Below are 72,089 nucleotides of genomic sequence, written 5' to 3'. Positions count from 1 at the left end.
TCCCTGAGCTGGTGAAGTACTTTGTCACATGCTGGAGAAAGACTTGTGGTCTCAGAATGTCCTACAGCTTTGTGAAGACAGGAGGCAGTGGGGAAGCTTATGACATCATTGCTGAAAATGTTCTGGGAAAAGTGTTCTTTGCTGGGGAGGTGAGGGTTTCTAATCATTTAGCCTACTACATGTATCAGTTAGTTCCTCATGTTTGAGAGAATGTAAATAAGAATTGGGCATTTAGCTTGATAACATTTGCTGTGTTTGTCCGTTTCCAGGCAACCCACAGGCACTTCCCGCAGACTGTAGCAGGAGCCATTCTGAGTGGGGTCCGGGAGGCCAGTAAAATCGCTGCTTTGTAACTCCTTCCCAGACCTGTCTTGTCACCTACCTGCCTGAGGACATTGGGGATGAATAGATTTGAAGCAACTGGTCTTCATTTCAAAACGGTCGTCTCCACTCTTGAGAGAAGTGTTTCACCTTGAGTACTGGACCTTGTGTTGAGCAGCAGTAGCCGATGCTGTACGTGGAATGGTTGTAGGTTTCAGTGGCAAAGTATACAATGAACACCTCACTGGTTCAAGAGCCAGCTAATATATCAAAATCTATAAAATTAGGGTTCACTGCACTGCTGGTATAGTTGTTTCCAAAACGAAGAACTAGTGAATTGATGTCATTGTTGTAACTGAGTAGTGTATTAGTTATTTTGTTAGGAATGTGGTGGGTGGTGCATCTTATGGTAATGGTTCTGTAATGTATATGGGCACTTCACTGTCACAGATATTTGAGATAATGTTCAAATCAATACTTTTGTAGTAGCACTTTTCATTTATAATGAGTAGATGAACTTGGGACAGGACAGGTTTCAGATGGGATTGATAATGCTTTAAAATACCAAATAGGAATAGTATGATGGACACTAAAGGGACATAATTCACTTCAGAAACTGTTGGGTTGGAGAAATGTTTCGGCGGCTGTAAGGACTCTGCCTTTTCAGTTCCTGTTAGTATTTTATGACTTGTAAATAAATGGCTGAGCTGTTGCTAGCCAGACTTCTTTTCCTGCCTCAATCAAATCTCTTCTGTCCTCTCCTGTTGAATGATGTCCTGTGGACAACTGAAAGATTATGTCCTACAAAGCTGCAGGAAATATGGGCCATAAAAATACAAACCAATTTTCATTCTAGCCATTAGACTCTTTCTAGGTTACACACAGCACACACATATTTGTTGGCCACATTGATTGCATATGTTTGTGTCATTTATGCTTTAAAACCCACTATAAACCCTTACCCTCCTGTCAGATGTTTGTCAGATCATTTATCATGTATGTAATAAAATAAGCTGACACTGTCCGTCAGATTTGAACCCGAGCCACTTCAGTAAAGGTAAGCTCTTTTGGTCAATCCCTTGAACTGTCAGTCAAGTTTGAACACCATTTAATAACTTTGATACATATTCATTTTCAATTAGAGACACTCAAAAGGGGAGTTGAGAACTTGATTAAAATGTTGAAGCAACAAAAATATGTATTTGACAACAAAAAGTTCACATAGTAATTGCTTTAGAGTCAAATGAACTTGAGCTTTTAAGTTGGAAGAAAATTAGTTGTGATTTAAAATTACTTGAGATCCTCTCCTGGCTCAGCCTAATAGAGTGTGCTAGGGCTGACGTCAAAACCCGGAAGATTAGCATCGCGCTGGTTCCCGGAAGAGAAAGTGAATGTGATTTTTTGCATTGCGTTTTGGATTATGTCAGAAAATGAGCTCTGTGGCTAACACAAGTTTATGATACTTACAGGTTTTGTTCAGCGAGATAATCTTCACATATGAACACCTTTCATACCGCATTTGAAGCTTAAATGCGATCGCCAGAAGTAAAAAGCTAACGTTAGGCTTTAACAGACTACATGACTACTCCATGGTCACATGACTCCTGACGTCACCGCCACTAAGCTTTCCACTGACTTCGGCTGCTTTATTTTAAAAACATTGTATAATGGGGAAATCGGACTGTTTCAGCTAAATAAGAAGCTGTAATGGCGGACTGCCAGCACTCTCGCCTGTTCGGGGGTGATGACGTTTAATGTCCCCGACAGGGTTTGTAGTCGTGTTGAGCAACTTGTTAGCAACTGCCTTTTTTACGACACGTAAAAGCTTCAAAATTCACAAGTAGGGTATTTACTGACGTGTTTATGTCGTAGAACAAAACCTGAAACTCGCTTAAGCTTTTGTTAACCACAGACCTTATTTGAGGCATTTTACCAAAATCCCATTCAAAAAACGTATTGACTTTTAGACGAGAGTACCGGAAGTGCTAAAAGTGCTAACGGAGTTCCAGGTTTACGGGCACACTCTATTATGAAAAAAAAAATCATTTTATAGCTACTAGTCCATATCCATTGAGTGTGCATGTCTCTGCGACATACGGGGCCCATTTCAGAATTTCAATCTTTAGGTTATATATTATATATATATGTACATATACATATATATATATATATATATATATAAAATATATATACATTAAGGTTATGCTATTGCGCCCTCCTTTGGCCTATTGGTGTAATATTTCTTCACTGGCATCTGCCACTGTGCCAAATCACCATGGCCATAACACACTGAAGGACCTGAATCCCCGACACAAGATGGCACGTCACTTCAATGGGCAGCTACGTTGGATGATTCATCTAGTGTTTTTTAGATAGGGTTTATGGTTTAAATAGTGAAAACCAAGAAAGCTTTTGTGATTTTTATTTTCTTTGTGTCGACTTTAAATTAAGTGTTTTTTACACTGACAGAATTACTGTTCATTTAAATGGAGTCTGGTGGGTTTGGCGATGGGGATTTTGGGGCTGTTTCTGATTAAACAAAAAAGGTCTGTCTCTGTAGGATCTTTTCCATGAGTTGTCAGACACTGAGAGTAACAAGCTGAGCTTGTCAGTGGCAAAAACAAGCACTTTTAGTTGACTTACATTGACAGTGCACATTTAACCCGACCAGGGCTGTCAACAGACTTGCTGGGGCCCGGGGACAAGAGACCATCATAGGGCCCCCCACCCCACCCCACCCCCGCCACCGGCTTGTCACGACAACATACGCAGTACTTTTAACGCTTTGCAAGCAATGACAGTGTCAATTTTCAAATTATTTAATTTGAGATGGACAGTTAACAGACAGTAATGTGATGTGACACAATATAAACAAACCATTTCCATCTATTGTCCCATGTAGGCTACAATACAATACAACTGAGAGTGCTATGCCTGCCTGCTAAGCAACAAAACAGTATAACTAAACATCCTATGCTTGTCCCCTCCACATCCCTGGGGTTATCAAGCCCTCAAACAGTGATGCGCCTAGATTTTTTGACAGCAAAGTCATTTATAACATCAGTGAAATCCAGTTTTTGAGCAAGCTCACGCTCAATGGAGAGCATGGCTAGGTTGTTAAGCCTGCCCTGTGACATGGTGGAGCGTAGGTAGTTTTTTATTATTTTCATTTTGCTGAAGGCTCGCTCTCCTCCAGCTACTGTCACTGGCAAAGACAAGAAAATGCGTAGCAGTGTGCAGAGATCAACATAAATACTTTGTAGACCCATGCCATAGATGGCATTAAGCAGGTCTAGTGGTCCCAGGTCCTCCTCAAATGTTGCAGCATATATTTTTTTCAGGTGACAAACCTGGTCTTCAAGTGACTCTGAAAAGTCTTTTTTGTATTTTTCTGACAGTTTTGTGCATGCTGATTTGATGCTTTCAGTGGTCATTTTCTGGAATCTCCAGAGTACGGAAAATTCCTCACAAATCATCTTGATTGATGTAAATCTCATACTTAGCTGAGATACAATAGTGTCTAATACACAATAAAACACTTTATCTCTGAAGTGTGTCTCTGGGGTCTCCTCAGATATTCCTCCATCTACAGTCTCATCAAAAAAAGGCTTCCTCTTTCTCTGTTTCCTTTTAAATGTTGGTGTGATGCCTATAGCAGAAGCAACAGCAGTAGCCTCTGTCAGCAAATGGTCCCAGGAAGCACGCATACATGCCATCTCGTTTTCAAGTTCTTTTATGTTAGCAACTTGAACTTCAAGGGACAAAGAAGAAGACTGGCTTGCAAGATTCCTGTCTTCAATACAGCCTAACACTTTAACCCAAAATGTTAGTAGCACCACTGCATCAAAAGACTCAAAGTAGGTTTTTAAACCATGGGCCTGAGCTTTTGCTTCACTTGTTAGGTTACCTTGTGAAATGAGCATTTCCAAAGCTTTGAGGACATCTGGCAAATGCTTTGCCAGGGGGCGCACTGCCTCTATGCATGCACTCCAGCGTATATCTGACAACTTGTGCAAAGAGCAGTGTAAAACTTTCATCAAAACTTCCCATCGCTGAGGACTGCCACTAAAGAGTTTATACAGTTCATTAACATATCCAAAAAATATATTTATTTCTGGACTGGCCTGGGCTGCATGAACTCCAACGAGGTTTAATGTGTGTGATGCACATGGGAAAATGTGGCTGTAGGGTTCTTTTGTTTGATGTGTGCTTGTACCCTTTTACTTTTCCAGCCATATTGGCTCCGTTGTCATAACACTGACCTCGGCAGTCGCTAGATCTATGTTGTGTTCATGCAGTGTTTCTTCAATCAATGATGCTATCTCTTCTCCTGTCTTGTTGTTAAAGTCTCTAAATTTGAGGAATCTTTCCTTTATTTTCCACCCCTCAGTTGGACTCTGATGTACATATCTGAGTAACAACACATTTTGCTCCAAATTAGAGACATCTGGTGTGGCATCACATATTATAGAGAAATAGGCTGAATCCTGCCTTTCTTTTAAAATGGTATTTAGAACACGTTTACTGCAGAGCTCAATAAATTCATTTTGACTTTCGGGTGAAAGGTAGTGTGCTTGCAATTGCTTTCCCTGTTCTCGCTGTTCTCTAATCTTTTGTAAATGCTCATGTAGGATATTGTCATATTTTGACAACAGTTCAATCAGTCCAAGAAAATGCCCATTGTCTGGTTTATCCAATACTGCTGTTTCACCTCTAAATGGCAGATTTCTGGAAGCCAAATGAAGTGTTACATCTAACAGTCTCTTTAGTAATGCTTTGTTTTTTTGTATCTCATCTTCCATTTTTTGCTGTTGTTTGTTGTCAATCCCTGAGGCTTTCAAGACACTGTGTTGCAGGTTCTTCCATTTCCAGTAACAATATTTGTGTGCACTGTTCCTCGTGTTTCTGGAAACCTTTCATAAAGTTTTTGTATCTTATGTTGCATATTTTCATCCCTCAGTAGAATTTAGAGCACTTGTTGAGCGATTGCCCTGATCTTGTTCAAATGAAAATAATATGCATGGTAGACAAAACAGAGCCTGTTTGGAGTGACTGTATATTAGCCAGTCCCTTTCAATTTTCTCTCTGCCATTATGGGACGAAGCATAACATAAATAATTTGGGAAAGTCTTACCATCTACATCTGTGGGCATAGCCTCCTTTGGAAAAGGTGGTCTATCTGCTAAAGCACGTACTACACTTGTCCTGTCTGAGTCGGTCATGACAGTAGGCCATAGGCCAGGGTACCTAAAGTCTGGAGACATGCCAGCTCCCTCATCAGTCCTTTCCCTTTCTTCATTTTCTGTCATTGCTGCCTCAAATTGAGGTTCACTCCTCTCCCTGGACTCCTCTCTCTCCATAGCCGGCTTTCCCTCTGGCTCCATACATAGCCTTACATCATTTTGATCATTCTCTGTAAAAGATAGGCCTTCATTACTACTAATACAACAACAACAACAACAACAACAGCATTCATGATGAATGCAGACTCTGACTGACACACTCTCCCTACCGATCTGCGGCTGCTGCGCTGAGTGGGACCCGGGACACGCCCCCTCCTCAGCTCTGACTGTGGGCTGCCTGACAGCTCCCTGTCTCTCCCTGACCGGCTCCTCTGCTGTTCCACTGCTGCTCGTTTGTGCTGTTTCAGTGATGGGTTCGTATTAGCGTTTGCTATAATACACAGTGGGTTGTAAACCCAAGATAAATCCCGCCGCCGGACCCGAGTCTGTTCACCCTCGCGCACCTGCTCCCCACAGACTAACATTACCTCCCTGATCTCCCATCACCTTCTCTCTCCTCCGCTCAACGCGGGCAGCATGTCTTGTCATACCGCAGCTCAATAGGCTACAAGCGGCCGGTGACAGACTCGAATCGGCAAAAAAATCGTGCAAAAAAAGGAAAATATATATATTTGAAATATTTAATATGTTAAAGTTTTTAAGTATATGTTGAGTAGAAAATAATATTTAATTCATTCAGGCAATGATTTAATTAATTTAATTTAATTAAAAAGAAATATGTGAATGTAAAGTAAAATAAATTAAGGGTCATTCAGGGGCCCCTATGGTCCTGAGGCCCGGGACAACATACCCGGTTGCCCCCCCCCTGTCGACGGGCTTGAACCCGACTGGTTACATTGCAGCCTGTTTTGAAGTTTGTGGCTGCAGCAGTCTTACTTAATACTAAACCAGTTTAAAAAAAATGTTGTTCCCATGAGTAACTGAAACGTGGGAAAACAGGATCCAGGTTGAAAACTACCTTTGACACATTTGAGCCCTTTGACTTAAATGAACAAGTGAATTTGTCATGTTTTCTTGAATGTGTTTCGCATGATGGATGCAGTAGGCTACTTGTGATGTCCTATTTTGCATTTTTACTTCTGCGGTGGTGTGTCATACAACATGCTAACGTTATTAGCACAAGCCTATGGCATTTTACATTGTATTGATTAGCCTAGCGGCCAGCAATCTTTCCCTCTTCTCATATGAAACCTGGATAAATCTCGAAGTATAAATCCCTGAAGGATAAATCACACACAAGACTTAAAATGCTATTTTAGTGAAGTCTTTACTGTCTTCACAATTTATTGTTTCTTATCTGTGAAATACAAGTAAATACAAGCTTTGTTTCCACTGAGGGAAATGGTGTCAGTATACAGGAACTGTAGGTCTATGTTTTGAAAACACCCCCATTTCACTGGTAACTTAGCCTGTCCCCCCCGCCGCAGGAAATAATGGATTAATCCTGGAAAGCTATTCTCCTTATGAAAGTAACACAGCGATTATTCGACCAATGAGAATTTGGTCGGACGAGAGCATAGCGACCAAATAGGCCTAATCGACAAGTCGACCAGGAGACTACAGCCCTACCTCTGTCCAGGTAACACAATCCACCAACCAGCATCTCTGTAGGTCACACATTAATACATCATATCTTGTTTGTTTGATGCTGAGGTGTAAAAACACTTTTGGTTTTAAGGGTGTATATGCACAGGGCTATGTCTTAGCTGGCAAAGCTAACGGATTATTCTGATGTGAATGTTTTACTTCAACCCCGCTCCATTCACTCATCTGTTTCACCCTCTGTCACAGATCATCCTGAAGCAGATGGTGGATGCAGCCATTGAGATGCACTCAAGACATTAAATTGAAAAACATCCTAGTGGAAACTGGATCCATTGTCCCGAGTGCCTGAGTGATTGATTTTGGTTGTGGCTGCATCGTGAGAAAGGGATATTACTGTTATTATTGTGGTATGATATCTGGCCTCTCCTGATATTTTAACAAGGATTCTCCCCCTCTTCTCTCACGTCTTGCCCTATTTTTAATCGTCTCTGACTGTGTCCCTCTGTCTTTGTTTCTGTCATTGTGTATTTAAGGTACCTTCTAAAAAGCCTCTCCAGAATGGCTTATGGTCCGAGAATACCAGGCCAGTCCCTCAACAGTGTGGCAGCTGTGAGCACTGTTGTATGACCTGCTTGACCATAAGCATTTATTTAAAACTCAAGTTTACCTTGACAGAGGGCCTGTCCACAGGTAAGACACACACACACACACACACACACACACACACACAGAGTATCTATGATTCATGTGTCCACTCTGTATGTAGTATAAGATAACCAAATGTCTGTGTGACTGTCCCATAGGCGGCCGGCATCCATCCATACATATGTTGGCTTTTCACTGAACCCGCGGTTTCACGCATTTTGGACCAGTGGGAGGAGCTTAGGCTGCATTTTGCAGTCACTAAGTCAAGTGAAAACTGCTACATGGCTGAGGTTTTACACTCCATGTACAGTGTATCTGACTTTTTTGAAGTCGGTGCTGGGTGAGGTGCAATTGGCCATCAAAGCTTTTGAGGGAGAACAGGTAGATTCTCTTAAGCTACTTGACAGCTTGGTTAGCCTGATAAGTCTGTGAGCAGTAGGGTGCTGAATCCACTGGCAAATGTTGATGTACTCAAAGGGCCAATAGCTGGATACATCGGTCCCAAACCGTACTTTAGTTACCTTTTTGAGTCAAAGACAGCTGAGCTCCACCTTGCGCCTGAGGATGAAAACAGTGTCAGAAAGTGGTGTGTAGACTTCACCATCTCCCTCACTAGTGAGTTGAGGATGAGACTGCTGGACAACATCGAAGCATTGCAGTACGTCAGTTTTCAATATGGAGGAAACTCTGAAGCACAATATGGCATGCCATCCATCTTAAGGGAACAAGACAAAAAGCACACTGGGTTTCTGGAGTGAGATTTAGAAGTTCAAGAACTTACCATGGCTGCTGTGTCTGTGTTGTCCTTGCCGCACTCGAATGCTTAAGTCAAGAGAGTATTCAGTCAGATGAGTGTGGTAAAAAGCAAACTTAGAAATCGGATGTCCTTGCAGACCCTTAACTCCATCCTTACATCTGGTATGGAGTGAATCTGTCTGGTGAGGCTTGCTATGAGCACCAGCTGCCTGATAACGTTTTGCAACTTTTTGGCACGTCAGCTGGTTACTTATTTAAGTCTGCTCCCTCAGTTACTGAACCTGCCATAGAGAGCCTTGACCAAATGAGGATGACCCACTCTTTCTGTGAGCCTGCACAGCATGAGTGTGTGTGGAGGGGGGCTCTGAAAAACAGAAAAACATATGTACAATTTTTACAATGTAAAAATGTTATGGTTAAAAATGTTTAAGTTCATGCACTGAGGAAAAAATAAATAAACAAACAAAAAAACACCTGCCAGAGTGTCATTTTTGGTCACTTTCACAGGTCCCAAGCCTGGATAAAGGAGGAGGGTTGGAATTGTTACATTAAATAAAACAAGAATCGACAGAAGAAAGTTTATTTGTAGTTCTAAACATATTCAGGGTGTTTTTTACTCACTTTTTGCCTCTCCCACAACACTATTACAACACTATACAACACTATTAGCAAGATTGTTCTTGCTCTCAATGAAAGTGGACAGATATTGTTGCAGCTCTCAAATTTTCCAGTGAGTATTATAGCTAGCTAGCTAACTACTACGGCTGCTTGTAAGCTAACATTAGCTACTGGAATGTTTGCAATAGCCCACAAGCTAACCGTACATTTCAGCTAAAGATTTCTTGCTTCTATCATATGAATGCTTACACAATGTGACTTTTGAAGCTACCAGCTGAAACATACAGTTAGCTCATAGGCTCCTAGCAAACATTCCAGTGGCTAACATTTGCTTGCAAATAGCCCCGGCAGTGGTTAGCTAGCTATAGCATATAGCATATGCTGAGGATTTCAGAGGCTGCAACAATTTACTGTCCACTTATTTAATTCTCCACTCTATCATTTGACAACACTCTGTTCATAACTCAACTGGGAACTGCCCATTGGTTCGACAGCCCGTTGGTTTGACATCCCATTGTTCTGACCATATTAAACCCATTGTTCCGAAGTCCGTTCCGAAATCATCATGATGCCCTGTGGTTAAGGTCTGGTTAGGTTTAGGCACAAAAACCACTTGGTTAGGGTCAGGAAAAGATCATGGTGTGGGTTAAAATGAAAAAGAAAGTGACAAACACATAAGCCGTGAGCCTACTCCGCCTCAAGCCGGTCGCGGTGCACCATACGCCTGCCGCGAGCCATTCAGCACCACGGACAGTCGGACTAATGGGATGTCGAACCAATGGGTTGTCGAACCAATGACATGGACCCAACTCAACTTATCCGTCTTTCCCACAGTCTAAGACAAATGTAGCCAAATATGCAAATTTAAACAGTTGCCAGTTAGCCTATATTATGTGGAGGTCAAGGCAAGCAACTGTTTCCACACTGATTTTATACCAAGGATGTGATATAATCTATTAAACATAATGATAATATTAAAACTTAAGGGATGTAGCAGGTGGAGCATTCACCTCCTTCCTCTTGGGCAAATACATTCATTAGGCTTCATCCACATATATAGTTAAAGAGGCAACAGATAGCAGCTTTTCCTAAATATATCATTATGAAAATAATGTGGGTTGCACAGTGTAGTGGCCACAGTAAAATCAGACTATCACGTTTACATTGGTTACTTAGTGGCTTTGCAATAAGTTTCTGCCACTGGTGCCGAAGAAAATCTGCAAAGAAAATCTGAAAAAAAAAAAAAAAAAAAAAAAATCTGCTTTACGGCAGGAAACGCGTCATGTATTGCGAAATTGGTCAGTCAGCCAATCAGGGACTGGAGCTGGTCCTTATGAGGAGTTGGACATGAGATAGTTGAGTCACGAGCACAATGGCAGATGGACAAAGTTTGGAGACAAGTGAAAAACGGCCTAGCAAAAGAAAACAAGCTCCTCTGTCTGAGGAGGCAACGAAGAGCAAAAAGGAGAGTGATAAAAGAAGAAGAAAAACAAGAGTAAACCTCAGTCAGGTGTTCAAGAGATGGAGGGAGCTCCGTGACCAAAGAGGCTTCAAAACCAGCTAGCTTTCTTTCTAATGGATCAGTAAGTAACATGGCTAAATGTTAGCTAGCTGAGAGAGGACTGTACTGTACTGGCTGCTAGTTAATTCCTAGCTGGCCAGCATCGCAAATCGCCGCAACCAGGGACCAGGTAGTGTTGGTCGGCTGACGTTGCCATTCTACGGCAGCCCTCAGACAGTGATACCTCTGACAGTGTTGCCTCTTTAAGTTGAATAGATTAAGAATACTGAATGACATCTGACTGAATACATGCTTGGGCACGCCTGTGTGTAACTGCGCACTGACCCCTGGAGGGTAGCTGAAGCAACACCCCAAGTCACTAAGCCTTACAGTCTATGCTATAGCCAAGGTCTACATATGTAATACAGGGTAATCAAGCTGTGCTCACAAATCTAGGCAGTTAAAAATGTAACAGATGTCACAAATGAGCTAATGGCACACCTGTGCTTTAGCATTCCTACATACCACAACTAGCATGCATTACATTTGAATGCTTTGCTAATTGATGGAGAACAGAAACATGCAGACAACTGTGTGGATTGTAGCTCCACAACATGCAAACACAAATTTATATTTGAAAAATATCCCTGGGTTTTCATTTTCACTTAGTGCTAGACTGGTTTTCCAGCAGCCATTCCCTGCAGAGAGGAAGAATCCTGTTGACATTTCTCAGGTGCTGTATGTTTACTATTGTACTGGCCACATGTTGGCATAATGACATCATGATGACATTCACATAGCAAGAGAAAACATGCTTGTTACAACTGTAATGCTTAACATTTAAGGTGACTCTCCCCTACTTTCTACCAAAGAAATAGTCCCCATGGAAACTGGACATTGTTTTGTGTGAATTATCCTTTAAATTTGCCTTTTCTCTCTTACTTCCACTCATCCATATAAACATAACCCCCACCTCTGCACATAGAAATCAGACACCATTCTTGACAAGCACCTTTGAGACAGCAAAAAGGCAAAATGGGAGAATGCTCAGGGCTTTCAAATGGAAAGGAGAGTGTGTATGTGAAAGGGCTGAAATGAAAGACCCAAAGATTATCAAAGAGATTTAAGAGAATAAATTGGTCTGACTCTTGTTGGAAAGAAGGATTATTTGAGAAGAAAACAGATTCTGACTCTGGCCCCTTAAGTTCTTGGATCATTTCCTTGTGGGCACACTTTCACCCAGTCCAAATTTGTCCTTTCCTTCCTCCTCCCTCCTCCCTCCTTTAATTTCTTTTAGTCTTGTCATCCCAAGCAAGGGAGTGAGACTGCAGGAAGATGGCCCATTAAAGATAACCATCGCCTCTCCCAGTGTTCCCAATCAGTGTCCTTTTAGCCAGTATGGGATCAAAAATCTTGTTCCTTTTTCACTCACTGTAACACAACACAAGGTCCGTGGAGCAAAGAAATCTTGGCATTAACCATTAAACAAGTCGAAAAGCAGTCTCCTGTTTCTTAAACTGATTGTAAAGTATCTCCAACTACTCTTCATCCTTGTTTCTTTCTTTGCCTCATTTCCCTTTTTTAAATTTATTTATTTTTTTTGCCTTGATCTCCACATTCATGGTGGCCCTTAAAAGGTTTAGCTAGAAAACTTGATCCTGTAAAGAATTGAATAGACTGGGGTGATTTTTTTCCTTCTTGTGCAAGCAGGGTTTCATGTTAAAGCCAAAGGGATTACAGAAACAGACTTTTTTTTCTTTCAAAAATGAGAGAGTGTGTGTGTTTGTGCTTGTGTGTGAAGTAATGGGAGGTACTAGCTTGGCTTACCACTGCACTGCTGGACCTTGAGTTATTAGTTAATTATAAAAAACTGCATGAAAATCAAGTCCTTTGAATACAGTCAGGGACATATGCCTCAATTGATTTCTAATTAGTTCCTAAAAAGGCTTATAAACGCTCTGCGAACATTCCTTATCTGGTTTCACTTAGCATGATTTTCTTTTTGTGTTTTTATTAATACATCTAAAACTACATTCCAATCAGATCTTTTTCTTTCCCATTAAAGCTTACATTTTCTGTTTCTTCTTTCTCTTTTTTTCTGTCTACCTGTTCTTTCATCCACTCAGTGATTACTTTGCCAGCAGCCAGCAGCTTGTCACAATGACAGCCACATTGTCTGCTCTTTTCCTCTGCCATGTACTTACTCTCCTGTTGTTTCAGATACTGTCACTCCTCCCTGTCCTGCAGTAACCCTGTGTTTCAGCCATTTATAGATACCAACCTACCACCCCGTTCTCATTTCCTGTGCGTCAAATACCTACACTTTGTTGCAAAAGGCAGCCTTTGGGGCATTTATGGGATGCACTGTGCTTTTAACCCCAATGCAAGCCCATCCACGGCATACTTGAAGCTGAGAGAAAGTTACGTAGTTAAAAGAATGAGACAGTCCACTCAGGCGGATGGTTTAAACAAAAACAGACTTTTATCCAGGACAACACTGTTTGTGTCCTTAGTGGCATAGACTGTATAAAATAATGGATGTAGCTACCATGACATCACCCATTGGTTTATGAACTGCCATTTCGAAGCCTCGAGTTCGACATTTCAGCTGTCACCACCTTTCTTGGAGACAGACGTGACCATATTTGGATGAGAGGCTGGAGCTGTGGAGGAGCGAGGGGTGGATCTGACTGAGATGCCGAGGATGCTACCGGCAGTCACCCTGTCACTCAAAGTGGCTTCACCATTATTTTGCAGAATTTTAAGCCTTAATAGAATGAAAACAGGTGAATTATATAAAAAATTCACCCCCTGTATAGTTCTTATGAACAGGGAAATTTGCTATATTGTATTTTCAGATGGGTGTCTGTGGTGATTTACTGACTTCTGAAGAGCAGTGTTGTTTAAAAGTAATGTTACGTAACTTATCCACAGTCGTTGCACACTGATGTCACCCACAACATTTTTACATCGGGTTACTTAATAACAAGATGACAACATGATCTTTTCTAAACCTAACCAACGACTTTGTTGTCTAAACCTAACTGCAACCGTTTCACAACCTTTAGTATGTTACAATGTGTTTCAACTGTGCTTAACATAGATATGCTAAAAAGTGCCTTGTGTGTCACTATGAGACGCCAAGGGGCATGACAAAGCTACAGTATCTGATCAATCACAATCGTTCTTGGCGGTGCCACAGCAACGGTGCGCTTGCAAAAATATTGCCGGGGGGAAACAGGTTTTGGTGTAACGCGCCCACAAAAATATCACCTACAGGATGCGAACCATGGCAGAAAAATGGCTACATCCCCGCAAGATCATTCATTCATTCATTCATCTTCTAACCGCTTCATCCTCTTGAGGGTCGCGGGGGGGCTGGAGTCTATCCCAGCTGACATCGGGCGAGAGGCAGGGTACACCCTGGACAGATCGCCAGACTATCGCAGGGCTGACACATAGAGACAGACAACCATTCACACTCACATTCACACCTACGGACAATTTAGAGTTACCAATTGACCTAGTCCCCAATCTGCATGTCTTTGGACTGTGGGAGGAAGCCGGAGTGCCCGGAGAGAACCCACGCTGACACGGGGAGAACATGCAAACTCCGCACAGAAGGGCTCCCATGCCCGGGATCGAACCGGCAACCCTCTTGCTGTGAGGCGAGAGTGCTAACCACCACACCACCGTGCCCCCGCAAGATCAAACACCACAAAAGTTAGTAAAGGACGTGTTGAAAACGGTTGAAAACTGCTACACAACCGGAGGTGGTAGGGTGGGACTTCAGCGGGTGGCTCGTTCCGCCCAGTGAGAGGCTGATCTCTGCAGCGAACTTCCGCCCACTCAGACTACCAACTCACCAATACTCCATAGTGTACTATTAGACTCTCCAGACTTTCCCTGTCTGATACCCCCAGTCCTCTAGCATGTAAATGCTGGTGCAAATCTCTTGCACAGGACCAATTTTCATCCCTCATTTATGCAAACATATTTGTACTTAATATTCTCTAGAATATTCTGAACAGAAAATGTAATAAAGGCACAGCCTGAAGAAGAAATAGGCACACTTGAAACTTGTCAAAAGACCCAGGTCACTTGAGACAAGCAGAGGGATCTCAATAAGAAGAGATCAGAGTATAGAGATTTAACAGGTGTTAGAGGTGAATTGGGGATTAAGTGATAAATTGTGAGGATGCAGAGAGGTCAAGAGATGTACTTGAGCCTTGAGTCTTAGAAAATCAGAACATTTTGCATCCATCAGTGCCATTAAGAATAAAAGCAGTGATATATAAATAGTATCTGCTGCCAAATAAATGGTGTTTTCATCCAGACTTCTTAGAGTTTGTGCAACTACTATCCCTCATAGAGCAGGTAGCACAATTAGACTCTCCTATTTCCCTAACAGAGTTAAAGGATGCTCTTTATCTGATGCCTTAAAGCAAATCCCTTGGACTTGATGGTATCCTTCCTGAACTGCTGTCGGCGCTTTGGGATTTTATGGGCCCTACAATTCCTAATTCAACCAAACCCTCTTAAGTCACTGGCTCTTTCCACAGAGATAAACCCTTCAGCTATAGACCCTCATCAATCCTGAAGTGAGATTTAATTTTTTAAAAAAGCTAAGCTAAGCTTTTTATGAAGATTGATGCACTGTTAATCTTGCAGTCAGGTTTTTTATACCCATACTGTGCGTGGTTGTGACCGTCACCCACCCTCCCTGGAGACTAGCTTATCAGCCTTTATTGGAAAAACTTCCTAATATGAGCCAGAGAGGGCCGTGATACACCGTAGTGTGTCAAGGGGAAAGTAAGGTACAAGCAGGGGGGATTGAGGGGCAGGTGCTTAAGGGGGGGGGGGGGGGGTCGTTACTGAACACCGGAAATGTGACAGTCCTGGTGGTGGAGGAAAGCCCGATTGTGGAGAAGAGTTGCCAGCGCAGTGTGGTAGGTTTGAGAAGCAACTGAGCCCCTTTTGAGTGATCCCATCGGTTCTTTGCGATGCGTCACGGAGCTGCAGTATCGAACGTGCATGCGTGTATTTGAACCCTCCCAGTGTGTTTATGAAAACCATCACCAGGGTCCAGGGCCAATGTCCCAGCTCCGTGGGGGAAGGTGGGCGGCAAGGCACCCCAAGGCTGCAGGAGCGCCCAGACCCGACGCCCAGGGAGCCGCAGAGGCCGCAGGACACCACGTGGGCCCAAGGAGCCAGGGCGGCAATGGCCAGCCGCCCCAGAGAGCCAGAGACACACCCCAGATGGGCAGGGCAGGAAGGCCCGCCCACCTACCGCCCAACGCAGACCTCCCCCACCCACACCGCGCATATAATCTCCCCCTGCGCTGGGGGAGATTATATCTGCCCATTTGGACTTTGTGTGCAAAGTTGTTGTGACAACCCATCCATTCCACTAGGTGTCCTGTGTCCTGTTGTTCTGCTGTTATTATTGCGGAAGCAAGAGAGGTGTGGTGTGATGTATAAAATATGCATCGGCTTCACTTTCTAAACAATAACAATTGCATAACATGACAATAACAATCATTTACCATCTCTATTATATGGCGGCTGATCTCGTCCTCTGCGCAGAGGGTAAGGAGCTCCCTGGCCTCACTGTTTTCCCAATTTGTGTTCTTTTTGTTTGAGTTAGCCACTAACTGCTGCTAGCTGTTTTTTTTTTAAATATCCTGCGGTGGGCTGCAAGCATAATATGTCATCAGAACACAGTATAAGAAAAACACACGCCCTGCCCATGGTTTCATCCTGCCGGCTGTCCCTTTTACACAGACGCCAAATCAAGGCTGTTATTACCTCTCTTGCTGATTTAAAGACTAGACAACTCTGTCCTCCCATTTTGCAATTGTACCTTTTATACTGAACAGCAAGGCAGCATAATGGTACTATATTCCCACCTTGAACACGCAATATAAAAGGAGCTACAGTCTGCCCCCTTTCTGTCCTGCCTTGATTTTCCTTGTTCCTAGCCTTGCTGTTCACCTCAGATACAAAGAAAAGAGAATTCTGTTCATAGCTTCAACAGCTGCTAAAATTGTTGTTCCGAGATGTTGGTTACCACCCAACAATGACTGACTATACTTTTGGACTATTACTTATAATAATATTTTACAGCTTGAGTGTTTAACAGCCAAGTTACATGGTGCTAATTCTACTGTGCATGATTGTGGTCCCATAGGGCCTCAGTGTTGTGCTGAATGTAATAATGATAACACATTATTGTAATATTTATCATCCTGTGCAGTGCCCATAATTTTGTTGCCATCTTCAACTGAAAACAAGGTGCTTCTCCAATATATGCTGATTGACCATGATGAAGACAATGATATCATTTGTACTACTACAGTTATGTTGTTGCTATTGTCATTATTGGGGTTTTTTTTGTTGTTGTTGTTTTTTTTTTTACTTTTTTGTATACTCTTTGTCTGACAGGAGTTTGATCTAAACTCAATAAATAATTGTAGAAGAAGAAGAAGAAGAAGAAGAAGAAGAAGAGGAAGGTCTGCTTAACATCATTTGAATTATTTTCCCTATGTGTCCAACAAATTGAAATAAATGTTAACCTTGCAAACAGCCAGTGTAATGAGGTATTCTTTGGACTATTTTAAAATGTTTTCAAGTGAAATAGCATGGCCTTGTTAAAAGACAGAACTTAACACCCACTCTTGCATTAATGGTGTTTAAAGAGATAGCAAAGAGAGGAATGTTTTATTTTCCCATACTGTAATTATACAGGACAGTTTTATAACATTATTCTTTGAGCAGTCTGGAGCACATTACACTATGTCTTTTATCTGTTTCAGCTGCTTTCAGCACTTACACATCAACTGACAGATCCACTGATTTCATTTGTTCTTTAATTAATAGTGAATATCTGCTCAGTGCGCTTCAGCCAACGTGACAACTGACATTTTCCTTTAGTTCTTACACTGACACAGTTTTTAGGGCCTCCACTTCAGCCGGTAATTCCAGCTACATTCACAACGTTCATTTCTACTACTTTCACCACCATCCCTCCAACTTCACTCAGGACTTACACTTAAAGCGACACTTACCTTTCTGGAAATTTTATGCTTTCCTTTGTTTAGGTTAAAATGCTATTAATAGGCTGATGGCACACTAAAATGTAAGTGAATTCCACCAGAGATAAAAACTCATAATTGTACCATTCTCATATGGTTCTAAGAAAACTCTGACCAATCCGAGTGTCCTGTCTGTCTGACTTACGTAACCGCTCATGTAACATCCCCATTCATCCTGAGCTAAATAGGGACGAGATGGTCGCAGAGTTTCTGCTGGACAGGTATTTTTAGTTTGCCTCTAATGTAACATAGGCTATAATGTTATATATGACAACACAGCATCCAGTTGCGAATGGCTATCGTTAGCCTACTGTAGCGTAGCCTCTGAAACATAAACATTATCTTCCTTGTGCGTTTCCACTTAGTAGTAACATTAACGCTACTATCTAACTTGCGTTCGACTGTCTTGGTTGTAACGTTTCACTTGCTCTCCTCTTCCGTGTATCGAACATTACCATGCCAACACCTACGTCTATCTATGGACGAGAGGTATATGCTGACAGTGTGACAGTGTGAGATGTAAATATTAATGGCATCTGCCTCTGCTTGGTTGTAATGTTAGCTGGCTCAATGGTGAGAGGCCAGCTAGCAGAAGATACAGGCTTCCTTCTGCATGGTGATACAGTTGGTGGGTGTATTTCAGTAGAAAGAAAATAGTTCCTACATGAAACTTCTCACAGCAAGGTTTGCTGAATATCTTAAGTAACCTGGTCATGATTTCTGTAAAGACACATCGCTACTGAGTGATGTCTAGTTCCATTATGTTCAAGAAAACATCTCTACATCCCATATCTCCAACACACAGCATCCTACAGGTAAGAAGATAATTAGGTGTTTTTATACGCCTGCACTGATGATAGTTGTGGCCAGAAGGATTATGTTTACGAGCTGTCCGTCCATACATATGTGTCATTCCATCCCATCCTTGTGAACACGATATCTCAAAAACACTTAAAGGCAGTTTCTTCAAATGTGGCACAAAGATCCACTTGGACTCAACAATGAACTGAATAGTTTTTGGTGGTCATGGGTCAAAGGTCAAGGCCACTGTGACCTTGTCTGTCTCATTCTCGTTAATGTGGTATCTCAAGAACGCCATAGGGGATTTCTTCAAATGTGGCAAAAATGTTCACTTGAACTCAACAATGAACTGATTCGATTTTGGTGCTCATAGGTCAAAGATCAAGGCCACCATGATCATCTGTCTCATTCTCGTGAACACGGTTCACATCTTAGACTGAAATATGAACTGATAAGAATTTTGTGGTCAATGGTCAAGGTCAGTGTGACTTCACAAAATATGTTTTTGGCCATAACTTAAGAATTGATATGCTAATTATGACAAAACTTCACACAAATATCTAGTATAAAATAATGAAGCGATGGCATATTATATCCAAAAGGTAAAAGTTTAGCTTCCCTGTGCATAAAACATTTTTCTGGCCATTGTTCAATATCATATCTCAGTGTATGACAAAAGTTTCTTTTAACACAGCTTCATACTTACCAAATTAAATCAGTTATAGGCTGATTAAAACTATTCCCACGTAATACCCCTGTAATACTAATATTTTTGTTCTATACATTATATATATATATATATATATATTCAGCCCACCAATATATGCATGAAACCACCTTTATAGATAGAATAACTTATTTTTTATGCAATACTTATTTAATACTGTGCCACAACCCTGTATATAACAATCTTGCTGGTGTTTGATATCTAGCTCTTGTCGGTTTATATCAATTATACTATATTATATTTGTGTTTGCATATTTGATCTGTGTTTAACTCTATTTCTATAGCTGTATCCTTAAATGTGTTCTCTACACTGTATAGGTACATTTAGTGTTATGAGAACTGGGGTCAAATTTCTTCTATGTGTCAATATACCAATAATTTTATTTCTCTATAACTCCTTTTCTTCAGTTTATCTTGAAATATTCTGACTCCAGCTTCTAAACTTTCTAAGGCTTTCTATCATCTCACAAACATGACCAGAGACAAAAAGCAGTCATTCATTTCTCTGTCTTTATTACCAAAAATACAATGGCAAAGTAGTGACATAATACTGCTTATGATGTTCTAAAAATAAATAAACATGAAGCAAGTGTCACACTGCTGTCTGAAGCAATTCCATGTTGAACCTTATTACAAAATTGAATATAAGCAAAAATACACTGATCAGGACAGACATGTTATCTCCTCCACCTCCTTTGCCTTAAATACACGCAGCTCATTTTGTTTGCTGTGTTTAGCTCAAACCGTCAGTTCCCTTGAATACACTAGCAGTAAATATGAAGAGCCAAAATTTATTCTAAAACTTTTTTTTTTGTCTCAATTGTTTTTTTTTTGTTTTTTTTTTACAAGATCATTAAAAAATAGATTATATATTTTAAAAATGTCAGTTTTAAGGTTCTGTAGTTTTCATCTACAATATGTACACACTTTAAATACATTAGGAAAGTGTTTGAGCTCATTAGCTAGTCATGTAAGAAAGAGCTGTTTCACATACTTGGTTTATTGTTTCAGTGACGCTAAAACTGCTGGATAAAACAAACGTGGATTTGCCTCTGTGGAAAACATATTGAGGTCAGACAGTGAAATTTTCACAATAATCATCTTTAATAGAGCTGGCTGAGTATTGTGTGCCCAAATCAAAATACAGATCTATGGCTAGCACATTCAGACATGTGACTGACGTTGTGGCAGAGAGGTAAAAAATTCTAGTTTCAACACAAATATTACCTTGAACCAAAAGGCACAATTAACCAAAACAAAAGACAATTCTTGTTTCTAAAAAAAGCTAATATGGCACAAAGTTTTGTAGCTGTGGTGCAAATTAAGTCTGAGGGAAATGGAACCGTGTGAACAGGGAAGATCCACACGTTCTCAGAGTGGTAGAGACACTTGCTTTCATACTTGCAGTGTCTGCAGCCTGTGTTGACACACTTTTGCAATTTGTGACACTAAATGGAAAATATCACTACATGCAAAACCCCACTTGACCTATATGCAGTTGCCACCAGGGGAATGACCCAAGATGTTATTTGCCAGCTGTGAGCTTAAACTTGCAGTACAAGTAGTTTTATTGTCTTTATTTGTTAGGTTACTAAAAGATATCTAAAATGATTTCACTTTACTTGAAATATAAACATGTTGTAGTCAGTATAAAAGTTGATGCGACATGACAGCTTGTTCATTTTTTCCAAGTCTGGCTGACACTACAGTGCTTAATTTGCAATACAACAGAAATGCATTCTTTATAGAGTTTACAAGAGTTACAAGTTACTCTGTTATACACATTTACTGTGCAGTCATAGACTGCACTTGGATGCTTATTTTTGTAGCTTTGGCCATCATGTCTGTTGGTTAAACCTGTACACACCAGATTTTGCCCTTGATTTTTATTTTCAACAACTCCCATTAAAAGACAGAAGTTAACAACAAATGTATCCCACTGTTAAGTATTGACAGTATTGTTTTTGCATCCAAAGTCTGATATATATTATTCCTCCGTGCCATAGAGCTCTTGTATCACTTGAATCACTTGTTCTGCACTGCACTGTAGTCTGAGTCAATCCCACATACACTGCACCAAATGTATATAAATAAGCGGCTGAAAATAGTCCCAAACATATACACTATGGCTTGTTTAATTGCCGTTTGTCAAAAACTGTTATTAGAAATGATGTCACCTTCAAAAAGAAAAAAATGCAGGAAAAATATTCATAAGGTTTGGTATGTCTTCAGTTGTAACCAGTATGCTTGTGTTGGTGCCACAAACAGGGTAGGCTGGAAATGATTTTAAGGTGGATTAAATCAGGGATACTCCACTTGCTTTGTCTGAAGGCCACTTTTGCAAAATGTCAAGAGGCCAGGGGCCAGTTATTAAACGAACATTTATGATATTTATTAGAATATACAATTGATGAACTGTCTGTTTTCAACCTTGACACTGGCCTTCCTCACTCATCTTTGCCAAGAGGCAAACCCAGTCGCAGCTGCCCCAAACAGGTCAGTTGTAAGCAGGGGTGTTTTTAGGATTTGAGGACATTCAGGTTTTAGCTCAGAACTCTGTTGGAGGGTCAGGGGATCCTCTCCTTGCACTATTTTTTAAATTAACTCTGGCACCTCATTTGCATTCTCACTATGAATCAATTTATTTTCATTGTGAGTAAGAAAATGGTTAGCGGGCCACGTGGCATCCCATCATGAGCCAAATGCAGCCCACAGGTTGTAAGTTGAGTATCGCTGCAGTAATGTGCTGCTGGTTTTGGTCTTTTAATGGAATTTACTGACACTTAACAAAAATATGTGGCAAACCATTTAATTGCTAAGATTTCAGAATATGACGAAATTGCCTCAACAAAGCACTGCAGGGCATGAAACACCATCATACCAGTTACACAAAAACCAACAGTTTAGCCAGATTATCTTAACCATTTTATTTTTTTTACCAAAAGTAAAACCAAAACTGATTGCACCTGAAATATTGCTAATAATTCCTCATTGCAAAAGAGAACTGTGTGCAACTAAGTTAAGTATAGCAGGTCAGTGGGACCAGCAGGCCATTCAAGTTTAATAGAGGATCCCCACATGACAGAGAGGAGAGAGCTGGGGTGTGTCTGTCCAGCCTTTAACTCTCACTGCTCATTCACATGCATGCCAGGTTTATCAGACAGGTGGAGCACTCAAGTCCCACTTTTATTTTATCCTTTAAAGTATAGACATGTCACAAACTTCCCTAATTCTGCCATGCAGCATTGTAAATTAAAAGCCAGACAATCATTCCCCTCTTTGATAATGAGAATTCCATCCCAGGTAACAAGGTCTTTGAGATAGAGATTTAATTTGGTTTTATCCACTATGCTACACACACGTGCAGACACAATTTCAAGATGTTATGTCAGGTGGAGTAGGGGGCCCATGAATTATGGATATTCCATTTTATCTTAATTTCCTCAGCCTCTGTCTATGTGGATGACATACTGATGACTGCCTGACAGGACTGCGTGATTCATTAGACAGCTTGAGATGCTGACAGAGAATAATCTTCAGTCTGTTTAATTTTCTGTTAATTTCAATGTTTGGATGAGATGTAAAAGGGTTTTTTTCTGGCAAGATTGTGGCAGAAGCATGAATGTTCTCCTGTAAGGCTTCCCAGTGACACCAATCATAGCAATCAAATGGCACAGTTTGACGTGAATCAACATTTAGGTGCAAGACATATTTTGGTTGTTCCTAACACGCATGTGGGTGAGCGAATAGCAAGAGTTGTGCCAGTACTCCTTTCCCGCACATTAAGCCAGGTGTTTTCGGCACAGTCAGCATCATTTGAGATATTAAGGTTCAATTTTTCTCCTTTCAGAAAAAGCCATTTGCTGCTGCTCATTCTGCATGAAAAATAACTTCCACCCAGTGAGTCGATCCATCACGGTAAACACCAAGCCTTCATTGATCAAGGTATCGTCATTACACTGTGCTGAGTTGAGTGTTTCCCGATCAGAGCTGATATTATCCTTATATTACACTCCTGCTTCCAGTCAATCACATGAGAGCACATGGGAGGACTGCGCCAATAAACCTCAATAAAACATGTCGCCTTCCAAACTTTATTTTCACATCCATGTCTTCTTATTTCAGCCATATTTGTTAGCTGGGACAGCGGCCATTTCAAGTTTGACACTAAAAAGTTTATATTTTAAAAACACTGACAGAAAAGAGCAAAGGTTATTATAAAAATGTTATTATATACAACAGAAATTGCATGGGCTAAAAAAAGACTACACCTTCAATGACAACGCTTAAAGTGAGCCTAGCACCACAATCACAGGTGAAAACAGGTGTGTCTGATTCAATACATATTCCTGCTTTCAAATATCCAGGCACCATTTGATTACAGTAACAGCCCTACCTAAGCTAACTTCCCTTTTTATCATTCCTTTTTCGTCAACATGCCTTAAACCCAATAGTCGCATCGTTGGTAGACTACAATCATCAAACTCTGGTCAACTTCCGCTCTTCCTTTGAGAACTCAGACTTTCTCCTCTAATGACACTGCTTTTCCTTATAAACGATCCAACAGGTAAAATTACAGTCACTCATACATACAAAAATGCAAATAATAATTAACATTTGCCTCTTTAAATTGGCAGAAAAGAAACATGCATAAAAATAAACTGATAAATATGAAATCATATTCAAGCTGTGATGCATGCCTTTAGGCATTGGTGAGTTTGAACACGTACCTCCTTAACTAGGCTAGAGCCTCAACGGTGTCAGATCAAATACATTAAATATTACAGTAGCAATAAAAGAGCTGCCTTACGGTCAATACATGAATTAGACTGGAAAATATGTGAATCTTTTTTTTCCATTTCTGGTGAGGGATTGTTTGGTTTTGTGAGGTATGAACATGTCCCTGTATACTGAAAAATAAACTTGGATTAGAGCTCGGGCTTGTCCCTTAGAATTACAATTGCTTCCCTACAGACACATTTTGTGTCTCTTTAATGTCAAGTTGTTTGACAAAAACGGATTCTAACATTATTTTAATGTTACAAGTTTTTTTTTTTCACATTCCTTTCAAAGGATATGCCACTCAGAAAATAATTTCACAATTTCCCTTGACACCTGTTCAAGGTGTCTGCGCTGGACAGCAGTGACAGTTGGAACTCTTCGATAGCACAACCGACCTGACCAGAGAACATTCTGAGAAATGACAATTAACTACTATAGTACAGTAGATGTGAAATGTTTACACCTTGATATCCACCGTGACCACGTTGAGGTAAAGAAACATAATGAAATACTTTTGTGGGCAGCAGATGGTTGTAAGAGTGCAGCGTCAGTGTTAACATAAAGAGAGGGAGGGGAGGGCAGCTCTCACTCTGCAGTTTGGAGGCCTGCTTGTGCTTCTGGTTGCTGCTGCTCCTTGTTGAGGATGATGCTAATGATGTCTCCCTCGTGCTCCTTCATGTGCTCCATCAGCCGCTCTTTACTGGTTGACTCAAAGCCACAGATACAGCAGCAGAACAAAAGCACGCAGTATTCCATGCCGGGGCCTGGGACGGGGGCCTGGCCTGTGCGTGGCTGGCTCTGGGACTGAGACTGGAGCTGTGCAGGGTCCTTCCCCTGGGGGCTTGGGGATTCACCAGGCCACTGTGAAGGGTCTGTGGTGGGCAGGCCTGCTGAGCTGTCCACAGCCAGGCCAGCTGCTGTTGTTGTTGTTGTTGTTGTTGTCGTCACTGATGTGGGTGTTGGCAGTGGTTCCACTGGGCCCTTTGCTTTGTCCTTTGAGGGCTGGGCCACTGCAGGGCGCTCTGCCACTGACTCCAGCACCGCCGACAACTTCTGAGGGGCTCTGAAAAAAACAAAGTATGGAATCACCAACAAAGAATACGACGACAGAGGGAGCAAGATTAAGTTCTCATTCTGCTGGCCCACTGAGGTAAACTTCTAATTGCCTGTGGACTATTTTTAGTTTTTGACATGTGCTGTGGTGGATGATAGATGTATGCTGCCCATAATCTATAATCCCTATGATGCAGTGTGTGTTTGTAAGACAGCTGGCAGTTACTGGTGTAACACTGTAGTTTTCAAAAAACGAACAGTGAGTACAGTGAAATAAGAAGTTGTGTAAATTCAACCTTTGCTGAATGTCTTTTTGCCAGAAAAACACAAACTGGAGCACTAGCTGCTTAAGTTTTATCATTAGTATCAAATTATCTTAAGAGTTAAAAGAAAGCATGACATTAATAGAGACAACAACATTAGGGCATTCAAATAATCTCAATGCAATAAATTATTTAAGGTTGTTTTAGAACTTGTTACTGCCAAGAGTCACAAAAATACAACTATTTGATGAACTGATTGAAAGGGCACACAAATTAGGAATATTTATGCTAACACTATACACTAAGCAAACTACAACACCGCAGGCTACAAATGGTGGCCTTAAAGGTTCAGGCTATTACTATACCAAACATTACAACTTTTAGCTGAGGCAGGCAGTTTCATTTTGTTGTCATTGGGCAAAAATCCTATAATAACCTTTGAGCATATTGTATTTCAAATAGACTGAGAAAACATTAGACTTCCGCACCTCCTCTAGGCTTTGTTTTCAGGCTTTAGAAAATCTAGCCTGTGACAGGAGGCTTTGACCAATCACAGCACACTTCAGAGAGAGGGCATTCCTACTGGCTGTTCTTAAACTGCAGATGCACATGCACACCCCTTCGGTTAAAGCCTGATTCAGAAGGCGAAGAATCTTGCAGTAGCATTGCTATTTGGGTATTGAAAACAACTGCCTTCACTGCAAAGCAACTCAAAAAAGGAAGACTGACTTATCAAAAAGAGAGTCTAAAAGAGAGTCTGAAAATGTGTCAATATCACCTAGGTGTTTCAGAGATGAAGACAAAAAGTTGCTAATAGTTTCATCTCCTGCTAACTGAAGCCAAAGGCTCACGGCTGCAGCTTCATGTTGACATTTATTTAGATAACACTGAATCACAGTGTGTGATGTGCCTCACTCCCCGCCACTACCACCCTGCTGAGAGGGGCACAGGCAGAAGCTCTGGAGACTGACCAACAGTCAGCGACTGCAGCAAAACAAATCCAGCCAGCGCAAACCCCAGCTCTGGGGGACCAGACAGCTCAGACTCCCCGCTAGATCAGCTGACAGTTTAATCCCAGTGCTGCTGCTGACCACCAGCCCACAGTGACACCCAGTGCAGGGTGGGTTTGTGCTGGCTCAATTCAAGCCTCCGCAGCTGCCCACTGAAGCTCCAGAGCTGCTGCCCAATCTCCTCCTGGCATAGCAGTCCACAGCAGCAGGGAGCGAGGCGAAGAGACCGTGGGGTGGCTATTGTGAGCTGGCTAATTTGTGTCTCATTTGTAGTCTGATAAACAGAGAGAGCGAGGCAAGGAGAAGCTGAGAGAATGTGCTACTGGCAACTCTATGGCAAAATAAGATTAAATAAGTCAGTGTATGGGAAACACTGGTGTACTGAAAGAAGCATGTTCATGTGCCCATGGTCGTCTGGTGGGAGGGGCCTAGGACAGACAGAGGAGAGGGCAGAGCTGCAGGAAGAGGGTGTTTTTTCAAATACATTTTTCCCCTTTTCCAGATTTCTGCCTACCCCAGCTTTAAGTGAAATTATTGCAAATTGCAGCTTTAGTTGTACTCAAACTTTAAAGCCCTTATGATTAGAGAATATACATTACAAAGCTTTTTCCATGACCTATGGTTTACTGCCAGTGGATGTACTGCGGATATCTGCAAACATAGTAATGAAACCTGAATGAAACTTAAAGTACAGATTCCCCTGTACATGAGTTAATGTGTTTACCGGTTGCTCTGGGAGATGGCCTCATTAATGGCTTTGTTAACTTGCTCGTAGTTGTAGTTCTGGTCTCCAGCGTGCTTCCACATGTGGGATTTGAGTGACGGGGGATGACTGCACACATAGCCACACAGAGAGCACCTGGAAGAGAGAGAGGAAAAATAAGAGGAACAAAGGAGAAGAAAATGAGCAACAGAGTGAGAGCGGATCAAATTGAAGTTGATTTAATATGCATACTGAGGTTCCACTAATCCTTCTCCTACTTTCTATCAAGAGGAATCATCCTGTCTCAAGACTCCACAGGGGATACTGAGCTTGAGAGACAGAGACGAAGAGTAAAGTAAGGAAATAGGATTTACAGTACACTGGTGAAGTCATTCCACAAAATTAGAGGAATTATGGATCCTGTCTTTATGAATTCAGATGCTTGGCACTGCAAACATCATTTAGGATAAAGAATTCACACCAGCTGGATGAGATCTTGTGAGAACAAGGTAATCTTTAAACAACCCATGATGTTTTAAAAGGGTGAAAGACAAATGAAGCTTTCCACCAGCCAGTGCTGATATGCATATTTAAAATATAACACTAGGCTAGCATGTGCTGGTGTGCCGCTACAATGGTCACTGAAAATCTCACATTCCAAGAACACTTCTGTTCACTTGCTGGTATTTTTATCTCCTTAAAATGAAAAGGTTTGCTAAGCTTTTTGTCATAGTGTTTATGATGGATCAGGCCTGTTTGGGCTGGATGTCTTCAAGTCAAGTTTGAGAAAATAAGCTGCAACACTCTGAAGATCAGGGTTATCACAGTTTGGGCTAAGAGAATATAGAAAAGAAAACCTGCTAAATGGAGTTAAAAAAAGAGGGTCTAACTAAAATATGCTATTAGTTAATGTCGTGTGTATTTTCTTGTATTGTATTCTATTTTATGATAGTTTTTAACTAATGTAGAGTGTCTTTGAGTAACATGAAAAATGCTCTATAAATAAATGTATCTTATATAATGACGAAAACTCTGTGTGTGTGTGTGTGTGTGTCTGTTCCACGTTTTTCTCCTCACTGACTTGGTCAATCCATGTGAAATTTGGCACAGTGGTAGAGGGTCATGGGAGGATGCGAATGAAACAATATTACATCAATTGGCCAAAGAGGGGCTCTATAGCAACCGACTGAAATTGCAAACTTTGAATGGGCATATCTCATGCCCCGTATGTCGTAGAGACATGAAACTTTGCACAGAGATGCCTCTCCTCATGAGGAACAAATCTGCCCCAAGAACCCATAACTTCCGGTTATACAGATTTTTCGCCATTTTGAATTTTTTGAAAAACACTTAAAATCGATCTCTTCCTAGAAAGTTTGACCGATCTGCATGAAACTCGGTGAACATAATCTAGGGACCAATATCTAAAGTTCCCTCTTGGCAAAAGTTGGGAAACTTACTAAAACTGAGCTTCTATAAGGCAATGGATATTGCGGAGGGCGTGGCTCATCATATAAAGGTGTATAACATCTCGCCACGTAACTTTGTAGGCATATGACCACACATAATCTGAGGGGACCCCTCCATTATTGACCCCGTCAAACAAAATGGGGCGCTAGAGAGCTAATTTCTTATCTAGGCCTAACCGCCATATCGATTTTTACTAAACTTGGTAGATATGTAGAACAGGACACCTCAAGGTGACTGGAGAAATTTAACTCTAATTGGCAACTGGGTGGTGCTATATATAATTGAGGACTGGCATAGGTAGAAGGTGACATAGCTACCAAAGGGTATGGGCTAGTTATTATTATTGTTATTATTATTAGTTCCATTATGGGAAGTGTAGGATCCAGCTTTTAAAAGGTTTCCCTATGTTAGGTACTAAAGGTTCTTTAACACCTAACAAACTGATGTGTTTACCTGTTTGGTTTGTTTGTTGGTTTGTCCTGTGGGTTGGTGTTAAAACTGTCAGCAGAACTCTGGTGCAGACCAAACAACCAAGGCCAGACCCTGTTTCAGGTGCTCCAAACTAACTCTGCTTTCATACCATTCAAGTACCGGACCAAGGAATACTAACCACAGGACTGTGTTACTGTAGATGTGTGAATTTAGCATGATGTCAAAAGCTAAACTACTAATAAATCCCTCAGCTGACTATGAACTGTTGAGAACACTGTCTGTTTAACTGCATATATTTTACATGATCATTCGGTGGTAACACATCATGCATCAGCATGTGAGTGTAACAATTTTCACTGACATTGACATCTGAAAGTGAATTAAGCAATATCACATGTGAGGTAGTGCTGTTGCACAGCTGTGATTCAGTCATAGGCACAAAGCCGCAGGCCGACTACTGAAGGTAACCACAGCCGTGCTAATATTCAGTACGACAGCACACACGAACTCATGAGTGATACTGCTTTTATTCAATAATTCTACAAGCACCATTTATCAGTGGTAAAAGGCGGCAACAGTTTATTATTTGTTTGTTTAATGTTTTATTTGGCTCCGCCAACACAAATAGTTCTGCAACGGGACTTGGACTGGACTGTTGCCAAGCAACACATAAACATTCCTGCACACTAACGTGCAAGTCTCCACATTAACACAGACCAGCTACTGTGTATCATGTAGGTTACATCTGTGTTTCCATTTATTTTGCGACCAGTAAAATAAGAGTCTATGGACAGACGCATTGGTAGCATATTGTGTGGTGCTCATGAGTTAACAGCGTAATCTGTACTTGAGGCGTCTTCTGGTGTCATGTGCACGTACCTGGAGTAAAGTGTCCAAGCCTCTGTCCGTCCTTTTGTCCTTTTCTGACGTCCAGTTATATTTAACTCAAATATTATTTGTAGTAATATGCTTTGCAGTGCAAAGTTTTTTATGATGACCCTTAATGGTGGCTAACTAACACTTTACATAATTAATGGCTCAGAACATCTGTAACATGGAGTGACACATGCATAGACCCAGTGCTATTATACTGTATGTCAGCACTCATGGAATGCCTCCTGTCCAATCAAATTACTTGGTCAGAACTTGCTGCTGTATAAAAAGAGTTGCTAGAGTATGTGAAACATTAGTTTAATAACTCTGGGTATTTTAGCAGTTCATTAAAAACTGAGTGAAACAAAGTGGCCGCGCAGCAACTATCTCCTTTATATTATGATTAATAAATGTCTCTTTTTTTCCCTCCTTCTACCTTTTTATTATAATTCATGTCATATGAGGCCAGTTATATCTTCGGACAAAAACTGCTCATAATAAGTTATTTCTAGGTGGGCTCTTTTCAAACCAAGGCACATAAACATATTGGTTTTAGAGCACTACAGCATGACACGGTGTCAGTCACTGGAATTTAATATGCTCCACATTGGTTCATGTAGAGCTGATGACGTCAGGTGACAGTCCCCAAAACAGTTCAGTGAATAAGTTACATGTCAGTCCATATGACTACATGTCATCACCTTTTTATTGGTCTGGACCAAATGAACTGAACTATAACAGGGTTTTCCCTGGGTTTTTTTCCGAGACCAAGGTAGCAAAGGCCTGTGGTGGGGGCATCTTGACAGCTGTACTTGTAGATACGGTCCCCCCCTCTATTAAATATGAAAGGACGCCCCCCACATGCTTGAGCTTTACACTGCTGACTTGTACTGTATAATCAGAACAGACATGTCCTGTGATTTTCAGGCTTCTATGATTATATTTACCCTTTACAGCAGGCACATCCTGACAGCTGAGAATATTACTGTCAGGTATTGTCCCCCCTCTATTAAATATGAAAGGAGGCTGAAAATCAAAGGAAACGTCTGTTTTGATGATACAAGTCAGCAGTCCTGAAATGTATGTTTCTCTTCTATAATACACATTCTACATCTCGGAGGCGACGTCTTTCCACATATGGGCTTCCATTGCCTTTCAAACAGGGCGGAGCTCCGTGGGAAACAGTAGGAGAGACACAGCCCGAGGGGGAACCAGGATCTGACACAACACCGGAGGCAGAAGCAGGTCTGTGAAGCTGTGTGTCGGACGAAAACAACAACAAAAAAACCCCCTGCATTGCACCAAATACGCACCACTACGGCGTCGCTTTGGGTTGTGAGTGCACATGACGCACGTCTACACTGAAAGTAATGGGTTTGTGCGCGCAACAGACACTACATCTGAACGCCCCCCATGCACACACGCACGCTCCTTAACCAAGGCGGCGGCCAAAATCACCCACACGGCCCGCCTTTGTCTTAGATAGGCAGGGAAAACCCTGTATAAGTATGAACGTGAATACACCCCTTGCCCTTACCCCTCCGTTTTGCACACTCACGCTTAGGGGTAGGATGTCCTGATTCTTGTTGGGATAGAGGAGTCTGGCAAAATGTTAGGTTACAAGGCCCTCCAAAGTTTTCCAAAGTCACACTTCAAACAGAGGTGTTATGAGAAATCACTGGTAAGATGGCTGCATAAGCAGCAAAAGAAACCCACAAATGTATTAACTTAATTAATCCAAATGTAATAACCTACAATATCCATAATATCATCTTAGTTTAATGTTGTTTCTTTAAAACAAGCATAACAAAAAAAAAAAAATCACTAGTGGTACACTGATGTATCGGTGGCTAACAAGCTAGCTAGCTGACGTTACATTGTTATTGCTGATTTCCACATGACAGTCTCACATTTTGAAATACTCTCATCTCTACATGCCCCTCACTTTGAGGGCATATGACGGGAAATATTTAATGAAAGTTCAGCAGTGAAGTTGCTGCACTTGTTAGCGCTTCTCTGATATCAGTGCAGGCTGACAGGGTAGGAATGTAGGTTGCTAACATTAGCCTACAGAGCACCACTAGTGGCTTGATAATGATGCACTGTTTTTTATTTTGACGACTTGTTTGATCAATTGAAAGCATAAAACTCAAGTTGTGAGCTAATATCGAGTGTTCATCCTGTTTATCTCCATCAGATAACTGGCAAATGTCATTATGATGATATCATTATTGCCATAGTCACATCTGTTAACATAAACACAACTGATGACTTCTGATGATGTATGAGGTTCTTAAAGGGTTCCATTTCATTGGGGAAGATTTCAACCGCTACCCCTTGTAACTCTTTTCCTAAGGGGAGAAATGGGAAAGGGCTTCAGCCAGGACATGCTGCTTCAATTTTGACCATTCTGTCTAAAATCATTCTCGCTCAAGTCCCCCCACTTCATTTAAATTGTGGTAGTGAATAACTTGACAGAAAAAGAACAGCACTGTCTGTGCCATTTCTAGTGTATGAAAACATGGGCATTCCAGGCTTGCAGGTACTGATGACTGAATAAGTGGAAATCAGCAATCAGTGCCTCTCTCAAGGTTGAGGATATTTAACATTTTAAGGAGGACAGAGTATTCATCCCTGTTCACTCTCTCCACCCACCAACCACTAACCTCGCAATCAGAAGCTTATTTCTCAACTTTCCAGGCTGCTGGCCCCACGAGAGACTCACATGTGGTCACACACAGGTTCAGGCCCGACTCTGATAGCTTCTTTTGGCCAAGTACAGCTCTTCATTCTCACCTCAGAGGTCCAGTGGTCATTCTTATCATTCCTCTCTGTGGTATATTTGTGTTTCTCACCTGTACTGCTCCAGCAGCTGCACGGCCTGGTGCTCCTGAGGGTGCCTCTTCATGTGGCTCTTTAAACTGTTCATGTTGGTGGTAGCAAAATCACAGCTACAACACCTGGCAGATGGAGAAAGCAGAGATGAGAGATGAGAGAACATGGAGATAGAGCGTCTAGTTTAACACACTGCCTTTTGAGGTCATAGTTTTGCTTCTTTACACTTGTAGCCTGAAGGGAGATAAGGGATTTACAGCAAAACAGAGAGGAAATTGCCACTTTAAGAAAAAGAATAACTCACAGTGTTTTCGACTTTGTTGCACTTGGATGTTGCGGTTGGAAGATGAAACTGGCCTTTTAGCTGCTCAGAGGCAAATACTGTACAAGGTCCTCAGACTAAGGCTACACTCAACTTACAGATACTTGCACAGCATTACAATAAAGTCGGACAAAACAAAGTGTTGCACTTGATAATGTGAGGTTGGCTGGGGCTAGAATATTAAAAAGATAGATTTGACCAACCAAAAAGAAGAAGAAAAAAATCAGTCTTACAGCACATTGTTTCAAAAGAGTCATTTTTTAAGATTAATTTTACTTTTGTAAATGTAAAACAGAAATATGTTTTACTATTATTACCTTTTTATTATTTCATTTTCATGCATGCTGTTGAGCCCCTTTCCCTCCATATATTTTAGCTTCTATCATAACTATTACTACAACAATATTGCAATAGGCAGGCTAATATAAATACTCAATCTCATTATTCCAACAACAATATCCTGTGAATAATGTGGAATACAAGGCCAGAAATTGCTACTACATCATAACAAGTACATTTATGTTTAATTATCATGCTGCCTGTGGCTTGTGGTGTGATCACTGGAAAATAAAGTGGCCTTGCCTGAAGGAAACTAAAGCAAACTAAAAGACATTTTGGGGCACCGCTTCCAGCTTTGGACAGTTGGAGAGCGCAACAGTGTGACATGGAAGCAGTGTATTGGGCTGTATTTGGATTAATAATGACTGTTTGTGCATGCTAATGTGCAGTGGAGAGGTAGCCTGGGGTGCAGGAGTAGTTTGAAAATGAGTGATTTCTTCACTATGAATATGTGTCACCACTGAATTTCATTGCAACTGTTTTGAATCAAAGTGCATCACAGCAACCGCTCTTTAGAGAGGGTCGTCATTTTTTGGCCAGGACCACTTGACAGGGAACCGGCAGAGACTTCAGAAAGTAAGTTCTCCAAGCCAAAACATAGGTTAGTCGATGCCTAACCTTCAGTAAATTGGTGTTTTTACACTTCAGATTTCATCAACAGATTTTTTTTACGTTAGGAGGATTGAGCCTGGCTTTCTATTTGCAGTCTTTATAATAATCGAAGCTAGCCAGCTATTGGCTGTAGATTTATATTTATTGTACAGACACAAGAGTAATTGATCTTCTCATCTCTTTTAGCAAATGTTAAACCATTGCTTTAACTTATGCACTGTATTTCCAAAGGATAGCGCTTTAAAATATCTTTAATTAAAAGTTCAAATGCTGTATTCACTGATCACTACCAAGAATGGCACTTACAGAGAAAATTGTAATTATTATAAGTTGTAAAAGTTTATGATCCAGTGCATTGCAGTTATACAGCACAGAACAGCACAGTGAGCACTTTAAATGGAAATGTTTTGGCATTTGATTTCAGTGGTGGAGAGGAATGAATACCAATGGCGTTTCAGTCACTGTAACATAATCAGGATGGGCATTTCTGCACTCTTTGCCAATTACACCACTGTTAATAACAAATGAAGGAATGGTTAAATATGAACACAAGTCCAGTGTGTGGTTTTCCTTTACGTTCTATTGTTATGCTATTAAAAATTGAGACACTACCAGACATAATCAGTATTACCATAAAATGTTGCCTATTGGGGCCTTTTACACTAATCCCACTAACTGCATATTGTAGCTCCTGACAAACCATTGCATAGGTGATTTAGCAGGGGACTGTGTACTGATACACACTTCTCACAGCTGCTGACGTGTACTGGCACACAGCTGCACGTGAAGACATTCTGCACAGTAACAGTGAATACCTCTTGAAAACTGAAACACTGCAGCACGATTTTGGTGAAAAGAGAAGGTGTACAGATGATAAAGATGGCACAATGTTTGTATCACTTGTAAACACAGTGCAGTCTGCAAGTCTTTGGAGAGTGGCACTTTGGCTTTGTACAGTATGTGAAATTAAACAATAACTATGAGGGTGAACAACTAAGAAGTACAGCTTTAATTTGAGGGTGCTTACATCCAGATTGGGTGTAGAACAGCAGCCCTGTTATTATCTTTCTGCGCTACAATTAAAGCTGAATGTCAGCACTTTAACCTCTACTGCTGAAGTACAGAACACGTGCGATGGTCCTAACTATATACCGTATAATATAATGGACATAGACACGTTGATGTCAATCACTGGTTTGTGGACTCCCATTTTAGAGCCTTGAATCTGGAACTTCGGCTGTCACCATCTTGGATTTTTGGAGCCAGAGGTGACCATATATTGGCGAGAAGGTGGAGCTGTGGAGAAGCGAGGGGTGGATCTGACTCACAGACTCTGGCAACGCCTCTCAGATAGCCTGTGACTTAAGTGGCCTTGCCCTTAAATATGCATAACTTTAAGCCTTAATAAAATGTATACAAATGAGTTACATAAGTTCAAAATAAAAACTCACTCCTCACACAGTTGTCATGAATCTTGAAATCAACTGTAGAGACGAAAACTGTTTTTTGTACCAGGCTACATATTTGTTTCTGCTGTAACGTTGAGTATTTTAACATGGGGGTCTGTGGGGACTGACTGGCTTCTGGAGCCAGTCTCAAGTGGCCATTTAAAGAACTGTAGTTTTAGCACTTCCACATTGGCTTCATTTGTCTGCCTTACAGGATGCTGCTTTGTCCTAAACACAGACTGTATGTGTAATGGACGTAGCTATCGTGATGTCACCCATTGGTTTGTGGACTGCAGTTTAAAGCCTCGAGAGCAGTTTTTCGGATGTCGGCATCTTGGCAATTTGGAGCCAGAAGTGACCATATTTGGACCAGAGGCTGGAGCTGTGGAGGAGCAAGGAGTGGATCTGACTCACAGACTGCACCGACTTATAGCAACACCTTGAAGACAGCCTGTCGATCAAGAGGCCCTGCCCTTAAATACATATTATTTTGGGCCTTAAAGGGCCAGTGTGTAAAATGGGTTGAAAACAGTGACATCAGTGGTCAAATTCTAGATTGCAGGGCTCACTCGCTCACCCCTCCCGTCGGGTAAATGACAGTGGCATCGTAGGGACAAAAAGCCTTGCGCACAAGTTTTTCAGGAGTAGGTCTATCTAGCAACGAGGTGAATATTTATTTAGAAATCTAAACCATGTTATGATATTGTAATGAATCCCTCACGAGCAGGAGACCAGAGTAGCGTTCGGGAAAAAGGCCAGTTTATTTGAGCACTCCAAAACCTCCGGTAACACTCCAGGGGGTAAAAGACTCCGTCCCAAACTCTTGACTCTTCTAGTGTAACAGACACACTTCATACACACATACTCTCCAACCTCCAGCCTGCACACTGACTGACAGCGTAGCCGGTAAACAGAGCTCAGCTGTTTATTTAGCCTAGCAATATCTCCGGACTATAGTAGCTGTAATGGACGACTTTGAACATGATTTTGAAGAGTTTCTTGTAGCGGACAGAGACCCAGGGCCATACCTGTTTGAGCTGGAGCATACAGATGAGGAACTCCATGTGTTTGATGCTGAACAGGCGAGAAGAGAGGCTGAATGCACAGAATGGGATTCGGTGCTACCATCGTTGGGGAGATATATCATCAGGAGGAAAAGCGCCGCAGAGAGTGCATCACAAGGAGTGAAGCTGCGTCTTCTTTTCCTCGCAGATGACTGTTCGGGTTCATTCTCACCTGTTGCGTGGTAAGTGTGGTCCATTCGCAAACTTTATAACTAAAAAAAACTTTTCACTACTCTCTATCGACAAACTACTAACACTCTCTGCTGTTTCCTCCTCCTTCTTCCTTCCTTCCACTGTTTTCGTTGGTTTATTTATTGTCCGCTCGGGCTGCCGTACATACATGGCAGCGCAAGATGGCAACCTCTCTAAAGCAAGGCCTTTGCTATATATACATATATATATATATATATACACACACACATCGAGAGAATGCCAAGAGTGTGCAAAGCAGTAATCAGAGCAAAGGGTGGCTATTTTGAAGAAACTAGAATATAAAACATGTTTTCAGTTATTTCACCTTTTTTTGTTAAGTACATAACTCCACATGTGTTCATTCATAGTTTTGATGCCTTCAGTGAGAATCTACAATGTAAATAGTCATGAAAATAAAGAAAATGCATTGAATGAGAAGGTGTGTCCAAACATTTGGCCTGTACTGTATATATATCAAAGTATAATTATAAGGCTATGAAAACCAAACGAAATTTATTTTATAGCAATTATACACTTATATAAACATATTAATGGGTAGAATATTCAGATTCAGATTGACAATAAACCAGGCCAAATATTACACACTGGCCCTTTAATGTAACGGCCTGATCACTGGCCTCTCCAAACGGGCTGTAAGACAGCTGCAGTACATCCAGAATGCTGCTGCTTGGGTCCTGACCAGAACCAGGAAGTACAAGCACATTAGTCCTGTGCTCAGGTCTCTACACTGGCTTCCTGTGGCTCAGAGAATAGACTTTAAAGCAGCTCTGCTTGTGTACAAGTCTCTCCACGGCCTAGCACCAAAGTACATCTCTGACATGTTAGTGCCATATGAACCATCTCGGACTCTGAGGACCTCAGGGACCGGCCTCCTGCTGGTGCCCAGAGTCAGGACTAAACATGGGGAATCAGGATTCCAGTTTTATGCAGCTAAAATCTGGAACAGTCTTTCTGAATGTGAGACAGGCCTCTACTCTGACAATGTTCAAATCTAGACTCAAAACAGCGCTATTTCACTGTGCATATGACTGAAAGGATCTTATCTGCACTCTTCTCTTTTAAAGTTCATTTTATCATGATTATTTATGTTTTTATTTTGTATTGTGATTTTAATGCATTTTCTTGTTCTGTAAAGCACTTTGAATTATTTTGTGTACAAATTGTGCTCTACAAATAAACTTGCCTTGCCTTGCCTTGCCTTAATAAAATGTAAACGGTTGAGTTATAAAAAAATTCACCCCCTTAAACAGATGTTATTAATGTTAAAAATTAGTTACAGAGACCAAGACTGTTTTTTAACTAGGATGTAAACATGTTTATTTCTGCTGTAAAGTTGGGCATTTTCAACATGGCGGTCTGTGGGGATTGACTCTGTTTTCGAGCCAGCCTCAAGTGGCTATTTGATGAACTGCAATTTTTGGCACTTCTGCGTTGGCTTCATTTCTCAGCCTCCAAGGTTGCTGCTTGGTCCTAACACCTACAGGCTACACTGCAGTTCTGACAGACTAGACATTCCATTCGATATTCGAATATAAACTACTTCTACTGTAAAAATGTTGTAAATGGCTAAGTCTACATTACAGTATTAACAGACTCCAACATATACTGTAGTTAGATAAAACCACACACTTTGTAAAGGCGAAAAAAAGGATCTCAGCACATCAGTGTTTGAGGTATAATATCATCTGTCCTGATGAAAGCACAAGGACGAGAGCACAACCAGTGTGTCGACATAATAGCAACAGTGCTTGCACATTCACGTACATATTGCTCTTTTTTGGCCACAAGACTTGCTTTACTCAGGCATCTACAGCTATTCTCTTTTTGAATGGTCTCTTGTTTTCACCTGTTTGAATGCGCTTGGAATGTTTGGATCATCCAGTATTTCCTAACTCTACTTTTGCTTTTATACCATTAGCTAACAGGATGGTTTATCATTCTGGTTAGAAACAGCAATTATATTCAATCTGACCTTTTCCAGAGCAGAAAGAAATCCTGTCATGTGTGTATTTCTCTATGTACGTGTGACCTTAGAGCACAAGCGACATCACAATGCTAAGAAAGCACTCATATGTGTTTACACCTCATGGCAGCTTTATGGTAACACAAAGGCCGAGTGCTAATGCAGAGTTGGAGAGAGAGATGCAGTGAGTGTGCCGTGTGAGAAAGTGACTGTGCCTACACAGTGAGATCACTTTGCTGGTCTGAGCATTACAGGGCATGTACTGCCATCTAATGGACCTTTCTAAAATGACAAGTACATCTCAGGCACTTAAAAGGGAACTGGGACATAAAAAGTGAGTCTCATTGACTGCCAAGTATTTAGTTCTGCCTGAAACAGGAACTGAAAACTGAAAATGCAATATTAACTGACCACAAACACTACTACACAGGACATGACAGAAACACAGGTATTATACTGTACTCTAAAAACTATTGTATTCACTTAAAGCTAGTGCCCACATTTTACGTTTATACATTAATTCAAGTTTTATTTACTACGTAAGAGAAAAACATAAAGGATTGCAAATCTCTGGCACCGATGTAAAGCTTACAGACTAAAGCCCTGCTAAGACAGGATAATGTGTGTAAAATAATTAACACAGAAGTCTGTTTCAATTTGCAACAGATAAGAAATATGCAATCAGTCCCCAAAAATATGCAATCAGTCTCCAAAAATACAGATTGGTGTCTGCTTCATTAATGTGCTGTCATTATAGCTAAATGTCATATATAATTCCTGCAACTTTCATTAACATATTGAAAAAAATATAACACAGTATGACTGCAAAAACAAGTAATGTTTGTTGTCAAAAACAAACAAAATGCAGAACTTTCAAAGCAGGAAGAATTAAACAGAAACAATGTCAAAGATAAAGCTACAGTATGTGCTGTCCCCTGGAACTGCTGCCATGGCACCTTTGACTGTGACCATAACTAACGTAATAAGATTATTATCTGCTAGGCCAGGTAAAATCTACTGTATCATATCACCAGTACACAGAGCCAAAGTTTACGTATATGATTTAATGAAATAAATTGGGACTGATGGCATTTGCAAACTGCCTTTGCGTGACATTTAGAACTTTAAATCACTTTTACTTTAATAACTGTGAAGATCAATTTTATCACTGAAACGCATTCTCTCAATGAAAAGCAGAAAATCAACAACAACCTACAATATTCTTTAACATCACTGAAACTGAAGGCTTGCTCATCAGGCCAACAAGCAGGTCTTACAACTTTAACATGGGCAGTTTTGGTTCACAGGGGAAACAGGTCCAAATAGGGAGCAGTGCTCCACCTGGGTGTCTCCTTTGATGTGTTATTGACAGTCATACGTCTATTTAGTGTTGACAGAAGGTGGACTTTGGGCAGTGCAGGACTATTACAGGGAAACAGGATAAGGGCTCATAGGGCTGTGAGATTCTTCTGTTATGTTTATACTGTGGACCACGTTTATGTATTCAGATACAACACAAGGATATGCTGTTTCCACTGTCATCATTGATTTTATTGATATCTAAATAAAAAGCTCATACCATCCTAGTGTCCGGACTTGTGCTACAACAAAATCATACAAATCACTGGAGGGTTTAAGTTAATTGATGTTTTCAATAACATTTAAAACATATTTGAGATAGATTTTGTGTGTTTGATGATTGATTTCCTGTCTGTTATGTTTTTATACAAACTGTAACTGGTGTGCTGTCTTGGGTAGGTCTCATTCAGAAAAGACATTTCTATCTTAAGGGACCTCCTGGTTAAATAAAGGCCATAAAATGCTTGCATATATTCCTACATATAGATGTGTTGTGTTGGATGTCACAGACCGGCTGGAAAACGGGTTAGTGAACAGTAGAAAGCAGCATGAAGGCCTGTGAAAATGTTATGGTGGTAACTTCTTTTTACACGTCTCTTACTTATTCAGTCTCTATTTCAAACTTGGGGCAGACTAATTTGGATTGATGTGTGAGCGCTGCTTGGACAGAGACAGTAGGACAGTATTTTGTGGTAGCTCATCATTGTACGTATTTTGCCGCAAAAGGAGCTAAAATTAGCTCTTTCACCCAGATGTTGTATTTCCACCTATGCCAACTGGAGCCAGAGCCGATAAATACCTGTGATCACTGCAGTCATTTGACCCTGGTGTGAATGCTGATTCTAACCTTCCCCATTACAAACAAAAGACAGATGTTCATGGGTGTTAGTGGATTTTTTTTGTGCAGTGTGAAAGGGGCTCTAATTAAGTTTTCTGTGACTTCAAGATTTTCTCATAAAAACAAATTCAAAACGCTGTTGAATCCAAATCCTACACTGGTTGCTGTGAGAAACTGCAAGCCTTTAGTTTAATCATACGTTGAGTCATTTTGAGACTTATTTTAAGACTTGTGGCCATCACATTACAGCAAGTGTTTTGAGTACTTGCATTAAGGTGATAGTGGTGCATTTCAAGGTTTTTTTTAACAACTCACCGATAAGGCTTGTCAGAGTTATGAATCCTGCGGTGGTTCCTCACCCCAACATATGTAGAGCTGGTGTAGTCGCACACATCACACTTATACATCTTCTGCATACCACATTCTGTGATAGAGGACAAAGGAAACAGATGTACACCTTTCTGAAAACACTGACGAAAATCATATGGCAATATTTGGCGACAAAACAACAGTGTCAAAGAGGGAAAGCTCTGATGAAGACAGATGATGAGTGTCATCTAGTAAATATCTTAAAACAATCTTCAAATGCTAATACACAGTCAGACTATAAAAACATGCCTTACCTTCATCTGTTACCCGCTCAGCTTCCTCCACCATGGCCACGGTTTCAGTGACTGGTGTGAGGGCTGCCGTGTCACCACTGAAGCTGTGCTGTTCCCTTTCATGATTTCTTAACTGGCTCTACGTAAGGAAAAAAAACACACACACACACACACATTATATGATTTCTGCACAAAAACAAACATAACATGCACTTGACATTCATAATAGCTTTTAAGATATACGTTTTACTACCTTAGGACCTGCTAGCAAAACGGGTCTGATCAGATGTTTGTTTGATTTACACACTAGTTAAATGGAGCTAAACGAGACAAACAAAGAAATACTGCATAATTGTTCACTGATTTTTAAAGTGTGGCCTCTAATACCCCTTTTCCACCATGTGAGCTCTGATTCTTGAACTGGTTCCATTCAAGATTGTTAGGACCTTGGTGCTATGTAGGGAACCGGCCTGTATTTCCAGTTTTTGCGTGGAACCATTGTAATCAAGGGTGTTACAGCAATTGAGGGTGTTGCATAATCCAAGTCGTAGCAGAACTGCTCATTACTGCAATTTTTTGTTGTGTTATTAAGTATGGACCAACTATTAATGATACCACTCTACACTCTTTTTTTTCTTATCTTTTCTCACTTGAGGTCTCCATCGTTTCCTTGTCCAACCTCTCTTTCCAACCTGTAGAATACGACACACCCACACTCGCAGTTCGCACTTCAGGTCAAGGAAAACCTGCTTTTTTGGTTCTAGCTGAGAGCCGAGTTTTCGAGTTCTGAACCAATTTATTTTTGGTCGAAATACCGCAAATATTCAAAATAAGGTGCGGGAGCTGGTTTCATGTTGGTGGAAAAGGGGTAGAAGTAATAAAAGATTCTTTTAAAGGCACAATAGATATGAAGGAATGGACAAAAACATGAGAAACAAATTGTCTTCTATCTAAATATCCTATGATAAATGTTTTGTACTAGTCAGTCTCAGTGACTGTTTTTATGTGCACAAAATATTCCGTTTTATTGCCCTTATTCTGAAAAAGACAATATTCCTACTAAGTTAATGGCTAATGAAATGAATATTCCACTAATATTCATATTTACATGCAGCTGTGCATACTCAGATTAACATGCCCTAACATGTTGTTTAGCACATCAAAATAAAGAAAAGTAGAATTGCTGGAGCCGCTTGTGCCATTCTGCTTCTTTGCATTAAAATGAGATTTTTTTCAAAGTTTTCCACCAGTGGCAGACTTGTTGGACCATCCAAATACAGCCTCCTTCTTTACTTCCTTCAACCATCTTCTTGAAAAGGTCAGTGCTGCTATATTTGTGCATATTCAAAAACCTGGTGATATCCAAGTCTTTCAGAATGTTTCAAAGTAGGTGAACTAGAAATGTGTTCTCCAGGCATGCATCTCTACCCCAGCCTTGCAAACTGCAGGTTTGTGTACAACAGTCCAAGACATCGCACAGAGCTGATCATACAGATACAAGAGGCCATGTGTAGCCAACTGTAGTAAAAACCCCAACTGGATCGCATATTGTGAATGGGCTGTATACATGCTCAAAGGATGCACCTAAAACCCCAATAATACTGGCATATCCCACATCTTAATTGTAAAATGCTACTTTTGAAAAATGACCTGTACCAAATTTGGAATACTGTCATATATGGAATAATAGTCGAATAGTTAGTGCGCATGCAAACTGAGTCAGTGATGCACCATGCAGCCTTCACCCTTCACAATAACTTTCCTAGCTCAACTCCCAAAGCTGCTGGATAATATGATGAACTTGTTAAATGATTAATAATCTCTGCTGCAGATGGCCACTGGAGTCCCATGATAGCGGAGGGATCAATAGTTTTCTCCTTTGCCTGCATCATCAAACCGACTGGGGCACAGACGCAGGTAATTTAACTTATCTCTTTAGGTCTTAACTCACCTTTAGTGTTTGGGCTGCTGCCAAACAAAAACAGATGTTGACAGGAGACAAGTCTCACAGCAAATATAGTGTGTGTCACACACAAATGGAGACATCTGCCTGCACATGGATGTAGGTGCATGTGTTTGTGATGTGCGTGTGTGTGTGTTTTGGGGGTGGGGTGGGGGGTGGGGGGGTCCAAACTGTGTAGCAATGCCTCCTTACAAACCTGTCTGCATATTACAGATCTACCAATATACTGTGCGGGTCCATGTCATTGGTTTGACAGCCCATTGGTTCGACATCCCATTAGTCCGACTGTCCGCGGTGCTGAACGGCTTGTGGCGGACGTATGGTGGGCCGCGACAGGCTTGAGGCGGAGCAGGCTCACAGCTTATGTGTTTGTCACTTTCTTTTTCATTTTAACCCACACCATGATCTTTTCCTGACCCTAACCAAGTGGTTTTTGTGCCTAAACCTAACCAGACCTTAACCACAGGGCATCATGATGATTTCGGAACGGACTTCGGAACAATGTGTTTGATATGGTCGGAACAATGGGATGTCGAACCAATGGGCTGTCGAACCAATGGGCAGTTCCCATACTGTGCATATAGGCTGCATGATTATAGCCAACATGATAACGATTATTTTGATCAATATTGAGATCATAATTATTTGTCATGATTTATCATTGATATTGATGATAACATACATTTATTGCACTTTTACTTTTAAATCAACAGAGCTTTTACTTTCACCTTGTGCTACATTTCTGCTGATTAACAAAGCTTTGCATCAAAACTATTTACTACTCCTTACAAAACTATTACTAAGACTTAAACATTCTTTACCTGAATTCAATTCATCTCCTTGGCAAAAAATATACATTTAATTGTACCCAAAAATAAAGCATATCCACAGAGTGCAATTGGATGCAAACATTGTTTTTCTGGCCACATATCTTGGCCATATGACTGCATTGACTATTTCAGTCTGTCAGTCTGTCTTTGAGAGATGGATGGATGCGTATTCAGTGCTGTATTTTAATTTCTTTTTTAACATTTTTTTTTTTTTTTTTATGGAGGTCACAGTACCGTGACACACTGTACAGCATGTACTTTTATGGATACCTTAGTTGACGCTGGATAAAGACAGGGATTCAGTGAGGTAATGTTTATGACATAACTCATCTTGGTCTTCATTCATTCATCATTCTGCAGACTGTGGTGTTATTTTGGTGGTTTACCAAGTCAGCTGTGTTGCTTATGATTTGCTGCATCCAAACAATAGATCATGATGGTTGATGAACAATGATTTTTCTTTTGTCCGTCTGCAAATGAAATGCAACATTCAGAAAAAAAATTCACAAAGTTTTGCTGCAGGGTGCATGTGTACCAGCATGGCAGCACTTTAAAGTGGAGGCTGGCTGATGGTTTAGGAGGCGCTTGATTTGATATGCAGCTTTTCTATGAGCGGAGCACGGATTTTAAAACATCATCATCACAGTCGATTACGTTCATTAAATTGTGTGAAGCCAACATGGTGATTAATATTCGATTAGTTGTGCAGACCTAATATGTATTCAGCGCAAAAAATATAATTAATAATTGAAAAAATAAGAACTTCTTCTTGAAAATATCACATACCCTGTGACCTTTGCTGTGTTCCAATCAAAAACTGTCACGTCTTCTCTCAGACTCTGGGTCTGACAGACAGGAACAAGTGTTGATTAAAGACCATAATCACCTGTGTGACTTCATTTTCTCTGATTTAGAAGCAGGAAAAGATCTTCTATTACACATAGAGACAATAGGGCTGAAACGAATGATTATTTTCATTGCTGATTAACGTGGGGATTAAAAAAAATGCCCGTAATATTTTCCCAGAACCCAATGTGACACATTTAAACAGCTTCTTTCATTCCAACAAAAGCCTAAAACTCATTTTTCAAGAGACGTGTCAAATTCACACATTCACTGAGGACATTTGTGGCATTTTAACTTGGAAAAAAACTTTCTGTACAATGTGTTTTTTAGAAAATATGATGAGGACATGGATGAAGATGACAATTAGAGCTGTTGGTGAGGGGTGAACTGTTACACAATGTAAGAGTGAGCTTGAGGAAACAAAAAGATGGACTGCCAGTTATATATTTGAAGGAATACTTAATACATAAACAAATATGGTATAGGAGTGGCCTCTGTTGATTCCCATCCCTTGTACAGTATACGACTCAGCATGGTCTACATCTGTCTCTTCCACCATGTTGAGGCTTGTTGTTCAGACTACAACACCAGCTACCTCAATGGATTCCTACACTCTGAACATTATTGTACACTACTTTAAGAATCTGATTACATATCAAAAAAAGGATTAAAAGATGCATGTGAGCATTGACGTCTCCTCACCTTGTAATGGAAGGCATCTGGGCACTGCTTACACTGGTACATCCTGGTCTTACAGTGGTGAATCATATGGCTCTCGAGGTCTTTACTGTCCGAGGCGATGTGTTCACAGATGGGACACTGATACGGCTGCCTCTGCCTGTGCACCCGTAGGTGCTGTTTAATGTAGCCCTTATTGCCGCTGCTGTAGCGACACAGGCGGCACCGGTATGGCCTGTCACTGCCAGGTATGAAGTCCACCAGACCACCGTCAGGAGATGTGACCAACCCGTCCATTCCTGGGATGCTACACATGTAACTCCCAGCTCCGTTCCCTGTGACCACACCGGCTACGGCTCCGTTTTGGAACTGTGCGTTGTCCTGAAGCTCTTTTAAGATGTCCTCATCTGAGGCGTTCTGGTCCGAGCGCTCTCTCAGTCTTTCGATGACAGTGAGAAGTGACAGGCTGATGCCGGCTTTAGTGGCAGGGCCCTCCTCGTCTCCTTCCCCCAGGCACAGAGAGCCCAAATCTTCTTCTCTGCCCTCGCTATGAAGCTCCAAGTCCAATAAAGCAGCCGTTGTCCCTACGTCAGAGGCCTTCGGTCCTGCTGTGGTCACATCTACAGGTTTCTGGACCGTGTTTGGGCTCTGGGCCTGGGCTGTAATTGTTTTCACACTTACCTTGTTGCTAGAGGTGGGAAGCTCAGGGGTCCTCATAGGCATAGCTACCAGGACCTCAGCTGCCAGAGAGTGAAGGCGGAGCGACTCAGAATGAGTCCTCTTGCGCCCAGCTGGGGGGATGTTTTCATCTCGTGGCGAGTCGCTACCCATAGCGACAGAGGATTTGATATCAGATGCTAAAGGCTGGCTGTCAGATGTGCAGCCAGGGACCACTTCATCCTTCACTGCTCCCACACGGTCCCGCTTCTCAACCTCTGCATCCAGTAAGCTCTTATCCCTGTCCGCATCTGGGCTGAGAAGAAGTGGGTTAGTCGCCATGACTGAATCCTCAGCTGAAGGAAGGCGTTCTACAATCACGTTGATGTGGCCGGCACTGTTGGGACTGCTGTTGATAATCTTCTGAGCTGATGATAGTAAGCTGTCCGTGACAGAGGTGCTATCATGGTGATTATCAATCTCCACCTCAGACTCCGCCTCTGTCGTCACCTGCACCTCCACCATGGGCTCCTCAGAGGTCAGGTCTTTGATAGGGTACACACTTTCCTCCTCCTCCTCTGTTTTTGGAATTTCATTAGAAACAGGATGATTCAACACATCCCTTTTGTTCTCAACAGCCATTGGCACACAGAGCTGGAGCTTGAAGGCCGTGGGCAGCTTTTGTAGGCTTTTATCTTGAAGAACTGGGGAAATAACAACTATTTCCTCTCTGGTTGCAGCAGTGTTAGCTGTAGCCTGGACCTCTCTCCTTGCGGTAGCTCCATCTTCATCCTCAAAGATGGGGTAAGAGCAGTCAACCAGGCCAGCGTGTTTCCAGGCATGGGTCTTGAGCATTCGCTGCTGGCTGCAAACGTAGCTGCAGATCAGGCAACGGTACAATCCATACTCCTCATAGCTATACCATTTCTTTTTCTGCGCTAGCTCCTTGGAACCGTCCAGTGAACTTTTGATCACCTCGGTTCCCATACTGCCACTGCTCCCGGTCCAGTCCCCATCCGGACTCCTTAAAACCTCTTCTTTGCACTCGCTGTAGGTGTCTGTCAGAGTGGAATTTGTCCTCAGGTTGCCACCATTGTCGAAGTGCTGCCTGACATGTGCCTCCAACTGCCTCTGGTCTCTGGAGGTAAAGCGACACTCAGAGCACATGAGGATGAGGTCACTGTGCTGCTCATTGTGTTGTTTCAGGTGTTCTTTCAGCAGGGGCAGCGTTTGGGAGAGATAGGGGCACAGGCTGCACTGATAGCACGTCACTGTCCGCTTGTGGTTGCTGCCATTTGGGTTGCCGGCTACCTCTGTTAACGTGGAGGTGATGTCATTGTTACTGTCACTTGACACGGGAGAAGAACGAGCGCCATCAGTCGTGCTGCCATCTATTCGCACCTCCTCTTCACTCTCCTGCCCCTTAAACGTCCTCTTGATTTTCTTATAGGGAGAGCCTCCTCTGCTCCCCCTCGTCCCCTCCTCAGCTCCTCCTCCCACTGCAGAGGAGGCCCTTTTCTGTCCCACGATGGTGCAGCGGCGCTGGGGCCGCTTCTCCACAATTTTGCTGAGCTTCTCAATGACCTGGATCAGAGAATCTGCTGCTTGTTTCTGCTGAAAACTCTGGGGGGGGTCCTCCTCTTGCTGGGTTTGGGTCTGAGAGAGGGATCCCAGTGCTGATGGAGTGGAGGAGGAAGAGGAGGATTGTGTGATGAGTACAGCTACATTGCTGATCTCCTCCATGACCTGGTAGACAGTAGGGAAGAGAGAAAAGACTGTTTACTGGTTGGTACTTTTAGAATTTGAACAGATGTGATCCCTTACTTAAATGGATACACACATGTTTAAATACAATATTAAAAAGTCCAGAGTTTACCAACCTTCATACAAAAAACTCATACAAACAATCTGTAAAGTGTAGGATAGCATGTTCTTATAGCAAATCATTGTCAATATAGCATACCTGTCTACAGTATCGTTAGATTATTTTTTAGACCTGTTCATTTAGTCTTTGAAATACTAAAAAACAGTGAAAAATGCCCATCACAATCTGCCAGAGACCACAGTGACCACAGTTAAAATCGCTTGTTTTTCCCCAACCAAAACTCAAAGTTATTGCATTTACAATTAAAACAGACAAATCCAACCAGTCTTCATGTTTAAGGAGATGGAATTTGTGGATGTTTGATAAATGACTTTAACGATTATGATTATCAAAACAGCTGTCAACACACTTTTTTGTCCACTTATAAATTTATTGCATAACCAAAGCAGTGCTATAGAAGACAGTTAAGACTAGTTTGTGACTCTGGGGTTTGTGTTGACCAACAGTAATTTAGTATCGCTTTAGCTTGATTTTCACATTATCATCTAAAAGGAGTCAAAGTGGTCAAAACTCTGCAATTCATGTAGAGGTCACTGTTAAAAATGTCAAAGAGTGGTGACTCTCGAAATTTTTCTGTTATTTATTGATTATGTATATTAAAAAAATGCAGCCTTGAGCCTGACTTAACACTGCAGGAAATCCTACACATTCTTATGAATGACAAGACAAGAAAAATACTGACTGAGAGTTTCTGTTCTGTATCAACTGCAATTTATACTACTGTACATTGCAACATTTTGACAGTAAAAAAAAAAACGGGAAGGAATTGCATGTGTGTTTCCTTTTTCAAATCTCTACTACTGCCACACATTTGTAATATATGGCTGAGGTGCAGAAGAAATTAGCATGCATGTTGCTGTTCTGCTCACCAAGGTAATGGTGTTAGAATAAGATGAAAAGCTTGCAAACACATTTTGCATGTTCAGTTAACTAGTGAATAAGCAGGTCCATACAGAGGACCTGCAGAACTGCACTGATTTCAGCAATATAGACACTGCTTGTAAAACTCAGAATGCTGTCACTGTCATGTGTGTGAAAATTGTGTGTGTTGTATTCAGTTAGCATTAAAATTGTGTAGTTAGAAGAAATGTGAAAAATAATATTTATTGTTAATAAGTAATTAATAGATTGGCAATTTGGCAAATTAATTTTTGTTCTCTCTGCTCCATACTGAACCTTCCATTTTAATGACCATGTGTCCCACATTTTGTTACTGACTTTTCCAACAAATGTTTAAAGTTTTCTTGAAGCATTCATTATCAAATAAAATTTCTGATTCAAAGTTTCTACTAAAATCTACCAAGACGTTCTTTTAGCCTGCTTGGGGTAAATTTAGGTTTTAATGTATTGTGTGGGGTTATTTTTGTGAATGAATATTGTCCATCACATTATGAGCAAAAAATAAAAAATACATGCGTCTGTGTTCTGAGGATTGTACATGTGATTGAGTGTTTTGCTCTTTGTATGTTAGCATGTAGGGCTTGGGAATATATTGATACTGCGATATGAGACAAGATATTATCTTACATATCTTATATTTTATGTGTTATCTTTTCCTGGTTTTAAAGGCTGCATTACAGTAAAATGTACTTTTCTGAACTTACCAGACTGTTCCAGTTGTTCTATTATTTGCCTTTACCCATTTAGTCATTATATCCACATTACTGATAATTATTTATCAAAAATCTTATTGTGGAAACATCGATAGTCAACTCTACAATATCAATATCAGGGTATTTGATAAAAAAATATTGTGATATATGATTTTGTACATATTGTCCAGCCCTATTAATTTTGTGTTTTAGGGTAATAAGTAGCAAGTCAGCCTGGCATCAAGAGTTTTGCACAGTAAAACTCAGTAAACGCTATTGAAACATACAGCAAGAGTGTAACAGTGACCACTGGTTCTGTCAGCTACATTTCTAAATAAGGATGTGCTCTTCCTTGAGAAAACTATTTACATTTTACAAAAAGATGTAATGTTTTTACCACAAAAAAATAAATAAAAACAAACACTTGACCATACTGACACTTTGTATCACAGTATTGACCACGGGTCTAATGAGGGGATTGGCTGTTCAGAAGAAAAGGACAGTAGCCCAAATGACCACCATGATAAGTATGATAGCTTAACTCTCATGATAAGCACTGTCACTGCTAGTCAATACACAGGCCTCTAAACACTGTGCACCATGTGCATCTGTTTACAAACTAACCCTGAGGGAAATGATCCTAACTCGTGTGGTTAAATTCCTTTATTCTCTGCAAGTCCAAAACTTTCCTCTTTCTCACTTTCTGACCACAAATGGCCTTCCTCTTTCTCCTACTTCTGCTTCTGTATGACTGTATCAAAACAGTAGGATGCATATTTGGAGAAGGGCTACCACATGCAAGAGATATTGGCTACTATCCAGCATAATTCTTAATTCTGCCAAGTGGAACCACACAGAAACTGACCTATTACTATTAACACTGGATTCCAGAATAATTCAGTCAGCAATAAAAACTTCTTCTATGAGCAATGTCTTATGCAAGCAGTGGAAATGTGCCAAATAAAACAACTCATGGTGTGGTAACTTAAAAGTTTGTCGCTTGTAAAGATAAAAAGCTAAAGCTGCTGTGGTACATTTGATCCATTTTTATAAGGTTGAATGTGACTGTGGTCAGTATAGACACCATCATGTGCTTTAACCAGTCTCAGATGAGCACCTGTTATGTCAGGATCTAAAAATATTTCATCCACTTTCACTCCCCTGTAGAATGAAGTTGAGCACAGCCTCACAACTCCCACTGAAACACCGAAAAACCACTTGGCCAAATTTACCGGCTAATGTTAGCATACACGCTAAAGCTGCGGCGACCCTAAAAAGATTACAATATTAAGAAAACACGACATTTGAGTCAAAGGCAGCACTCTTAGCTTCATAGTTAGCTTCACAGCTTGCTGCCTGCTAGTCAAACACACACACACACACACACACACACACACACACACACACACACACACACACACAGGCAGACACACGAGTCTCACACAGTGCTAGCAGTTCCACACATGAATGTACAAGGGCATTTTAATGATCTTTTCGGTTAATGTGTGACGGAGGAGCGCGCGGCAGTATTTTAATAAGAACATACTCACTGACACGGAAAGTCTCGACGCTCTTTGTCCTCAACACATAAACCTGCTTTGTTTTATTCGTTAGCCATAAAAAGTCGCCTCCCTCTCTCCCACATTGCAAAATGGCGAGGATGGAATATCAGTCACGTGACTTAGAGTTTGGGTCAGGTGACCAACGCGGAGCATTGATTGACAGGTTGTCTGATGCTACTTTCAAATGCTGCTCGTAAAACACTGCTTCACACTTTCGAGCGACTTGTCGGTGCTTTCAGGGCGTTTGAGTGACATTTTACAAATAAAGTGACCAATTTCGTCATTGCAAATACAAAGTTAATAAGAGAAAAATGTACCAGACCTGTATGCCCTAAATTATGACCACAGTTTTAAACATAGACATATATACATAGACGCCGCATTGACTGCCGCTGCCTATTGGAGCCGACGTCCTCGCCGGCCGCCATCTTGGATGGGTCTCGCTTCGCCTCCACAGTGCATTCACTTCTATTGAGGAAGGAGCTGTATGCACAAATAAAATAGAATAACTCACTGAATTTTCGACTGATTTTCACGCGGTTTGGTTTGTTACAAACGGCACACATGTAGTTATGATACAGGATGCTTTCGTACATTAAAAATGCGGGATTTCATGCTTTAATACTTCCTGCAGATAGCAACAGCATGTTATTTAGGTCACAACACAGTGCTTTTATTCACCTCAACCCCAGACATATATATATATATATATATATATATATATATATATATATATATATATATATACATACAATATTTATATACTGTATAAACATACTGTATAAACACCATACAATACAAAACACAGTATAGCATATTATGTATAGCATAATATGTAGATCTGAGGTTTGCTCAAACTGTCAGCTCCTTTAAATCAGGGCTAAAAACACTATTGTTTACTGAAGCGTACTCTGCTGTATTCTACTGCCCGTATTTTTTAACTACACACTGCTGATTTATGCCTTTTATTATTCTACTTCTTTTCTTATCCTGACGGTTCAATGTATTGAGCCTGTTTTTATTTTATGTTACTGTATTTTATTATTATCACTATCATTCTCAATTTCTATTTCCCTTTTCAATCGACTGTTTTTATTGTTTTAAATTGTGTCTTGTTGCTTTTAATGTCTCTGTAAAGCACTTTGAATTACCTTGTGTTGAATTGTACTATACAAATAAACTTGCCTTGCCTTGCCTAGCACACCTTTGTGCACATATTCACTTTTCCACCAGCTCTGCTGCAAATGTCCCCTGCTGCTCATCCTTCTGTATCTTTTTTCAAATTTCAAAAATTTCAAAATCCACTTCACAGGTGTGCCTTATCAGGGTTAATTAGTGGAATTTCTTGCTTTATCAATGGGGTTGGGACCATCAGTTGTGTTGTGCAGAAGTCAGGTTAATACACAGCCGACAGCCCTATTGGACAACTGTTAAAATTCATATTATGGCAAGAACCAATCAGCTAACTAAAGAAAAACCAGTGGCCATCATTACTTTAAGAAATGAAGGTCAGTCAGTCCGGAAAATTGCAAAAACTTTAAATGTGTCCCCAAGTGGAGTCGCAAAAACCATCAAGCGCTACAACGAAACTGGCACACATGAGGACCGACCCAGGAAAGGAAGACCAAGAGTCACCTCTGCTTCTGAGGATAAGTTCATCCGAGTCACCAGCCTCAGAAATCACAAGTTAACAGCAGCTCAGATCAGAGACCAGATGAATGCCACACAGAGTTCTAGCAGCATACCCATATACCCAATGCATACCCATATACCCAATGCATACCCATATACCCAATGGAAATCTGTGCTTTGGTCTGATGAGTCCAAATTTGAGATCTTTGGTTCCAACCGCCGTGTCTTTGTGAGACGCAGAAAAGGTGAACGGATGGATTCCACATGCCTGGTTCCCACTGTGAAGCATGGAGGAGGAGGTGTGATGGTGTGGGGGTGTTTTGCTGGTGACACTGTTGGGAATTTATTCAAAATTGAAGGCACACTGAACCAGCATGGCTACCACAGCATCCTGCAGCGACATGCCATCCCATCCGGTTTGCGTTTAGTTGGACCATCATTTATTTTTCAACAGGACAATGACCCCAAACACACCTCCAGGCTGTGTAAGGGCTATTTGACCAAGAAGGAGAGTGATGGAGTGCTGCGGCAGATGACCTGGCCTCCACAGTCACCGGACCTGAACCCAATCGAGATGGTTTGGGGTGAGCTGGACCGCAGAGTGAAGGCAAAGGGGCCAACAAGTGCTAAACACCTCTGGGAACTCCTTCAAGACTGTTGGAAAACCATTTCAGGTGACTACCTCTTGAAGCTCATGGAGAGAATGCCAAGAGTGTGCAAAGCAGTAATCAGAGCAAAGGGTGGCTATTTTGAAGAAACTAGAATATAAAACATGTTTTCAGTTATTTCACCTTTTTTTGTTAAGTACATAACTCCACATGTGTTCATTCATAGTTTTGATGCCTTCAGTGAGAATCTACAATGTAAATAGTCATGAAAATAAAGAAAACGCATTGAATGAGAAGGTGTGTCCAAACTTTTGGCCTGTACTGGATATATATATATATACATATATCCATCCCACTCTGGGGTTGAGGTGAATAAAAGCACTGTGTTGTGACCTAAATAACATGCTGTTGCTATCTGCAGGAAGTATTAAAGCATGAAATCCCGCATTTTTAATGTACGAAAGCATCCTGTATCATAACTACATGTGTGCCATTTGTAACAAACCAAACCGCGTGAAAATCAGTTGAAAATTCAGTGAGTTATTCTATTTTACTTGTGCATACAGCTCCTTCCTCAATAGAAGTGAATGCACTGTGGAGGCGAAGCGAGACCCATCCAAGATGGCGGCCGGCGAGGACGCGCTCAGGCAGTCGATGCGGCGTCTATGTATATATGTCTATGGTTTTAAATCATTACGAGTGAGTTAGTTTTGTTCAGCTAGTTAAGGTACCTATCAAAAATGATCAGGACTTTGACGGGTTTTGTAAAAAAATGTCTTAGGTAAGGTCAGTCTGTAGTTTTGATCTGGTTTTGTTTTATGCATTTTGATGTTAAAATCATTATAAAGATTTATCAGACTATGTAGTTGCCAGTGTTGGGGGAGTTACTCTCAAAATGTAATGTATTACATATTATTATTTACCTTCATTTGGAAGTAATAAAGTACTTTACAAAATCACTCTCTGTGTAGACCTCAGAGGAGCTACTAGGTATTTTAAATGGATGAGGGTCATGTTGTTTCTCAACAGGTAATCAAAGCACAGAAGCTCCAGTTTATTACAGTTAATTTCAAATCCAGTGCTGCAGGTCTGACCCATTCATGCATTCACATACAGTGGTTAGCACTTTGTATTAAAATCCCCTGCTTATATTAATAATAGCGTGATGATATAGACCAATTAAACAGTCTAGACTATTTAAAATAAATGAATAGCCTTGGACACAGGGAGGGTCCGGCAGAGGATCAAAGTCTGATAATTATGAGATATGGATAAATATTTATGGGCCAATGATATGAAACACCATAAACAAATACTAAGGTTAACACAACAAACAATGGCGTGTGATGAAGTCACTATGTTGAGGGCAAATTAAAACTGTATTATATTGGATAACAGGATTATCAATGGCTGCAAAAAGACAAAGGTAACCTCCTGTCCCTTTGGGACACCAACATGCTACCACATCCCTGAACAAGATAGCCGACGTGGAAGAGGAATAGATAAACTCTTTTAAAGCTATGGGGTGTGTGTCTTCATTTGAGTGTGATTTAATGTTTTGCAGTTCTATCAGAGCTCAGGTCTTCCTGAGAATACATTGTGCATTTTTTTCTCCTATCCTCAAGAAGATGGCTAATTGTCTTTGTGCCTAAAGAAAGACTGAATCCTTTTCTAAATGCAGTCAGTGTATCAAGAGGAAGCACAAATCAAATCAAAGGTAGTGTATTATTTTATTTCTTTCATTATTTTTTTTTTTTTTGAGTTTTCACCATTTCTTAGTGACATCTTGTCATTTGATTACTGATGTTAGAAAAAGGAATAGTCCCTACCTATGTGGCTTCTAGGGATGCATAAAAACATAATTGTAAAGCTTTCAGCAGTGTAACTGTAGGACTCTATATGTGTCTGTGTGCACTGGTCAAAGCATGTTTTCCAAAGCCCATATTTAAAAGACTTTGTGGTGGAGTACAGAGGGGAACCAATGAATTCTGAAGAATCTCAAAGGAGCAGGAGGCTATGTCAAGGTATGTGTTGTCTTCATGTTTGACTTCGACTGGCAAAAAAGTGCATGATGGGATAGAGTTTGTACATTTATGAACAATATTTAGTTTTTGTCATATCCCAACCAAATGTGATATTAATTCACCAGTTACTGAGTAAGTAATTATCTGTATAACAATCAGTTATGTAGCCTATCTATAATAATCTTTAACTATTAGAAGCTGTATTGTGTTACTCAAAAAAATGATCATCTTCTCTGAAACAAAATCATATTTGCCTGTTTACTCGATTGCATCAGAGTGCTTCCAGTGGCCTTACTGATCTACTGTGAATCAAGACTCTGTAACTGCATTGCCTAATGTTTTCAGAAACATATTTTTGTACTGTTTAGCTGTAAAATAAGAAGAGTTTGCTCCAGCTGATGGGTGGTGCTTGGTACTTCAGTCAACCATTTCCAGTATGGTGACCACATAATGATGTTGAACTTATTCTACAGGTCTGACCACAATCCACTGTCACTGAGACTTTTGACGCTGAGATCTGAAAAGCAACAGAGTTGGCTCCTTAGGAATTGTCATTCTTTCAATTGCAGGTACTAATCTATGTCTGCATCAGTTTTCTCATCTTTCTTTTGTTCATACTTAAGTTTAGGATATCAAGAATTTGAGTAATATTGCAATTTGAATGCACAGTCCATTACTATTCCAAACTAGGATGTAAAGTATTTATGTTCCTAAAAATTATGTACAGTGTGTGTGTATCTGTCATATTTAAAAATACTATATCTGTGTTTAGAAAATTCTAGCTAAAATAGTGTAGCCGGTTTAGCCCACAAATTGTAAACCACACTGTTTACTTATTATTAGATAGACACAATTTTTAGAGCCGTAGCTCAAATGAAGTTCTCCATGACCCTCATTTTTTGGGTTTGAGAGAAGTTTGACTTGCAGATTTCTATTTTCTCTGAAATCTGCAGTGACTCAGCAGCCCTGCAACACACTGGTACTCTTGTGAAATTATTTAATTCAGTTTTAATCATTCAGACAAGTGTCACTGCTGATGTAAAGTGTGTACTTCTAATAAATGTTCATGTACAACACAGGCCTGGTCTGCAGAAAGGATTTGAAGCATTTTCTGAGGAGAGACCTGGAGTACCCTCTAGTGGTCAAACACAAAAACAACACCCTAGTGGCCTGTAAATCTTTCTTTGAATCCCATGGTATCCTAACACTTGTGATTTAACCAGCCCAGAGTAAGAGTGCTCAGTGTGGTAACATGTTTTGTGGAGCAGAGCACGAGTGTCTCCTTGAAAAATCCTTAAATATCCCATCTGTGGGTGTCATGGATATTTGTACTTTTAAATGTGGTGGTGTCCAAAATATCCATAGAAGTCAGGTTGGTGGCTGATTTAAGCTTGATGGAGGCATTATGGTTGTTCAGAATGTATCAAAATCTCCCATGAATGCATCCAAACACCTCAGATATCATCCTGAAAGCTATAATAATGTACAGGCTTCTTTGTGCATGCTCCCACCGCAGAGGTTTCCCATCCAGGCATGACAAATGTTAGCATATGCAGAGGCAAATTTCTTGCCCATAGCTGTACATTTGATTTGCAGAAAAGACTCTCTATTAAATTGAAAATCATAACTGGTCAAACTCATTTCCAATAGGTTTATTTTATGGCTTCTATGCCCTCCCCAATATTATTATTACTATATAAACTGTAAACGTACTTTCAATTGCTGTATATTGAAACTCTAAACACCTATCAATCAGAAATAAAAGAAACATATTTATAAAACAGCCATGGTTATCACTGTGGACCTCAGGTTTCACACAATTCATACAACAAATCAAACCAGTATTTGGCAAAGAAAAAAACAACAACATGGGAACAAGGAAAAGAAAATTGTATCACCCAAAAGATGTTTCAGTTGTATTCAAACCACATGTGATATTCAGTGGAATATAGTTCTGAATAATTTTATAAAATTCCCTGCAAACATAATATTACAGTAACCTACAAACAAACAAACAACAACAAAAAACTTTCACTAAAATAGAAACTGGAAAAAATGATTATTAAGATTCACCAGGTTTACAAAGAAAGAAACGTGCTATTTTCCTCGTTCATACCAGCAAGATAAAGTTTTTTTTTTTTAATCTTTCTTATCCTTATTGTATGATTTAATTGAGGAGAGGTTCTTTGAAATGCCTTTAGTGGCTTCTAATCTCTCCGGCACATTTCTTTTTTAATCTTGTAAATTTTATACTGTCTGTTTTTATTATTATGTGCAAATAAAACTAAACTAAACTAAAGTAAACTAAACTAAACTAAACTAGAGCACTCGGAGAGCACAGACCTCCGTCAAGCAGCTCGGATTTCCCGCCATTTTATTATTTCATCCCCTTCGCTTCAACCGATCACCACCAAAATTTTATCATCTTTTCCTTGTGACATTATCAACCTTTGAGTTATTTTGCAGACAAACAAACAAACAAACAGACAAACGCCAGCAAAAACATAACCTCATTGGTGGAGGTAACTAGTTGTTGTTGTTATAAATCCAATGTCACTCCTTTTTTTCGGACCACTCCTGTGGTTCTGTGGTTGAGCCACACATTTTCAATTCCAATACATTTTAGAGTGTCAGTTTTTTATTTTCTTTTGAGATGTTCGACCTTTAGGCCTTTAGTATTTGTTGAACAGCAGATAAATTACATGGGTGGTGTTACAACGTAAAGTGGCAAACTTACAAATAGCTAACCTCAACCAGTAGTTTGCATTAGAGGAATTTAATCTGATGTGGGAGTGAATGACGAGGGTTTTGAATCATCTTTATGTTGGTAATAAGATGCTTATTTTAATCTCCTATTATGCTGTTGAATATCACATCCACATAGCTACTTTGTTCCATCATGTCTTTATCACAAACTTCAGTGGGAATAAAATTCAGATCATTGTTAGGTAGACCAAATTGAGACAAATGAAGTATTTTGTGACAACACAGTCACATTTTTATTCTGTTCTGTACAGGCAGGCTTTTGGGAACGTCTGGTTTACATCCTCAAACTAATATTATTACATTCACAGTGCTGTAAGACCTGACCAGTTTACATGGCCCTCTTCTGCTCTGAAGGCTTTTTTAACAGTTCAGGTATGTACTCACAGTTGCTTGTGATGTATTGGTTGAGGTGTAGCATGTTAGTCTGTTCCCTGTAAGGGAGAGACCTGGAAAAGTTTTCAAGGTATCCTGATTTTGCTTGAGGAAACATGAATTTTTCTGCTGTCTTTGGTCTCTGTAGTTGTTTGATGGTAGTTCCTTTAGTCGTCTGAGCTCTGTTATTTAGGCCAAAAGACAGAATCACTTTTTTCACTGTGGTGGAGGAATCCCTTGGCCAATGTGGCTTCAGGATCTCTAAAGGTTGCCCTTGGGAATCTGTCAGTTTGTAGATCTGGTACTTTGAAAGGTGGGTTTCTGGATACATTGGAGTCACCCACAATCAGCCACTTCTTTTACTTCAGCCAAGCATCTTTCTAGGTGTGTTGAAGTGTCTTGTGGGAGTGCTTGTTGATGTCTGTGGTGTGGAGGCTGCATTTGCATGGTTCAGGTCCAACCAGCTCTGAAGAGCTGATTTCAACCTGATGGTCCTAATTGGAGTCAAGGCATTGTCCAGTATGATGAGATGACATTTAGTTGTTAACCAGTTGTGTGTTCAGTCATCCAGCAAAACCTCCATATCTCCTAGAAAGGGGCTGTGAAAGGGCCTCAGTCTGTGTTGATGTGGTTGTGGCAGGCACATGAGCATGCACCTGTACTCTGGTGATCAGCTGACCCAGTTTTGCTGATTTAGATTGGTTAACTTTTTTGTCAGTAAGGGTTTAAATAAACATCCTTTAACCTGGCAATTTGTTTTGCTTACCATTTTCTTTTTTTTTTTTGAAAGTTACCTCCATTTAACTGCGTTACTCCTCCCTTCCCCTAGACCTCTGGCGGGGATGTAACAATTACACTGACAAATGGGAGGGAAGAAAATATATGGGGAAGTCACGCAATATTTTCACAACACATTTACACTCCTGCCTCATCACATATCGACGTTTGGTCATGGACTTTCCACGTCCAGATACGATGTGACAGGTACCCTGGGTGTGTTGGTTGTTGACATTCTGGGACGCCATGTCAAGTTCTGCCTGTTACATGCATTGTCTTCTTTCAAATTACTCTTCCGTTATCACAGGAGATTTACATACTCTTTCAAGATAAACACATGATGTCGGTACAACACTTTTTGTATTTTGATGTTTGACGAATTGAATTTTTTTTTCCTCCAACAACTAACACATGGGGATAGGCAACGAAAACACGTGGTTAGGTTTAGGAAAAAAAGAACAGTTTTTGGAGTTATGATCTTAAGGGACATGAACATCGCTCTCCCAGGTAAGTAGGTGTCTGCTAGACCCATCCACCACTACTTCCATCTGCCCTATTCAGACTTTTGCCACCTTCACTTTCGTTCATGTCCTGCTGTGTTTCCCCCTGATGCCGCCGAGCGCTGTTAAACTATAACAGTGACCATGCTGATGTTAACGGATGGCTGTTTTCGTCAGTGTCTCACTCTGCAAGTCCCTGCCCAAGATTTCGACGACTTCAGAGTGAGACCGGGTTGATTTGGCTGGAAAACAACATCTCTATTTTGTGAAAATAACTTTATTGTATGTAGCTGGAGAGAAAGACACATTCTCTTGTGTAGATTAGGGCAATATGTTAAAGGGACATTGTGTAACATTTTCAGTTGTTTATTGGCAAAAAATGATGTCTGCATTCATAAATATGTCATCACTGGTGTACTATTACCTCCACCAATAATAAATTTCGGATTTCTTTGTACATTGTGCGGGTAAGTCCTCTGGGGGGCTCCATAATGTCTGCCATCTTGAGAATACATCCGCCAGCAAGGGACATACAGAGCCAGGCCAGAGCTGCGTAACTGAGAAGCTGAAGGAGAGGAGCAGAAGCCCCAGCACTACTGCAGCGGCCAGTTGCTAACAGCGGCTAACAGCTAACAGCGACAAGTGGCTCAACCTCACACACCTCATCCCTCTCCTTGCATCAAAGCGCCGCTGTTAGCTGTTAGCGGCGTCGCTAACAGTGGCTAACAGTGGCGTTGTCCTGTGATTGCATTACCTTTCTCCTTCAGCAGCTGTCTCACCTGGGAAAGGCTCCCCCGATGCAGACCCTCATTTTTTGAATTTGCCGGTCACGTTGCCTTTTTGATTCCCTTTTTGCGCTTTGGTGACAAGGATTCAGTCACCTGTGATGCAGCATATGCATGATCCTGCATTATGCTCAAAGAGTGGGACTTTGTTATGCTGCAGTAGTGCCGGGGTAGTAGCGGCGCTGGCCACTAACAGCAGCTAACAGCTGTTAGCCGCGCAGTGATGCAAGGAGAGGGATGAGGTGTGTGAGGCTGAGCCACTTGTCAATTGTCAAAGGACAAGACGTGATTGGTTTGTTTCAATTTACACCCGCCGCAACAGTTCTACATTGTAAACACAGCCAGCATGGTGAGGAGGGGGTTTGTCAACTCGTGTTGCGTGTGCCTGTGTAGGAGCCTGAATGAATACTCCATGTAGTATCGGATGACATGGTTTCATCAGTGTTATCATAGCTTTTTGGTACACAGCAACTATCGTTGTTGCAATACGTGTTTGAAACAGTGAGGCGCTAGAGTGCACCATCTGTTTGAATGCAATATATGATTTCAACGTTAGATGGGAGAAATTCCTACACACTGTGGCTTTAAGACAGCACAAGAAGCCAAAAGGAAGCAAAGATGAGTTCTCATTTACAGTAGCTAATCATTAACCTTGGTCTCATACACATTAACCACAATATGATAAAAGGTCATTGATTCTGTAGGTCGACCTATTTCCACCTGATCCACAATGCAATGCTGTAGCAGGAAGGAATCATGCCATATCTTAGCATTTCACTATGACCCTTTACCACACTGCACTAAAAACAATGTTACAAAAATATTGATATGAACAACCATTTTCTTTCATGTTTCATAAACTGTTGATACACGACAAATGTATTTTCATTTCTTACTTATCTAACAGGCTAGTTTTCTGTAGCATTTTTGTAAATCAATGCTTTCACTTTTTCTTTACCATAAGAAATGTAAATGTTACTCTTATTTAAATGATATGTCTCAACAAGTTGTGAAATTAAAAGCACTTTGGAAAAGAAAGAAGAAAATGAACCAAACGTCCTCTTTTGCCCGGACATGTCCACTTTTCACGTCTGGGGCGTCCGGTGGTGTTTATAAATTGATGATAATGTCCGGTTTTCCTTTCCGAACCCGACAGTTATTCTGTTTTGTTATGTCTGATACCAAATTGAGCCCAACATTATTTAATTACTAAAGCACTGAGTTCGTGTCACACAGTTGTTATGGTTACAGGCTATTTAACAGGCCGGGCGTGCGTCGTGGGTGCTCTGCGGAGAGGGAGACCTCCGTGTTTGAGACCAGAGCAGGCGGCGGGAGGTCCGAAGCTTCCAGCGAGGGGAGAGGGAGAAATATAACAAAATAAGATAAAATAGGAGAAACCTCTCTCCCTCTTTTATTTTCAGCATTTAATCAAGGTGGAGGCGGGTGGCGGGATGTCCGAGGCTTCCAGAGGGGAGAGGGAGAAACAAACAGCCAGTGTGTGTCTGTGTGTGTTATGTTCAGGTGTTGTCACGTAAATAACAGTGCCCAAGCAATAAACAGGACAGACAATAGGATTTTATTTATTTTTACACTACATTTTCACTGAAAACTGACCGAATCCGACCCGAACCCAAAAACAATTCATACATTTTTGACCGAACCCGGCCCGACCCGTCGGGTCGGCCTACCGTTGGGACCGTCGGGCTCGGATCAGGTAGCCACACTCTAGTGTGTGTATTTGTCCCCTATCCATAGGGGCCTATCTGAATTTCTGTCTTTGAGAGATATTATTTTGTAATATAACTGAATTTTCTATCCATACATATAAACTTTAAATATATTAAAATTATAAGGCATCTTTGAGTAAACTGCGAGTATCATTTAAGTAGGCTATCTCGTGGCCGGGCCAAGTGTCCTCTTTTCTGGAAATCAAAATATGGTCACCCTAAAATATGAGCTCATCACACTATGACAAACAAAGACACTGTGGAAACTGTTTCTGCAGAGTTGACAAATGACAGCCGACTGTAAAAAAAGAAAAAAAAGGTTTAAGTAGACGGGACAACACACACACTTTTCCAGGACCTAACCACAGTAATTTTACTTGCCTTAACCTAAAGGTGCCCAACCATGATTCTCTTCCTAAATCTAACTTTACGTTAATTACATAACTTTAAAGGGGCAAAAAGCGAAATCGTTTCACTGCTAGGTTTGCTGTTGTGCACTGCCTGTAGACCAAAACAAAGTGTGTCATGAGCCACTCCTCCCTCTACTTCTGCTCTCCACCCCCCACCTCACTCACCTCGTCTGTGCAGTCCAGCACCGCAGCATCTCCACGGACTATTACATCCAGACGGTCCCGGTGTTTCTTCCGCAGGCTCCGCTTCACTCAGCTGCCCGATATACCCGCTGCTTCTTCCCACATTAACCTGAATAACAAGCCAGGGCTTGGTGCTCCGGTTGTATCCATACGGAGAGCTGGGACTAATGTTAGCTGGGAAGCTAGCGGAGGCTAACTGGCTGTGCTGGCAGCTGAGTGAAGTGGAGCCTGAGGAGGAAGCACGGGTTAGCCCCAGTTTCACTACAGGCAGATTCACTCGCCATAGGGGCGAGGAAATAAAACCTAAACAGCCAACTTAGTTTGGCTTAGTTTAGCAGTTAGCAATGTCTTTCACTCACTCTCAGTCTCTGCTGTGTTTAGCTATTTCCCTGCTTTCCTGTTAGCGTTAGCACTAGTCGGCTGTCTCACGGAGAAGAGTAGGGGACGTTAGCGTTAGCACTAGTCAGCTGCCACGCTAACGTTCCTACTCCCGCCAGGCTCACAGGCTCACGGCTCACGGAGTACAGTAGGGACGTTAGCGTTAGCTCCCAGAGTTAGCACTAGAGCTACTATGGCTATTGGAGTAACTTACAGCTATGGAGCGCTTCTACCAGCTCTTCTAGTCACTGAGCCTCGCCTCCATCACAGCAAATATATCATTGAAGTAGGCAGGGGAATAGCTAAACACAGCTGCCAGGCTGCCCACCAGGCTACATTTTACAATGCTAATTGCAAATGTTAGCTGGGCTGCCGGGCTACTCACCTAACACAACTGTAACGCCTGACCCATTGCTGGGACAGAGCCGCTAATACGTTCACATGAATGTACATGAACGCGCAGCCGGACCGGCTTGTAAACAAGGCGCTGGAGATCAACACAGAGAGAGGGTGTGTGAGGTCATGTTATACTCCAGATGAAATTACACCTCTAGTTCTTCACATAGCAATTTTTTAATTCCTTCAATCTAGAAATGATGAATTTCACTTATTGCTCCTTTAAGATAAGAACGTTATATCATTCCTGGGGTGCTAGCCTAATTTGTAGGATATCATAAGAAATTTTGTATAAGGATACATTGTGTCTCCTTAGGCATGGAAAGTGGTTGTTTTTTACAGAGACATTGCTGCTTTTATTTAAAGCCAAAATGTGGACTTTTCCTAACCATAACCAATAATCTAAATCCCATAGCACATAGAAGACATATCACAAACTGCCTTGAAGGATTAAAAGGACAAAGAAGACCACCAAAATGAATGCTTCTCTAAAGGTAATTTTTCTTTATTTTGGTAGTTAATATTCAGCAACTACATTACTTGAAAAGGTAGGAGCACTATATACATTTCTTAAGCTTTATGTTTCTGCATGTGTAGGTATGTATCAATTGAAAGGTGACACAGGAACCTTATTGTTTGCATAAAAAATAAACACAAATTGAGTTAACGAATTCCAGATGCTCTGAGTTAGTTGTCTGTCATGTTTATTCAGAACTAGCCCAGCTAGTGACTGCTGTGAAAAGGGCAGCTGACAACAAGGGAAAGACCATGTGACCACTTGGAAAGACAGCAGACAGGAGGAAAAAGACCCCAAAGGTGCGAATTCAAACAAAAAATGTAACAAGGGTTTCAATGACTGTTTTAGATTGACTGTCAAATATTTGATGATCAGAATGTAAAAACTGTAAAAAAAAAAAAAAAAGAAAGTTAGAGCTGTATAATTCAAAGTTAATTATTTGTGAATGTCAATTGTCAAATAATTTGCAATAAAAGTAATGCAGATGTGCAGATGTGAAACACAAAACCTCTGACTACCACGCACGCATGCGCATGCCCACACACACGCACGCACGCACGCACGCACACACGCACACACACACACACACACACACACACACACACACACACACACACACACACACAGTGTAATTCAGGCCCAATTGGTGTAAAACAAGCCTGTGCTGAAAATGACATCTTTCATTGTTGGCTATGTCCATTCATATGTGATTTTTATGAACTGTAATTCCTTCCACCTTCTATTACCCCTGTTGCCTCTCCGTCAAAGGCACACTGAGGCTGTTCTCTAATCTGAAGTGACAGCCCATATACTTTCACTCACACATTACAGTGTAGCCTCAGGCATCTGAGCCTGCTCCTTTCAAAATGTTGGAACCAGGTTATTTCTATTGAAGTATTAAAGTAATACTTCAGTTTAAGCTATTATTTCAGGGTTTATTATTTTTTTCCCAACTGCAGGGCTGAGTAGGGATTGATTGAATGTGAACAAGGGAAAGAGAGGACACATTGTAGAGCCTGAAATCAGAAATGTGGGGAGGGAAAAGTAGTGTAGTGTAGTTGAGGGTTTAGTTAGCCTGTATTAACATGTGTTTGCATTGGACACATCACTTGAAGGAGATATGTGTCTCAGTGGCTCATGGGTCCCAGCACAAAGCAAAATGAGAGGAATTTAACAACCCAAAAAATGTAACTTAAGGTATACTTACTTGCTTTCTTAAGCTTTTAACTGCATCTCTCAGTCTTCTTCTGCAGAGAATTTGCTCATTTCAACACAAGGCACTGTTCCATACCAAGGTCACATGAAGACAGCTGAGCTATCCCTATGACAATCTGACCAAACTCCAGCTGCTGAAGAAGACTGTGAAAGTTATGGAAAAAGCTAGTAAGTGGACCTTGAGTAAGATTTTTCAAAGTTGCCATTTGTCAATAAATCTTTGAATTACACTCCAGAGATTTATCACTTCTAAAGTTAGAGATATCCTAATTTCAGTCCCCTGTATGGGTGAAGTGCCAAAAACATTCCTACACTTCCCATATTGCATCTCACTAACTTTTCCATTACAACCTTGTTACTCTCACCCCTCCCTGCCAAATCTTTCAAGCTCTATGCCTCCATTTTTGTAAACAGGAACTTTCTGTTATATATTTGTAGTTTGCAAGCCCCATTTCAACATCATCAGAGTCGTTTCCTCACTTCACAAAGCTGCCCCAATGCCAGACAAAACATTGTTCATCTGTATTCAAAGGCTTGGATGTAATCTCAAGATACATAAACATTTAGTGCTACATAAAGACGCTGAAATCTCAAGAATTTCTCTATGACATTAAATGTTTATTTCTGAGCATCAGTCAAACTGAAAGGTCAAAACATTAAAGATCTAATATCTTAATATTTTGTAAGAATATCACACAAATCTACTTTGTCAGGACTGTAGGTGTGAGGCTGTTAGATTTGACTTTGGCCAAATTCTAAATCGGTGTGCAGAAATAAGTCGGCAGCAGAACCCTGCCCATTTTAAATGGATAAATAAAGAGAAATATCTCGAAACAAAACTGTTGTCTTCACATGACACCATAATGAAAAGTAAGTATTTGATTTAGAAAACATTTCCATTTAAAATTGCAAGAAGTTGAGCAGAGATTGCAAATGTTCCATCTATTATACTTAACCCCACTGTTCAGATGCATTGCTAACAACTGTACAGCAAAACTACAAATACAATGATGTCGTTATTTCTTTCACACAGTTCTCTTCACTTTTTACAAAACTTACCCAGTTTATTTATGAAGAAAAACTCTGTTATGTTGGCTTGTTGTTTGGGTAATACGCAGGGATGTAAAGTTTACTAGTTATGCAATGTAATAGTCATACCAGGTTGGCCACATCAGGAAATGCAGCTCCCAGCCCTGTAAATAAGTCTTTTAACTAAACTGAAACACTCATCATATCAACATAAAATCTTTATTCATCTTTTGGTGCAAATTTCCTCCTCTACTCAACATCTGCATCTTCCTCAGTTTTACACTATGTACTTCCCTTATGCTATTCCAAAGATGACCACAGGGTGGCAGTAGTAACCTTCTGGTCAGTGGCAGCTGTGCGGCAGAGAGCGACAGAAACATACAGAAAGAATTTGAATTGAACCAAATTGCTATTGAGTGTTTTTATATTATTGTTGATAACACTAATAGTAGTGATTTTTTAGTTTCATCAATATCAGTCATCTGTTTAATATGTTAAGCTTGGGTAATGTCTTGTGCTAACATGAGTTTCTTTTTTTAACATACCAGCGATAGACATTTGGAATACACAAAACTGAACGACATAAAGTGAGATACAATTTAGAGAAACATGAGATGGAAAAACTGAGGGACAGATCAGGTAATAGATTTTATTATTACTGCAAATGTAAATGTTGTTAAGCAGAGAGAGATGGTGAATACGGAAGAGAATAAGACAGTAAAAAAGGGAGACTGACAGAAAAAGGAGGACATGTTACAAAGAAAAGGATGAGAGAGGCGAAACGAAAATGTGCAGAGTAGATGAAGAGAGTAGCCGAGGGAGAAAAAGTGAGAAAGCGGGGATGAAGAGAGAGGTCAGGCTGTGGATTTTGTTCTTCTCCTATATTATGTGATGATGGACTGAGGGGCTGAGAGAAGGTAGAGAAAGAGGGAAGAAGAAGGAAGAATATATGAAGGAGGGAAGGGGAAAGAGAGAGAGGTGTAGGGGTGGGGGGATTGTTTTTGTGGCAAATTGATGCGATCCATCTGAGCCATGTGACTCCTGCAGCACACTCCCTGAGTGACCAGCGCCATGCCACACCCAAGGGCAACTGGAATTGCATTGTGGGCCCCCCTTTTTTCTGCTCTTTTCTTTTTTTATTTTTAGGCAATAAGAGACGATGTATGTCCTCCATTTTGCCACGGGAGTGAGCAAACAAAACGACAGCCTGTAGTTATATGTATCGCAGTCCTTCTTCCCCTAAAAATATATTCCACTAACACACACACACACACACACACCCTCTGAGAGGTGGGCATGTGGCTTGCTTCCCAGGTCATTTTCTTTGGAGTTGCTGCTTTATTGTGCTCGCTGATCCGATTTCCCTTCCTCTCTGGTGTGATTTCTCTTTCTGTTGCCCCGGCCAATCTTACAGCCACGGTTCACCTGGAAAAGAAAAATAGTGTGACCTCTACACCAAAACACCAGCACTAACAACAACAGCAACAACAACATAGCATAATAATGCTTTCACCTGAGGAATGGGGAATAATGTGTCTTCATGATCTATCTGGGCCATATCAAATATATGAATCATGTTATTACGGAGGAATTGGAGGAGAGCAGGCTCTGCGGAGCTGCGGTGGAGTGGAGGTGATTGCTGCGAGAAGTGCCAGTGTGTTTGCTAAGGTTTACTTGCCATGAATGGTGGCGTTGCTATTTGAATTTAGAAATGTTTTCTTGGTGCTGTGAGTTCTTGTTCAGGTCACTGTAAGTGTAATTACACAGTGGTAAACTAAACAAAATTAAAATTATTGTTTTTTTTGTCATGTCAACCGATCCTGTAAGAAGACCAAAAGCAACAATGAACTTTTTGTGTGTTTCCATACCCTGATATACCTTAATACTCTGTGCCACTGAGATCCACTGGTGTCCAATAACTATCTAAAGCACATAAATGAGCCACATTTGATGGCAAGTCCTTTCATTACCATGAACACTGTAGTTTATTTGGAGTCAATCCCAAATACACTCTTCTGCTGGAAATACCTACTTCCAAATGTGTATCAGTCTTTTCCCCAAGACTCTTGTTTGAGTAAAGATTACTAAAAACTACAATGCCCCAAACTACAATTGCTGAGCTTTTTGAATTAAAGCCATTTGAAAGATCTAAGTCTTCAACAGGAATCGGTGGGCTTGGAGCTGAGCGCAACAGTTTGATTCTTTTTGTTTTTTGTCTTTTTTCACAATAATAAGAACAAACTTGGCCTTATCCTTCAAGTCAATCTGAGAACATTGCTTAACCTTCAGTAATGTACCTGATTGTAATAAACTGTATCATAAAAACAATACAGGAAAATGGTCTCCCATGCTATGCTTGTTCTTATTCACATCAGCTATCAACATGACATGGAAGAGTTAAAAAAAGAAAAGAGAGCTTAACAACCAATAGGGGCCTCAACCTATTGACACACAAATAAAAGATTTTAATTTTTTTTCATCATAATATAAGTAATCACTATTTTTTTTTTTTTTTTTTTTTTTTTTAGAATTATTTATGTTTTACAAATTGTCCCTTTAAGTGGACATCGGGGCAAATCATATTCATCTTTAAGAAATGTAATATTAAAGGTACTGTGCATACTTTCAACTGGTTATACATAGTGTGCATGTACACAAGCCAAATAATCTGTCAGACTCTTCCTCAGTCATTTTCAACAAAATCTTCCTGCTTCTCTTTGTTCTCTGTTTCCTGAGAAAATGTGTATTTTGAAAGGCTTTAAATTAACATGCCCTTCTAAAAACCTAACGTAACATACCCTAGTTAAGACTCTCATAAATAAAAAACAACATCATTATGAAGAACATAAAAACTGTCTGTAAATTTCATCACTTATCCATCTTACTGTCAGACAATATGTTTGCTGCAGCTCAACCCATTTCGAAAAGAGAGAAGATGTGTTCTGTTGGTCACATCAGTTGAAAGCCCAGGATGTGCTTTACACAGTACATCAAGATTCGAATAGACTGCATGTATGATGTTTAAAACAAAGGCCTCGGTGCCATGTCCCCAACAGAGGACAAATATGAATTGCTGGGTCTCAAGGGTGATAAGTCTGATTTTTAAAAACGTCTATAATCAGTTTCAAACCTGGGAACATTTTGCATTGTATTGTGCTCAAAGAGGCGTCTTCTGTCACCTCAGTTGTGCTAAGTGTTAGCTGATGACCCCTCCTCCTTCTGTAGGAGACTGCCCTTTATAATCTCAATGAATCTGGCACATCTCAAGATGATTCAGGTGTTTGAAGTCATTTTCAAGTTTTAAATCAGAAAAAGGCATAAAACACTAAAGCAAGTATTTCCTGGTCGAATGTATTGCAGCAATGCTTTAAAATCTAAAATTGGATTCTTAAATAAAATTGAATAATCTTTACTTGAAGTTAAATGTGTTTAGTTGACTTTGCAAAGAAGGCAGTGTGTCCATGAAAGAGAAAGAAGCTGAAAGTAAGTGAGTAAAGGAAAAAAAAGACTCTATCTTAAGAGTAACTTAACTGTACAGTAACTCAATTCAAAGTTGCTCTCCCACTCCTCCGTCCTTGGCTCCCCTCCAACAAAACAAATGTAATATTATCATGAGATGTTGTCCGCTATCAGTAAGGAAGAACAGAGCCAAAGAAACACTCATTCCCTGCTAAGAGAAATCGAGGCGAGAGACATCTATTTATCGCCTTTCCTCTCACGCTCTCTAATTTAAATTTGAAGTTTCAAACAAAAAAAAGGAAAGTCAGAGGCTGGAGCGACATTAGCGACATTATAGGGCCTGTTTTCCCTCAGCCAGGGAAATTAATTACTTATTGATCAAGAGAGCGGGTGAATAAAATGAAGTGAATTAATAAATAAGTGAATAGATAGCGGAGAGCGGGCCATATGTGGGCTACTTGTTCACATTTGCAAACATCATGGTTGGCAGATTCCATTTGTTTTCCATTTCATTACAACCAAAACAGAGCCCTGTACGCACAGTGGAACTTAAGAGTTCATTTGTTAAAATATGATACTTCTAAAGGGAAATTTGAGGACAGCTGCCATATGAAACCCTCCATGCTAATGTGTTTAACAGGGATATAATCAAACTTTAGACAGTTGAAAAATCCTTCAGCTAGAGTATTTAAAACCATGTGCGGAGAAGCAGTTACATTTTTTTTGTTTCATCATTTTAATGATTAGTTATCCTGAATTATACGAATAATTAAATGGCAATAATTCCATCTTTCCTTTTAATAAACATTCCTGCTGCTGGAAAGTTGTGCGCTGATTGGAACCTCCCTTAAAACTTGCAAAGTACATATCATTAGGCCTTAGTCCAGGATGGTCCGGCTAATAAACAATTATTTATAACAAATTATTGCCCAATGTATCAAATTAACAACATGCAGCATGTGAGATTTATGCACCATGCTTGCCACATTTATTACATTTACTTAAGGTATTCAGCGACACACATTTGGTGTAAAACACATCTTTTTTTTATAGATGCTGCTTTATGGTGGAATATGTGAGATTAACAGTGTGAAGTGTGTTTTTGTTTGCTTGATTTATGGACATCATAAAGTCATGTTTATTGGGCCGGTGCAAATAATTAAATGGTGGAGTTTTAAGTGCAATATTCACCTAATGTAAAAAAAGAACGGGTGGAAATATTACCTCGTAAAGTTGGAGTTATCTCCAAAGTCAAGGAGTCAAAATATTTACATCGATAAATCTGTCCTTAACACCTCGCAGCTAACAGGGGTGGACGGCCCGACCAGTTGGCTTTTGTAGCAGCAGGACTGAGATGAATGTTGGCGGGAGACGCTGCAGTTGTTTTTCACGGCTTCTAATTGCCTTTTTACCCTCCAGTATGGAGAGTTTAGGACAAAGAGGAGGAAAAGTTACCGAGCTGCACAAACACACACAGAAACACACACACACATATACATGCAGGGATGCACAAAAATGCTCTGATTCAATTTGTTTCATTCAGCAGGGAACAACACGAGTACACAACCTCCTGGCCACAAACATGCGTACACATACAAATATGTATGCACGAGAACAAGCATGCACAGAGGCACACAAACAAACATTCGTCCAACTAGGTCAAAAGCAGCAAAGACTGAACAGAGTCAGATTGATTCCTTAAGATATTCATAGTAATCTTAAAATTCCTGCTTGTTGGGTAATAAGACACTTTATCATCACATGCGGTGACAAGGTACATTAGTCTTGACCTGCCACAGGGTGGAA

General features: G+C 40.6%; 2 protein-coding genes across 3 annotated transcripts in view; one reads left to right on the top strand and one right to left on the bottom strand.

Annotated features, from left to right (window-relative positions):
• The window catches only part of LOC125904932 (lysine-specific histone demethylase 1B-like), a 1,164-nt gene extending 207 nt beyond the window's left edge, over window positions 1-957 (top strand). The window contains exons 2-3 of the mRNA XM_049602632.1: window positions 1-149; window positions 270-957. The exon at window positions 1-149 is cut by the window's left edge and continues 4 nt beyond it. Coding sequence (XP_049458589.1) covers window positions 1-149; window positions 270-353 — 233 coding nt within the window. The 3' untranslated portion in view covers window positions 354-957. The remainder of the gene's footprint in view (window positions 150-269) is intronic.
• Window positions 958-20,110: 19,153 nt separating this feature from the next.
• znf507 (zinc finger protein 507) lies at window positions 20,111-51,615 on the bottom strand. 2 transcript variants are annotated; one of them, XM_049602583.1, is made up of 7 exons: window positions 51,494-51,615; window positions 45,834-48,212; window positions 41,514-41,631; window positions 41,206-41,314; window positions 32,753-32,857; window positions 27,144-27,278; window positions 20,111-25,156 (listed from the first exon to the last, which is right to left on the bottom strand). In XM_049602583.1, exons 2-7 carry the CDS (start codon window positions 48,207-48,209, stop codon window positions 24,679-24,681), a joined length of 3,321 nt encoding a protein of 1,106 aa, XP_049458540.1. In that variant the 5' UTR covers window positions 48,210-48,212; window positions 51,494-51,615; the 3' UTR covers window positions 20,111-24,678. The 2 variants fall into 2 exon arrangements, with proteins under 2 accessions (XP_049458540.1, XP_049458532.1); XM_049602575.1 differs by having other exon boundaries at window positions 51,498-51,607.
• Window positions 51,616-72,089: the final 20,474 nt, after the last annotated feature.

This window comes from Epinephelus fuscoguttatus, linkage group LG2 (genome assembly GCF_011397635.1).
Source record: "Epinephelus fuscoguttatus linkage group LG2, E.fuscoguttatus.final_Chr_v1".
NCBI lineage: Eukaryota > Metazoa > Chordata > Actinopteri > Perciformes > Serranidae > Epinephelus > Epinephelus fuscoguttatus.
The sequence above is the reverse complement of the archived record's forward strand: the minus strand, read 5'-3'. Positions and strand labels throughout refer to the sequence as shown.

Bases quoted from the DNA above. Each gene is read 5' to 3' on its own strand.
- znf507 (XM_049602583.1), bottom strand. From the start codon at position 48,209: ATGGAGGAGATCAGCAATGTAGCTGTACTCATCACACAATCCTCCTCT. The intron at 41,315-41,513 runs GTAAGGCATGTT...CCTCTATCACAG, and splicing joins TGAGCGGGTAACAGATGAAG to AATGTGGTATGCAGAAGATG. The intron at 27,279-32,752 runs GTGAGAAACACA...TCTCTCTTCCAG, and splicing joins CAGCTGCTGGAGCAGTACAG to GTGCTCTCTGTGTGGCTATG.